Consider the following 60,948-nt stretch of genomic DNA (forward strand, 5'->3'; position numbering starts at 1 on the left):
TTTGGGTTTTTAGGGTGGCTTCATTACATAGTAATGGTAACCACCACCCCATCCTTAAATGCTTTCCCAAAGTCACCTTGTTAGCTTAACAAAAGGCATCTTTATAGCTCCCTCCACATAGGAAATTCCAAGGGTTTTAAGAGCTCTATGCCAGGAATAGGAATAAAGACCAAATATAGACAGTATATATATTTTTAAGCTTATTTCTTTATTTTGAGAGAGACAGAGACAGAGAGAGAGGTCTAGAGAGAATCCCAAGCAGGCTCTGCGCTGTCTACACAGAGCCTGACATAGGGCTCAATCCCATGTATTGTGAGATCATGACTGCAGCAGAAACCAAGAATTGGATGCTTAACCGACTGAGCAATCCACCCAGGCACCCCCAAATATATATTTCTTACTATAAATCACAACACTGCACCTTTATCAACAGAAGCTGGGCTAGCAATACAGACCAATTCCAGCCTACTCAATGCACATCAATAAACACCATTATCATCAGATCCTTTCAACTCCTGGAAGGAGTGAGGTAGGCCATCTGCATGTGACTTTATTTTTTTTTTTAAATTTTTTTTTCAACGTTTATTTATTTTTGGGACAGAGAGAGACAGAGCATGAACGGGGGAGGGGCAGAGAGAGAGGGAGACACAGAATCAGAAACAGGCTCCAGGCTCCGAGCCATCAGCTCAGAGCCTGACGCGGGGCTCGAACTCACGGACCGCGAAATCGTGACCTGGCTGAAGTCGGACGCCCAACCGACTGCGCCACCCAGGCGCCCCTGCATGTGACTTTATATATGGCTGCCCACAACAGCGATCACCAGCAGCTGGCTTCCCTCCCGCTGCCCAGCACCCCAGCATGAAGCCCAGAGACATGGCAGGGGGGGGGCAGGGCAGGTGATGTTCAGCACCGGGGAGTGCCATCCTAGAACCTACAGGTTGGCTTCATAAGCTATTCCACCCCTGGTCCTAGAGGAGGAAACAGAACTGCTATGTGAAAGGGCCAGGATGAGAAGAGGACAGTTTGAATTCATGTTAGGTGCAAAGGACTGAGGACTGGCTCTGAGGAGCTATGGGGTAGGGGAGAAACAGCCCCCACATACACACACCAGCTGCTCCCCTGCAAGCCCTGGGAGAAAACCAGCCCCACAATCCCATTCAAAAATGGGCAGACGACTTGAATAGACATTTCTCCAAATATGATAGGAGGAGATAGGATTCAGTAGGCACAGAGGGAAAGGTTCAGACCTGAGATCCCTGGGTGGGGAAAAACACCTATTCTGGAACAGTGCTGGGAGTGTCTGACCACAGCAAACCCTCTCAGGTGTAATGTTCCTCTTAAGAATGTAACAGACCCCACCTCCTCCCTCTCGGGTTTCCCTCAGGAATCTGACTAAAGACTTAACTAAAAATAAGTAACCATAAAATGTATAGCCCACAAGGACTGGTATGGCCTAGACCACTCCTCATACAATGGAAATGAGCCAATCAGGAATGGACAATCCAGCACCTAGAGCTATCTACCCAATAAGGATAGGACCTGAGAAGGAACGAGGGGGAAGAGAAGGTGGGGGGTGACCAGAATCTTATAAAACAAGTACCCTTGCTTATAGTCCTCAGGCATTCATCTTCGAATGTCCCCTCTCTGTAAAGAGAGGTTTCATACTATTCTTACTTTCTGATCTTATATTCTAAACTTTTGCCTGCTGCTCGTTTTGTGTCCACCTCTTCATTCTTTGAAGCTGTGAGACACCAGATCCCAGGTATTGAGGTTAAAAAAAAAAAAAAAAAAAGTCCTGCAACACAAAGAACATGTACAAATGGTTAATAAGCACCTGAAAAAATTCTCAACATCACTAATCATCAAGGAAACAAAAATTACAAGATACCACTTTACACCCATTAGGATGGCTATGATGCAAAAAAAAATTTTTTAAACACATTGAATATGGAGAGGGCTGCCTGGGTGGCTCAGTGGGTTAAGCATCTGACTTCAGCTCAGGTCATGATCTCACGATTCGTGGGTTTGAGCCCCACATCAGGGTCTGTGCTGACAGCTTAGAGCCTGGAGCCTGCTTCAGATTCTGTGTCTTTCTCTCTGCCCCTCCCCTGCTTATGCTCTCTCTCTCTCTCTCTCTCTCAAAAATAAACATTAAAAAAAAAGAATATGGAGAAAAATGGAGCATTTGTGCACTGTTGATGGAAAGGTAAAATGGTGCAGCCACTATAGAAAACAGTGTGATGATTCTTCAAAAAATTAGAAACAGAATTACCATATGATTCAGGAATTCTACTTCTGGGTATTTACCCCAAAGATTTGAAAACAAGGACTCAGAGAGATACTTGTACACTTGTGTTCACAGCAGGATTATTCAGCTAAATTGTGGAAGCAATGCAAGCGTCCACCAAAAGATGAATGGATAGGCAAAATATTACATATATATGTATATATCTTTGTGTGTGTGTGTGTGTGTGTGTGTATGCAATGGAATATTATTCAGACACATGCTACAACATGGATGAACCTTGAGGACATTAGGCTAGGAAGCCAGTCACAAAAAGACAAGTACTATATGATCTCACTTTTATGAAAGACTTAGAGAAATCAAAATCATGGAGACAGAAAGTAGAATGGTGACTACCAGGGCTAGGGGAAATGGGGAGTTAGTGTTTAATGGGTACAGAGTTTCAGTTTGACAAGGTTAAAAGCATTACAGAGATGGACAGTGGTGATGACTGCACAGCATAATGAATGTATTTAATTCCACTGAACTGTATACTTAAAAATGGTTAACATGGTAAATTTTAGGTTATGTGTATTTTACCGCAATAGAAAAAATCAGAGGAAAAAAATCAAAAAATCAAAAAATCAAGGTATCCTGAATTGGGCACATGAGTGGATACAAAGAAGGTTCTGGGCTCCTACTTGTAATTATAACTTATAATGAGCCGAACTGAAGAAACAAACATGTGTGTTGAGATTTGCTGCAGGCTCTGTGGTGAGAATTGGTGAGTCATTTCTGGTTGTGGTTTCCTGCACATGAAGCACTCACAGGACAGGAACTGATCATAAATTAATGCTCAGCATCCTGGGGGTCTCTAGTGCCCAATCCCGCAAGAACAGAGCAGGACCAGGCTGGCAGAGGCCTCCCTGGGTGCAGTCAGGAAATCAGGACTATGTCTGGGAATTCACCCTCCAGGGCCTCCTCTCTGCAGCTGGGACTCCCAACAGACACCACCCATTCCTCACAGGCAACTTCCATCCAGCACTAATTAGCCGCTAGGGGCCAGCTCTTTGCAAGCAATTGAAACAACTTGCAGAGAAGTTGGCCTTCAGCTCTGTGAATGTTGAAAGAGAGGCACATCCCTCTTTTCAGCACATTTCCCCAGACACAGCTCTCCCCAGGGCATTGATTCCACAGCCTTTGCAATGAGATGTTTTCCAGAGTCATGGAGTCATCTCCCTCCAACTTTGTGCTTCAAAGTGTCTACTCCAAGGCTACACCAGCCTAGGGAGCCTTCCACGAGAGCCTGGTACTGTCTCTTATGAGCTGAAGCCTTTCCCTGGGTATTTCAACCTCATAAAGATTGTTACTGTCCTGCCTGTAGCATCTCATTGCCCTGTGCTTGAGGCCAGAAGCTAAGCTTCACATGGACTTTGTCTTTCACAATGTCAATCAGCCTTTAGCAGATGACCTTGTTCCAGCCCCTGACCTTTTGTCATATTTACCTTTTGTCAGAGGAGAGATGGTTTTTGTCAAGTTGATGAACTCTAACTCCTAATAAGTCTGGTTATCTAGAACTTTTCACGTGTGAGCCATGCAGAGGCAACCAGAGTCTTGCCAAACCCATTTTCAAATCAGGCCATCTTTTATTTGCTAGAAACTTCAGACATACCATGTTGACAGTCAGAAACTACTGGTTTGGGCTCCTTATAATTTTTAAATGCGAGATATGAGTGATATATAGGCACATCCCTGACTTTGTTTCTTGTTATATTTGCCAAGTAAGATGTCAGACCATTTTTGTTCTTTCCTAGGTCTTTGCATATAGACAAATCACTTTTGAGCCAAGTTATGTGAGCACAATACAGACTTCCCATAACTGATGCTCATATACGACCTGCCATTTCATACCTTTCAGAATTTGGTAGAGGGGTGCCGGGGTGGCTCAGTCAGTTTATCGGCCTACTTTGCCTCAGGTCATGATCTCAGGGTTCGGTTTGTGAATTCAAGCCACACATTGGGCTTTCTCCTCTCAGCACAGAGCCTGCTTCAGATCCTCTGTCCCCCCCTTTCTCTCTGCCCTTCCCATTTGTTCTCTCTCCATCTTTCAAACTAAATAAATAAAAACTTAAAAAAAAAAAAGAATTTGGTACAAAGAGCAGTTTCCTAAAATTGTAGGCAGAGACATGACATGAGGCCAGGGTTGATTTTATGTCGTATTCCAATCATTTATGTGTGGGAAGCTGTGCCCTCTCCCCAACTAGAGGGAAAGCAGAGTGAACACAGGCCTACACCTTTTCCACTTCTCTCTCCTGTAGAGCCTGGAACAGTCCCTGTCATATAGCAGGTGTCCAGTAAACACTGAATAAATCACATAACCAGAGAAGGAATGTTGGCAATGAGAACAAGATCATTTTACAACTGGTACAGGTAATGTTAGAGAGATGTGGGACACATGAGTTCCAGGCGCTGCTCAGTAAGGACCCTGGTACCTCCCTCAGCACTGTCACAGATAAAATCATGGTGGCTGCCAAGATTACACCGTGCATTGGGGCACCTGGGTGGCTCAGTCGGTTAAGTGTCCGACTTCAGCTCAGGTCATGATCTCGCAGTTCACAAGTTTGAGCCCCGCGTTGGGCTCTGTGCTGACAGCTCGGAGCCTGGAGCCTGCTTCTGATTCTGTGTCTCCCTGTCTCTCTGACCCTCCCCCCGTTCATGCTCTGTCTCCCTCTGTCTCAAAAATAAATAAACATTAAAAAAAAAAAAGATTACACTGTGCATCGAACCATCCCATGGAGGTAAGGAAGGTGACTTCTGACCCCAGTGACAACATGGAGATTAGGAACCCTAAGCCCCAAACACTCAGATGCAGCATGACAAAGGCCACTGCCCAAACTCTGTTTCCTGGCACTTTCCACCCCATCACATCATGGATGGTTCTCCAACATCTCATGCCATTTTTTTTTAATGTTTATTCATTTTTGAGAGAGAGAGCCGGGGAGAGGCAGGGAGACAGAGACAGAGGGAGAGGGAGACAGAATCCTAAGCGAGAGAGAGAGAGAGAGAGAGAGAGAGAATCCCAAGCACGGCTCCACACTGTCAGCATAGAGCCCAACACAGGGCTCAAACTCAAAATACGTGAGATCATAACCTGAGCCGAAATCAAGAGTTGGACGCTTAACTGACTGAGCCACCCAGATGCCCCCATCTTGTGCCATTCTAATGAACTCCCAAAATATATATTCAGAATAATCAGAGGATAAGCTGGGTCCGCTCCAAATTAGGACTTAGATTCGTCAACTCTCTCCTCAGTCCTTGGATGAAGGCAAAATGGGACAGAGAGAGTACTGAGGAACGACACAGCCAGGACTCTTCAGTGAATGTGGGGATCTGTGGACGCCTATACTCCAGGTGGACCTTGACCTAACCTGGAAAATTCCCAACAGGAAAAACTTACATCCCTGACCTACAGCACGGATGCAATTCTCTGGAGTAGATGATACATTTGTGATCTGCAGCACACAGACAGATTCTCTGTGGACTGCCTGTAATCAGGAGCTTTGGGAGTTCACTCTGGTGGGGACCATAAAATCCCTACACATCCATAGAAGGAACAGTGTTCCAGCCTGAGGATAAGGGAATAGACCATGCCACCCTGGACCCCAGGTATTGTCCCCACACCCCAGGGCAGTGAGATTTGAGTAGGTGGCTACCCATAAGTCCATAAGCATACTTCCCAACCTTGCTAGTCTAATTATCACACTTGCTGTCTGACCGACCTGTCACACAGGGCTGCAAAAAGGTAAGTAAGGTCATGTATGGGAAAGTCTGTATACATTTGAATCAACATAACTGTTTTAGGTATTATTGCATCATGACCTAAGAATGCTATCAATTAACCTCATTTGAAACTACAAAGTGCAAAATTCAGTCACACCGAGAACTCATACGGTGGCTCTATGTCAACCTGGCTTAGACAACTGCAGGTTCCATGCTCCCAAACCAGGACCTCACCTCCACACGATGGCATGATCTTTTGCTTCATGTAACACCCTACAGGCCCACAGATAAAATCTCAGGGTCACCCTAAATTCCTAACTTATAGAAATTGTTAACAAAAAGGTTCAAAGAAGAGAAGTCTGGGGCGCCTGGGTGGCGCAGTCGGTTAAGCGTCCGACTTCAGCCAGGTCACGATCTCGCTGTCCGTGAGTTCGAGCCCCGCGTCAGGCTCTGGGCTGATGGCTCAGAGCCTGGAGCCTGTTTCCGATTCTGTGTCTCCCTCTCTCTCTGCCCCTCCCCTGTTCATGCTCTGTCTCTCTCTGTCCCAAAAATAAAATAAAACATTGAAAAAAAAAAAATTCAAAGAAGAGAAGTCTGCTTTGGGAAGAAGTGGGGACCCACCACTGAGGGTGAGCACCGTGGGACCCACCACTGAGGGTGAGCACCGTGGGACCCACCACTGAGGGTGACGGTGGTGGGAGCACCATCACTTGCAGCGGTGATCCCGGCAGGTCTCTCCCATAGGTGGGAGGCTGCATCTCTTCGTCTCACCTGCCAGTGTCCTGCTGCAGTTGCTCTGCTCTGGGGGGTAGGGGCAGTCATGGAACCTGCAGTCAGTCCCAGAGGAGAGAAGTGAAGGCCAGCGCCACAACCTAGTGAAGGAATGAAGATCGGCACAGGCAGCCAGGTGAGGCCAGGGGAAGCCGGAAGGGAGGACGCAGACACAGATGCTCAGACACAGACATCCCCCAGGATGTGAGGTTAGCACACGGACACGTGGTGCCACATCACCCACCTTTCATCTAATGGCTCCTCTGAGTGGGGGGAGGGTCTGGCCTCCAGGTTTCATTCTGTCAGAATTTTACAGGATCTCTGACGTGGTTCTGAGGAAAGGGCATAACAGATCTACCGAGAGCTGCCACCCACTGGCTTCCATGTCAGATGGAAGGACCGTGCCAGGCACTTTGAGCCGCTTTCTCCCTCATCCTCACAGGCTGCCCCCATTTTACAGAGGAGGAAACTGAGTACGAGCAGTTTGCTAGGAATTAAATCCACTTCTAGACTAAAGGTGAGCCAGAGCAGGATCAGGAGGCATCAGCGTCCCCTGTCTTTCCCAGTGAGCAGCAGAGAATTCCAGACAATGGGACATGGGCCCTGCATGGTGCAAAGTCCTATATAAACAAAATGGATTTTTGATGTTTTCATATAAGGCTCCTGAACCAAACACTGGGCAACGTGAATTTTAAAGAAAATTTTGAAAAGTCTCTCTTTCTTCTCTTACATTCCCCAGTGTTCTCCCCCACAGGCGAGGCGCCATTTTCCCTTACATCTTGCCATTCGTTTCCAAGACATCTCAACGTTTATTTATTTTTGGGACAGAGAGAGACAGAGCATGAACAGGGGAGGGGCAGAGAGAGGGAGACACAGAATCGGAAACAGGCTCCAGGCTCTGAGCCATCAGCCCAGAGCCTGACGCGGGGCTCGAACTCACGGACCGCGAGATCGTGACCTGGCTGAAGTCGGACGCTTAACCGACTTCGCCACCCAGGCGCCCCAAGACATCTCAATCCTACTGGCTCCTCCTTGGCTTTAAACGTATCAATTTTTGAGTTTAGTAAGTGCTTTCTGGATGGCACTAGTGCTCCCAGAAGATAGGGTCTGTTCCATTCTCTGGTGGCGCCACAGGGACGAGCTGAGTGCTCCACATGCACCTGACCAATGGTGATGTGAGCAAATGGACGAAAGTCTCCTCATTTATGCCATTTTGCTTTACTTCAATTTGTATGAAAGTAGGGGAAGATGTCCCTTAAGAATTCAGACTCCATGGTACAGATCAAATCCCACAAAACAAAGCATGATTACAACATAAGTTCCCTATAGAACATAATGAGACCAAAGAACTACCCGGTGATCTGGTTGTTTCCAGAAATTTCTATTATTAAAAAATTCAGCTACATCCTGAAAATGTCAAAATGAGGCAAAAATTCATCTTGGGAAATCATATCTAATGTAAGATTCTGGCAAATAAATCATCCAAGGGGCACCTAGGTGGCTCAGTCAGTTAAGCCATCCAACTCTTGATTTCAGCTCAGGTCATGATCTCATGCTTTGTGAGATTGAGCCCCACGCCACATTGACAGCATGCGTGGTCCTGGACAGCGTGAAGCCTGCTTGGGATTCTCTCACCTCTCTCTGCCTCTTCCCTGCTTGTGCACACACACACTCACTCTCTCCCTCAAAAATAAACATTTTTAAAAAATCATTCAAAGCCAATAGGTAAATAAATTACTCTGACTCATCTACTACATGAAGTGGGAAGAAGAGGGTCAGAAGGAAAGGGCCAGGGCCAGGGTGTAATGCTGATAAGGTTAGGCTAAAGTCCTGAATGCTTTATTTGATTTTCTGTTTAAAATTGTAGACACGAACAACTCTGAACCTAAAATCAAAGTAAGATTTTCATCATCAACTGACTTTGTGCAAATTCTTCATCCCAGCTTTCTGAAATCCTTCAGAATTTAGGCTGCCTGGGGAATAAGGAAATCTTGAGAAAGATTTGAGCTTCTAGAAGATACTAGAGAGGATGGCACATGGAAAGTGACTAGACTTTTCCCAAGGGATTCCAGGGGCCAGAACAGAAGGCAACCGTGGTGACAAAAATCAGCTAACACAGGGCAGCCTGGAGAGTGGGACCACTATTAGCTCTGCCACTATGGGAGGGTCACCCGCCTCCTGTGTGTCCCCCGCTCCTGTGTGTCCCCCGCCTCCTGTGTGTGTGTGTGTCCCCCGCCTCCTGTGGAATAGGGACATTTATCGAATGACTGCAGAGGCAGGCTCTGAGGGATACCAGAGCCTTCTGTGTGCAGAGCTAAACAGAAGGAGTGCTCGGCGAATACTAGCTGTTTGCCTTCCCAGCTGATTGCTGCCAGGCAGGAATGGGAGCCCAGCATCTCCAGGTCTGCTGATTTTTCAAGAAGAGGTGGAATACAGACTTTATATAAAACCCTTGAGTTTTAACATGTCAGCAAATAGATGTCTTGTAAAACATTAAGGGTCTAAACCAAATAAATACACCTGCAGGCTGTGTCTGGCTTATAGAGCCAGTTTGTTCCTCTGGTCTACAGTGGTCACAGGTCCTGGATCACACAGACCAGGACCACACAATTCCTCCTCCTTCATATAGTCAAGGAAATTCCTGTTGACACAGAGCCTTGGACTTGTCTAGGACTCAGCACTGCCTCCTTTTCACTCTGCTCACTTAGCAGCCACTTTAAGTTATGCTTTAAGCCACAATTTTATTTACTAAACGCATTCATTAGTCACAGCAAAACACTTCTCATCCAGCATAGTGTCCGTGTAGCTTTTGCTGGTAGATTTTTGGTGTGCAACACCTTTGTGAAAGTTCATTCTTTGACTACTTTGTTGAGCACTGACCACGTGCTGATTATTGTCCAGGCACAGGGCACACAACAGACAGCGGTGTGGACACATATTCTTAGAAGGGCACAGCCTTATGGGGAAAACACACTATAAACCAGTTAACTAACAAATGAGATAACCTCCTGCAGAGGTACAAAGATGATAAATCAGCCATGTGAAGGTCCAGGTGGAGAGAATGCCAGGCCAAGAACAGCCAGTGCAAAGGCCCTGCCTGGAGACGAGAAGGGCATGAAGTCCCATGTGGCTGGCAGGACATGCAGTCAGACAAGCAAGTGAGAACCAGGTCAGGAAGGCCTGGTCAACTGAAGAGGACATGATAGCTGAATCAAAGTCAAAGATTCAGTGACGCTGCTCCCAGCACACAGCACCTAAGGCCAACCAGGTAGGTCCTTGGTAGCAAGACAGTAGAGGCACAGGACAGGCTCCGGATTCAGATCATGGGTGCCACTTGCTATCCACGTGGTCTTGAGCGAACTACTTAATCTGAGTCTCAGTTATTTCATCTGAAAGTGGGAATCATAAAAGTCACTGTTTTGTGGGGACCAAGAGAGACAGTACCCACGAAGTCCTTCGTATGGTGGCACGCAATAAAAAAAAACACTTGATAAAGAGCAGCAATTATTACAGGTACAAAACTCTGCTCACTTATCTGATTACAAATGACCTTTGATCTGATTCTTAACACACAGCAGGTCCAGGCTGTGCTGGGATTTCACCCTCCCCCTTGTGTGTGGAGCCTGTCACCTCCCCGAGCTACAGTGGGATGTCCAGGGGGAAGGAGAATGGGACAGGAGTCACCGAGTTCCTCCTGCTTGGCCTCACTGGTGACCCAGAGCAGCAGCAAATCCTCTTCTGGCTCTTCCTGTGTACATACTTGGTCACTGTGGCTGGGAACACACTCATCATCCTGGCCATCGGCTCCGACCCCCACCTGCACACCCCCATGTACTTCTTCCTTACCAATCTCTCCTTTGTTGACATCTGCTTCACCACCAACCTGATCCCCAAGCTGTTGGTCAACCACATAGCAGGAACATGGACAATCTCTTACCCCCATTGCCTGACCCAGATGTACTTCCTCATCTCCTTTGCCAACCTGGACACCTTTCTGCTGGCTGCCATGGCCCTGGACCGTTATGTGGCCATCTGCAAGCCCCTGCAGTACTACGCCATCATCACCCCCCAGCTCTGTCGGGGATTGACCACACTCGTGTGGACATGCTCTGGCCTCATCTCCCTAGTCCACATGCTCCTCATGAACAGACTGACATTCTGCTCCTGTGCCCGCGAGATCTCACACTTCTACTGCGATGCCTACCTGCTGATGAAGATCGCCTGCTCGGACACGCGTGTCAATCAGCACGTGTTCCTAGGTGCTGTGGTCCTGTTTGTGGCCCCCTCTGCACTCATTGTGGTCTCCTACATGTGCATAGCTGCAGCTGTCCTCCGGATTCCCTCCACCCCAGGAAGGCGCAAGGCATTTTCCACATGCAGCTCCCATCTGTCTGTGGTCATCGTGTTCTATGGAACTATCCTGGGGGTATATATTCGACCCCCCAACTCCTTCTCAGCTCAGGACACGGTAGCAACCATCATGTACACAGTGGTGACCCCTATGCTAAACCCCTTTATCTACAGCCTGAGGAACCAAGACATGAAGAAGGCTATGGGAAGTCTCTTCAGCAGGAGCTCAAAATCTTCTTAGTGATGGTGAGCACTGGGCTGATATCTGGAGAGGTCCAGGATGTCAGAAAACGGAACACAATGGCACCATTGACTCAATAATACCCACTTCCACACACTGAAAGATTATTTTCTGAGATGAAAAAGGCTAAAATTAGAGGAAATTTATATACTCTGTGTATATATTCTTCTATCTCTGAGAAACTCAGTCTCCTTCCAGTTCTTTCCTCTACCATCCCTAAGGTAGGACTATCATCCCCATGCTTCTAAGGTGGTTGCTGGGGCTCCATCCATCTCTTCCTATCCCAGGCAGGGAGCATGAGGGGAAGAAAGCCAAAACACTTGCCACTTGGAAGGGCTTTCTCAGCAGCTCCACACAGCTTCTTCTGCTCATCTCTCAAATATTTCCCTCCAATTGCATGGCAGGCTGGGAAATGTAGTTTAGTTATTTTGTGCTGCTGCTGTTGTTTTGGTTAGACTTAACACACCACCACCTCCACTAAAATAGGGTTCTCCTGGAAAGGAAGATGGGATGGATAATGGGCAGATAACTGGCAAGTGTGCAACAATACTCAAGACTTACTTTGCTACATTTTATAGATGTGAAGTCACTTAGTGACTTTAGGAAAATAAACCTAAAATATAGGTTTTATATTATTGATCCCCTCTGGAGGGAGACTGTGTCAGGAAAAAAAACCTCATATGCTCCCACACTGCTAAAGGTGTGACATTAGTAGAAAGACCACACAATTCTACACATCAGAGTGATGTCCCTCTTGCAGGGAGCACAGCGGTAAAAGCAAAAGTGAAAGGAGAGTTCATGACATACAGTTTTTGTGACTTTAATTGTTCCCAAGGGATGGGTTAGATTTCATCTTGAATGGTTTTTTTCTGTGTGTGTGTGGAAAATTAATATTGGAAGTGTGGAAAGTTAACAAAAGGAACACCACCACCCCCTCCCACAACACCCCCACCCTACTTACAATGGAGTTGGGGAACTCCCAGCAGGGGGAGCTCTCACACCCTACTACTGCTGGTCAATTGCAGCCCCTACTAGTTTGGCTATTGCTTTACTACCCCAGCGGGAGCAAGAAAGGTTGTCCACCTCTCCACAACACCCCCACCCCCACCCCGCAACAGCCCAGCCAATGAGAGACTGTCACAGCTCAGCGAATGAGAAGCTACCATACCTCGAACTCCCAGTTGGAAGTCCCAATGGACTTTTTGTTTACAACAGCCCCTCCCAACTCCACCTTTCCTCTATAAAAGGGAGGTCCTCACCTTTGTTCTTCAACTGTCCTATGGTTTTGCCATAGCTTGCTCCTCCCAGTTGCAAGTCTCTACTCCCAATTAAACCCATTTTTTGCTGGCAAAATAACTGGCAGTTTTATTTTGAAAGTTAACAGAAGAAAGTTCATATTGTTCAAGCCGTGCAAAATATTATATTGATATATGTATGTGTGTGTTAAAGCACAAAGTATTTTAAAAATAATAAAACAATAAGGCATTAGAGTCCAATATCAGCTGATGGGTTTTAAAAGGCCTTGGTAGATAACATGTTTCTAGGCTCAACATACAATTTATTGAGTGATTTGACTGCATGAGACTTCTTTAGAGAAAAATTAATAAACACCTACCACAGAAACGGAAAGATGAATGACAAGAACACGTTCAAGTCACAGGACAGAAGGTTATTCTACACCTACTCAACACACACACACACACACACACACACACACACACACACAAAATGACAGAGGGTAGGAACAGTAATATGCAAACATGGTCATCATCACTGAAAACTCAAATAAATGGAAAAATAAAATAACCCCAATGTGCCCATTTTTTCTGATGTGATGATTTAAAAAAATTTTTAAATATTTATTTTTGAAGGAAAGAGAGACAGAGTGTGAACAGGGGAGGGGCAGAGAGGGAGACACAGAATCCAAAACAGGCTCCAGGCTCTGCACTGTTAGTGCAGAGCCCAAACTGGGGCTCAAACTCACGAACGGCGAGATCATGACCGGAGCTGAAGTCAGTCGCTTAACCGACTGAGCCACCCAGGTGCCCCCTGATGTGATGGTTTTTAAAAAGAGAATATGCAACTACTAGGTATTTATCCAAGGGATACAAGTGTGCTGTTTCAAAGGGGCACATGGACCCCAATGCTTACAGCAGCACTATCAGCAATAGTCAAAGTATGGAAAGAGCCCAAATATCCATCGATGGATGAATGGATAAAGAAGATGTAGATATATGCAGAGAAGATGGCGGCGTAGGAGGATGCTGGGCTCACCGCGCGTCCTGCTGATCACTTAGATTCCACCTACACCTGCCTAAATAACCCAGAAAACCGCCAGAGGATTAGCAGAATGGAGTCTCCGGAGCCAAGCGCAGACGAGAGGCCCACAGAAGAGGGTAGGAAGGACGGCGAGGCGGTGCGCGCTCCACGGACTGGCGGGAGGGAGCCGGGGCGGAGGGGCGGCCTGCCGGCCAAGCAGAGCCCCGGAGTCTGGCTTGCAAAAGCGGAGGGGCCTGACGGAGTGTGTTCCGACAGCAAGCGGGACTTAGCATCTGGGAGGTCATAAGTTAACAGCTCTGCTCGGAAAGCGGGAAGGCTGGAGGACAACAGGAGGGAGAATTACTGAGCCCAGGGACAACAGAGCTCAGTTTGGCGGGGAACAAAGGCGCTGCCAGCGCCATCTCCCTCACCCATCCCCCAGCCAAAATCCCAAAGGGAACCAGTTCCTGCCAGGGAACTTGCTTGCACCGGATAAACACCCAACACAGTGCTTCTGCGGAGCCACCTCTCCAGCAGCGGGTCTGACTCCCTCCCGCTGCCACAGGGCCCCTCCTGAAGTGGATCTCCGAAGGAGAAGCGAGCTAAGCCTGCCCCTCCTGCCCCCGTGCACCTTGCCAATCTGCCCCAGCTAATACACCAGATCCCCAGCACCACAAGCCTGGCAGTGTGCAAGCAGCCCAGACAGGCCACACCACCCCACAGTGAATCCCGCCCCTAGGAGACGGGAAGAGAAGGCACACACCAGTCTGATTGTGGCCACAGCGGTGGGCTGGAGGCAGACATCAGGTCTGACCACGGCTCCGCCCACCAACTCCAGTTATACACCACAGCACAGGGGAAGTGCCCTGCAGGTCCTCACCACGCCAGGGACTATCCAAAATGACCAAGCGGAAGAATTCCCCTCAGAAGAATCTCCAGGAAATAACAACAGCTAATGAGCTGATCAAAAAGGATTTAAATAATATAACAGAAAGTGAATTTAGAATAATAGTCATAAAATTAATCGCTGGGCTTGAAAACAGTATAGAGGACAGCAGAGAATCTATTGCTACAGAGATCAAGGAACTAAGGAATAGTCAGGAGGAGCTGAAAAACGCTTTAAACGAGATGCAAAATAAAATGGAAACGACCACGGCTCGAATTGAAGAGGCAGAGGAGAGAATAGGTGAACTAGAAGATAAAATTATGGAAAAAGAGGAAGCTGAGAAAAGGAGAGATAAAAAAATCCAGGAGTATGAGGGGAAAATTAGAGAACTAAGTGATACACTAAAAAGAAATAATATACGCATAATTGGTATCCCAGAGGAGGAAGAGAGAGGGAAAGGTGCTGAAGGTGTACTTGAAGAAATAATAGCTGAAAACTTCCTGGATGTGGGGAAGGAAAAAGGCATTGAAATCCAAGAGGCACAGAGAACTCCCTTCAGACATAACTTGAATCGATCTTCTGCATGACATATCATAGTGAAACTGGCAAAATACAAGGATAAAGAGAAAATTCTGAAAGCAGCAAGGGATAAACGTGCCCTAACATATAAAGGGAGACCTATAAGACTCGTGACTGATCTCTCTTTTGAAACTTGGCAGGCCAGAAAGGATTGGCAGGAGATCTTCAATGTGTTGAACAGAAAAAATATGCAGTCAAGAATCCTTTATCCAGCAAGTCTGTCATTTAGAATAGAAGGAGAGATAAAGGTCTTCCCAAACAAACAAAAACTGAAGGAATTCGTCACCACTAAACCAGCCCTACAAGAGATCCTAAGGGGGACCCTGTGAGACAAAGTACCAGAGACATCACCACAAGCATAAAACATACAGACATCACAATGACTCTAAACCCGTATCTTTCTATAATAACACTGAATGTAAATGGATTAAATGCGCCATCCAAAAGACATAGGGTATCAGAATGGATAAAAAAACAAGACCCATCTATTTGCTGTCTACAAGAGACTCATTTTAGACCTGAGGACACCTTTAGATTCAGAGTGAGGGGATGGAGAACTATTTATCATGCTACTGGAAGTCAAAAGAAAGCTGGAGTAGCCATACTTAGACAAACTAGACTTCAAATTAAAGGTTGTAACAAGAGATGAAGAAGGGCATTATATAATAATTACAGGGTCTATCCATCAGGAAGAGCTAACAATTATAAATGTCTATGCGCTGAATACGGGAGCCCCCAAATATATAAAACAATTACTCATAAACATAAGCAACCTTATTGATAAGAATGTGGTAATTGCAGGGGACTTTAACCCTCCACTTACAGAAATGGATAGATCATCTAGACACATGGTCAATAAAGAAACAAGGGCCCTGAATGATACATTGGATCAGATGGACTTGACAGATATATTTAGAACTCTGCATCCCAAAGCAACAGAATATACTTTCTTCTCAAGTGCACATGGAACATTCTCCAAGATAGATCATATACTGAGTCACAAAACAGCCCTTCATAAGTATACAAGAATTGAAATTATACCATGCATACTTTCAGACCACAATGCTATGAAGCTTGAAATCAACCACAGGAAAAAGTCTGGAAAACCTCCAAAAGCATGGAGGTTAAAGAACACCCTACTAAAGAATGAGTGGGTCAACCAGGCAATTAGAGAAGAAATTAAAAAATATATGGAAACAAACGAAAATGAAAATACAACAATCCAAACGCTTTGGGATGCAGCGAAGGCAGTCCTGAGAGGAAAATACATTGCAATCCAGGCCTATCTCAAGAAACAAGAAAAATTCCAAATACAAAATCTAACAGCACACCTAAAGGAAATAGAAGCAGAACAGCAGAGGCAGCCTAAACCCAGCAGAAGAAGAGAAATAATAAAGATCAGAGCAGAAATAAACAACATAGAAACTAAAAAAACTATAGAGCAGATCAACGAAACCCAGAGTTGGGTTTTTGAAAAAATAAACAAAATTGACAAACCTCTAGCCAGGCTTCTCAAAAAGAAAAGGGAGATGACCCAAATAGGTAAAATCATGAATGAAAATGGAATTATTACAACCAATCCCTCAGAGATACAAACAATTATCAGGGAATACTATGAAATACTATACCAACAAACTGGACAACCTGGAAGAAATGGACAAATTCCTAAACACCCACATTCTTCCAAAACTCAATCAGGAGGAAATAGAAAGCGTGAACAGACCCATAACCAGTGAAGAAATTGAATCAGTTATCAAAAATCTCCCAACAAATAAGAGTCCAGGACCAGATGGCTTCCCAGGGGAGTTCTACCAGACGTTTAAAGCAGAGATAATACCTATCCTTCTCAAGCTATTCCAAGAAATAGAAAGGGAAGGAAAACTTCCAGACTCATTCTATGAAGCCAGTATTACTTTGATTCCTAAACCAGACAGAGACCCAGTAAAAAAAGAGAACTACAGGCCAATATCCCTGATGAATATGGGTGCAAAAATTCTCAATAAGATACTAGCAAATCGAATTCAAAAGCATATAAAAATAATTATTCACCATGATCAAGTGGGATTCATTCCTGGGATGCAGGGCTGGTTCAACATTCACAAATCAATCAACGTGATACATCACATTAATAAAAGAAAAGACAAGAACCATATGATCCTGTCAATCGATGCAGAAAAGGCCTTTGACAAAATTCAGCACCATTTCTTAATAAAAACCCTTGAGAAAGTCAGGATAGAAGGAACATACTTAAACATCATAAAAGCCATTTATGAAAAGCCCACAGCTAACATCATCCTCAATGGGGAAAAACTGAGAGCTTTTTCCCTGAGATCAGGAACACGACAGGGATGCCCACTCTCACCGCTGTTGTTTAACATAGTGTTGGAAGTTCTAGCATCAGCAATCAGACAACAAAAGGAAATCAAAGGCATCAAAATTGGCAAAGATGAAGTCAAGCTTTCACTTTTTGCAGATGACATGATATTACACATGGAAAATCCGATAGACTCTACCAAAAGTCTGCTAGAACTGACACATGAATTCAGCACAGTTGCAGGATACAAAATCAATGTACAGAAATCAGTTGCATTCTTATACACTAACAATGAAGCAACAGAAAGACAAATAAAGAAACTGATCCCATTCACAATTGCACCAAGAAGCATAAAATACCTAGGAATAAATCTAACCAAAGATGTAAAAGATCTGTATGCTGAAAACTATAGAAAGCTTATGAAGGTAATTGAAGAAGATATAAAGAAATTTCGGAAAGACATTCCCTGCTCATGGATTGGAAGAATAAATATTGTCAAAATGTCAATACTACCCAAAGCTATCTACAAATTCAATGCAATCCCAATCAAAATTGCACCAGCATTCTTCTCGAAACTAGAACAAGCAATCCTAAAATTCATATGGAACCACAAAAAGCCCCGAATAGCCAAAGTAATTTTGAAGAAGAAGACCAAAGCAGGAGGCATCACAATCCCAGACTTTAGCCTCTACTACAAAGCTGTCATCATCAAGACAGCATAGTATTGGCACAAAAACAGACACATAGTCCAATGGAATAGAATAGAAACCCCAGAACTAGACCCACAAACGTATGGCCAACTAATCTTTGACAAAGCAGGAAAGAACATCCAATGGAAAAAAGACAGTCTCTTTAACAAATGGTGCTGGGAGAACTGGACAGCAACATGCAGAAGGTTGAAACTAGACCACTTTCTCACACCATTCACAAAAATAAACTCAAAATGCATAAAGGACCTGAATGTGAGACAGGAAACCATCAAAACCTTAGAGGAGAAAGCAGGAAAAGACCTCTCTGACCTCAGCCGTAGCAATCTCTTACTCGACACATCCCCCAAGGCAAGGGAATTAAAAGCAAAAATGAATTACTGGGACCTTATGAAGATAAAAAGCTTCTGCACAGCAAAGGAAACAACCAACAAAACTAAAAGGCAACCAACGGAATGGGAAAAGATATTTGCAAATGACATATCGGACAAAGGGCTAGTATCCAAAATCTATAAAGAGCTCACCAAACTCCACACCCGAAAAACAAATAACCCAGTGAAGAAATGGGCAGAAAACATGAATAGACACTTCTCTAAAGAAGACATCCGGGGGCGCCTGTGTGGCGCAGTCGGTTAAGCGTCCGACTTCAGCCAGGTCACGATCTCGCGGTCCGTGAGTTCGAGCCCCGTGTCAGGCTCTGGGCTGATGGCTCAGAGCCTGGAGCCTGTTTCCGATTCTGTGTCTCCCTCTCTCTCTGCCCCTCCCCCGTTCATGCTCTGTCTCTCTCTGTCCCAAAAATAAATAAACGTTGAAAAAAAAAAAAAAAAAGAAGACATCCGGATGGCCAACAGGCACATGAAAAGATGCTCAACGTCGCTCCTTATCAGGGAAATACAAATCTCAATGTGTCTTTCATTAAAATGTCCCTAATGATTGGTGATATTGTTCATTTCTTCGTGTACTCATTAGTCATTTGTACACCTTCTCTTCTCTACCCAAGTTCTTTGCAATTTTTGAAGTGGGATGTTTGTTTTTGTTGTTGTAAGGTAATACAGTGGGTTTTTTTGTTTTTTAAGTCAGCTTCATACCCAGCATGGAACCCAACCTGGGGCTGGAACTCATGACCCTGAATTCAACATCTGAGCTGAGATCAAAAGTCAGACACTTAACCAACTGAGCCACCCAGGCACCTTGGTTGTAGAGTTTTTACATATTCTGGATATTAATGCCTTATCAGATACGTCATTTCAAATATATTCTTCCATTCTGTGGGTTGCTTTTCTGCTCTCTTGACAGTGTCCTTGGAAGCACAAAAGTTTAATTTTGAGCAAGTCCAATTTATTTTTTTTCCCTTCACTGCCTGTGCTCTGGTGTCATAACCAAGAAGTCACTGTGAAATCCAATGTTGTGAAGCTTTCCTTCTATGTTTTATTCTAATAGCTTTATAATTTTGGCTCTTAAGTCTTTGATCCATTTTGAGTTAATTTTTGTATATGGTGCAAGGTAAGGGTCCAACTTCATTCTTTTGCATGTGGTTATCTAGTTATCTCAGCACCATTTGATAAAAAGATTGTCCTTTCTCCACTGACCTTAACACTGCTGTTGAAAATCATTTGACTGTGTATGTGAGGGCTTATGTCTGGATGCTCTATTCCATTCCATTGAGCTACACCACTATCTTTATGCCACTAAAACACTGTTTTGATTACTATAGGTTTGCAGTAAGTTTTTAAATCGGAAAGTGTGAGGCTGCCAATTGTATTCTTTTTGAAGGTGTTTTCGGCTGGCTGAGGTCCCTTAATATGAATTTTAGAATGGACTCTTCTATTTCTGAAAAAAAAAATCTGTTGGATGCTGACTGAATTGCATCGAATCTATAGATCACTTTGGGTAGTGCTGACAACTATAATAAGTCTTCTGTCCACACACGAGATGGTGCATTTATGTGTATCTTGTCTAGTTAACTTCACCAATGTTTTATAGTTTTCCACATACAAGTCTTCCACCTCTTTGGATAAATTTGTTTCTAAGTATTTTATTCTTTTTTATGATACTGTGAATTGAGTTTTTAATTTTGGATTGTTCATTGTTAGCATATAGAAACTCAATTTTTACATGCTGATTTTCCATCCTGCAACATTGCTCTATTTTTAGTAGTTCTAATAGTTTTGGTGGAATCTTTAGGGTTTTCTGCATATAAGATCATCTCATATGTGAACAAAGAAAATTTCACTTCTTCCTTTCCAATATGGATGTTGTTTATTTCTTTTTCTTGCTTCATTGCTCTAGTTAGGACTTCCAGGACCAAAATGAATAGAAGTGGCAAAAACAGGTCTCTTTGTCTTGTTCCTGATCATAGGAGAAAAGCTTTCAATTTTTTCACCATTGAGCAGGTATTTCAACATTGAGCATGATGGTTTTTTTTCATATAAGTCATTTCATTAATGACATTTTCTACTTTCTATTTCTATGTTTCTATATTCTACTTTCTATATTTCTATTTTCTATTTATAGTTTGTTCATTTTTTTCAATGATGAAAAGGTGTAGAATTTTGTCAAATGCTTTTTATCAACTGTGATAATCACATGGGTTTTTTTTCCTTTGTTCTATTAATGTGGTATATTACACTGGTTAATTTTCACATGGCAAACCATCCTGGAATTAATGCCACTTGGCTATGGTGTCTAATCCTTTTAATATGCTGCTGAATTTGGACTACTATTTTATTGGGGTTTTGCATTTACTCTCATAGGGAATATTCATTGGTCTGTAGTTTTCTTACACTGTTTTCGGTTTTGCTGTCAGGGCAAAGCTAGCCTTATAAAATGAACTTGGAAGTATTCCTTCCTTTTCATTTAAAAAAAAAAAAAAACTTTGAGAAGGATTTTTTTTTTAATTCTTTTTAACTGTTGGTGATATTCACTGGTGAAACCATTTGGTCCAGGGCTTTTCTTTGTTGGGAATTTTCAGTTACTGATACAATCTACTTATTAGTTCCAAGTCTGTTAAGATTTATTCCTTTATAATTCAGTCTTGGTAGATGTTATCTTTCTAGGGATTGGTCCATTTCATTAGGTTATACTATTGGTGAATAATTGTTCACAGTATTCTATCATAATCCTTATGAGTACAATCTGTAGTAATGCCCCCATTTTCATTTCTGATTTTAGTATTTAAGTCTTCTTTCTTTCTTTGTCAATATAACTAAAGGTCGGTCAATTTTATTGCTCTTTTCAAAGAACCTATTTTTGGCTACATTGATTTTCTCTACTGTTTTTCCATTCTCTATTTTATTTATACCAACTCCCTTTTCTAATTTTATTTTTTATTTTTTAAAATTTACATTCAAATTAGGAGCATATAGTGAAACAATGATTTCAGGCGTAGATTCCTTAATGCCCCTTACCCATTTAGCCCATCCCCCCTCCTACAACCCCTCCAGCAACCCTCAGTTTGTTCTCCATATTTATGAGTCTCTTCTGTTTTGTCCCCCTCCCTGTTTTTATGTTATTTTTGTTTCCCTTCCCTTATGTTCATGTTTTGTCTCTTAAAGTCCTCATATGAGTGAAGTCATATGATTTTTGTCTTTCTCTGACTAATTTCACTTAGCATAATACCTTCCAGTTCCATCCACGTAGTTGCAAATGGCAAGCTTTCATTCTTTTTGATTGCTGAGTAATACTCCATTGTATATATATATATATATACCGCATCTTCTTTATCCATTCATCCATCGATGGACATTTGGGCTCTTTCCATACTTTGGTTATTGTGGATAGTGCTGCTATAAACACGGGGGTGCATGTGTCCCTTCGAAACAGCACACCTGTATCCCATGGATAAATGCCTAGTAGTGCAATTGCTGGGTCGTAGGGAAGTTCTATTTTTAGTTTTTTGAGGAACCTCCATACTGTTTTCCAGAGTGGCTGCACCAGCTTGCATTCCCACCAACAATGCAAGAGAGATCCTCTTTCTCCACATCCTTGCCAACATCTGTTGTTGCCTGAGTTGTTAATGTTAGCCATTCTGACAGGTATGAGGTGGTATCTCATTGTGGTTTTGATTTGTATTTACCTGATGATGAGTGGTGTTGAGCATTTTTTCATGTGTCAGTTGGCCATCTGGATGTCTTCCTTGTAGAAGTGTCTATTCATATCTTTTGCCCATTTCTTCACTGGAGTCTTTGCTTTTTGGGTGTTGAGTTTGATAAGTTCTTTATAGATTTTGGATACTAACCCTTTATCTGATATGTCGTTTGCAAATATCTTCTCCCATTCTGTCGGTTGCCTTTTAGTTTTGCTGATTGTTTCCTTGGCACCAACTCCCATCTTAATTATTTCTTTTCTTCTGTTTGTTTTGGGTTTAAATTGTCCTGCTTTCCTTAAAGTTGTTGATTTGAGATCTTTCTTCTTCCATTTTTTTTCTTTTTTTAATGTAAGTTTTTACAGTGATCAATTTCCCTGTTAGCATAGCATTTCTTATAGAGCAGATGTAGCTTTTGTTTATCTGGGAATGTCTTAATTTCTCTCTCATTTTTGAAGGACTGTTTTTGCTGCATATAGAAATCTCGGTTGACAGGTTTGTTTGTTTTCAGCACTTTAAATATCTTATTCCTGCCTTCTGGCCTCCAAGATTTCTACTGAGAAATCAGTTAATAGTCCTATCACAAATCTATTGTATTTGATGAATCATCCATTTCTTCTTGCTGCCTTCCACGATTCTCCCTTTATCCTTGGCTTTCAATAGTTTAATTATAATGTATCTCAATGTGGATCTCTGTGAGTTTGTCCTACATGGAGTTTGCAGAGTTCCACGGATTTGTAAATTCGTGTCTTTAATTGAATTTGGGAAGTTTTCAAGCCATTATTTTTTTTTTGTTAATGTTTATTTAGTTTTAAGAGAGACAGAGACAGAATGTGAGTGGGTTAGGGGCAGAGAGAGGAGACACAGAATCCAAAGCAGGCTCCAGGCTCTGAGATGTCAGCACAGAGCCCGACATGGGGCTTGAACTCACAATTTGTGAGATCATGACCTGAGCCGAAGTTGGACACTCAACCAACTGAGCCACCCAGGTGCCCCAAGCCATTATTTTTCCAAATAATTTGCCTCTTTCTCTCATTTCCTTCTGAGACTCTCATAATGGATATATTGACCTACTTGCTAGTAATTTCAAATGTTCTATCTTCACATTTGCTAATTCTTTCTTCTGCTTGCTGAAATCTGGAGTTGAATCCCTCTACAGAATTTCCAATTCATTTTCTTTCTTTTTAAGCTCCAGAAGTTGTTTGGTTCCTTTTTATAAATTGCTATCTTTTTGTTGATACCATTCTTCCACTTCCTTTAGTTCTTTGCCCATATTTTCCTTTAGCTCTTTGAACATATTCAAGACAAGTTTTTAAAAATGTCTTTGCCTGGGGCACCTGGGTGGCTCAGTCAGTTAAGCAGCCAACCTCAGCTCAGGTCATTGTCTTGTGGTTCATGAGTTTGAGCCCCACGTCGGCCTCTGTGCTGACAGCTGCAGCCTGGGGCCTGCTTTGGATTCTGTGTCTCCCTCTCTCTCCCTGCCCCACCCCCTCTCACACTCTGTGTCTGTGTCTCAAAATAAATAAATGTTAAAAAAAATTTTAATAAAAATAAATAACTAAAATGTCTTTGCCTGTCTGATGTCTGTATTTTTCCAAGAACAGTTTCTGCAGCCTTAGTCTGGTCAGACTATTATAAGAAAACACCATAGACTGGATGACTTAAGCAACAAACTTGTACTTCTCAAGGTTGTACAGGCTGGGAAGTCCAAGTTCAAGGTTCCAGCAGATTCAGTTACTGGTGCGGCCCTCTTTGTGAATTATAGATACAACCTTCTTGCTGTATCCTCATATGGTGGAGAAAAAGCACTTATTATTCTCTTCTTGTAAGGATACTAACCCCATCATGGAGGTCCCACTCCCATGGTCTCATCTAAACTTAATTATTTCCCAAAGGCCTCACCTCTACACCTTCATATTGGGGATTTGAATTCATATATGAATTGCGGGGGCAGGGAGGGAACAGATTCAATCCCATAACACTGCCAATTTATTTCCTTCCCTTGAACGAGCCATGTTTTCTTGTTTCTTTAGGTCTTGTGATTTTGTTGTTGCTATTGAAAACTGGGCACTTGAAAAAAGTCACATAGATGCAGTTTCTGGATCTGCATGTATAGAGCCTGGAAGTTGCCATTCCAATATAACAACAAGTAAAAAACTGGACAGAACAATCATCAATTCTTCTAGGATCTGCAAGACAGGTGAGAACACAGGGCAAACCATTACTCCCAAGACTGGAGAAACCAAGAGGTGATTACAGAAAATAACTTATTGAAGCAGAGACTCAGCAGCAGAAACTGCTGCAGGAACAATTGCAGGGTAGAAAAACTCAACAGTAATTGACAGTTACTGGAGGCTGGGTGGGAACAATTCTGAGAGTTAAAAGTTCCAGGAGACCTCATCCTAAGAAGGGTGCCAAAATTTTGTGAGATTTTCAGGAGCTCTATGAGATTTTCTCGGTAAATACTAGAGGAAAATCTCCTGTGTTTCCAGGAAGGAAAAAGAAGAAGGAACAATCTTGAAATATAACATAGCACTCTGTTCTTAACAAGGCCTGCCCTCAGAAGAAACTAGTTAACCAGTGCCTAAATTGCTACAGTATTATCAGAGCCTAACTATCCCAGAGGAAGGGAAATGCCCAACTCTACTCAGCCCTACCCTTCCATATGGGGGAAGAAGTAGCCAACTCTAGCACATCCTAGCCATCCTGTCTCACTTACAAAGTTAGGAGAAAAAAGATTTTAAAACACTTGTAAAGTTCACGGTCACGAAGCATAAGCTTACTAAAAAACTGACACCTAATCACAGAACTATAGAAAATTTTCCTGCCACTCACAACTTACCACTGCATTACTAAAGCCCCATTTATAGCAATTCCCTTTGTCCTATTCATCATTTCCACCTACAAAGAAAAAACACAATACATGCCAAAAGGCAGAACATACAACCTGAAGAGACAGAGCAAGCATCAGAACTAGACATGGCAGGGAAGTTGGAATTTTAAGACTGGGAATTTAAAACAACTATAATTAATATGCTAAGGGCTCTAATGGATAAAGTAGACAGCATGCAAGAACAGATGGGCAGTGTGAGGAAAGACACAGAAATCCTAAGAAGGAACAAAAAAAATTGCTAGAGATCAAAAACACTGTAACAGATATGAAGATTGCCCTTAATGGACTTACTAGTAGACTGAACATGGCTGAGAAAAGAATCTCTGAACTTGAGGATATCTCAGTAGAAACCTCCAAAACTGAAAACCAAAGAAAAAAGCCTAAAACAAAACAAAACAAACAGTAACTGTAGGACAACTACAAACGGTGTAATATTCAGGTAATGGGAATACCAGAAGGAGAAGAAAGGAATGGAAGATTTGAAACAATAGTAACTGAGAATTTTCCCAAATTAACATCAGACACCATACCACAGATCCAGGAAGTTCAGAGAGCATTAAATAATTTGGATGAATTCTAAAAACACTAAAATACTACACCTATGCATATCATTTTTAAATTATAGAAAAGCAAAGATAATGAAAATATACTGAAAGAAACCAGAGGAAAAAACACCTTAGCTATAGAGGAACAAAGATAAGAAGGCCACTATTATACCCACAATTTATGAGGCCACCATATGTCTAACATCTCTTCAGAAACCATGCAAGCAAGAAGAGAGTGAAGTATTTAAAGTGTTGGGGAAAAAAAACACTACCAATCTAGAATTCTGTACCCTGCAAAATTATCCTTGAAAAGTGAAGGAGAAATAAAGACTTTATCAGACAAACGAAAATGAAGGGAATTTGTTGCCAGTATATCTGCTTTGCAAGAAATGTTGAAAGAGCTTCTTTAGAGAGAAGGAAAATAATATAGGTTAGAAACTCAGATCTTCATAAAGAAAGGAAGGGCACCAAAGGAGGATTAAAACTTTTATCTTCCTTATTCTTAATTGATCTAAAAGACAACAGTTTGTTCAAAATAATAGCAACAATGTATTTGACTACCTATGCTAATATATATCATAAATATGTTTATAGCAGCTAACTGAATGACAGCAATGATACATGGCAAAAGAGGGAGGAATTGAGATTATTTTGCTCTTATTAGGTACTCACAAAACCCATGAAGTAGTATAGTGTTACTTAAAAGTAGACTTATATTAGTTGTAGATTTATTGCAAACTTTAGGGCAACCACTAAAGAAAGTAATAAAAAGAAGTATAACTGATATGCTACAAATAAAAGGATATGCTACAGAGTAAAAGGAATCATATAAGATGATTCTGATATGCTACAGAGTAAAGGGAATCATATAAGATGCTCAATTAAAACATAAAAGGTAAAAATAACATGGAAGACAAATATAGGAACAAAGAGCAAGGACAACAAATAGAAAACAGTAAAAAATATGGTAACATTAATTCAATTATATCAATAATCACTTTGAACATCAGTGGTTTAAATACACCAAGTGAAAGACAAATTGTCTGATGGATCAAAAAACATGACTCAACTATATGTTGTCTACAAGATACCCATTTTATAGATTTTTTAATTTGTTGATGTTTATTTTTGAGAGAGAGAAACAAAGAGAGTGTGGTCGAGGGAGGGACAGAGAGAGAGGGAGTCACAGAGCAGGCTCCAGGCTCCAAGCTGTCAGCACAGAGCCTGTGTGGGGCTCACACCCATGGACCAGAAGATCATGACCTGAGCTGAAGTCGGATGCTTAACTGACTGAGTCACCCAGGCGCCCCATGATTCCATTTTAAATAAAAAGACACCTATAGATTAAAAGTAAATGGAGAAAAATAGACTATGCTAACACTAACCAAAGAAAGTTGGAATTAACTATATTAACTTCAGAAAGAACAAGTGTTAAAGCAAGGAAAGTTATCAGGGATAAAAAAGGGAATTAAAGAATGATAAGAGGGCAATTCTCCAGGAAAACATAACAATCCTTAATGTGTATGTGCCTAACAATGGATCATCAAATTGCATGAGGCAAACTGACAGAACTGTAAGGAGAAACAGAAGACTCAACTATTAGAACTGGAAACTTCAATACCCCTCTATCAGAAATGAGTAGATTCAGCAGACAGAAAGCCAGTAAGGATGTAATTGAACTCAATAACACCATCAATCAAGTAGATATAATGGACATTTATAGAATACTTCATCCAACAACAAATACACATTCTTCTCAAACTCATATGGAATATTCACCAAGATAGACCACATTCTGGGCCATAAAACACATCTTAACATATTTAAAGTTATACCAGTCATACAATATTTGCTCTTGGATCACAATGGAATTAAACTAGAAATCAATTACAGAAAGATAGCTAGAAAAATCTCAAAATGCTTGGAGATTAAACAATATACTTCTAAATATCACATGGATCAAAGAAATCTTAAGATAAATTTTAAAATATTTTGAACTAAATGAAAATCAAAACACAACTTACCAACTTATCACTTGTCAGGTGTAGTGAAAGCAGTACTTGGAGGGAAATTTATAGCATTGAATACATACATAAGAAGATCTAAAATTAATAATCCAAGTTTCCACCTTAGGAAACTAGAAAAAAAGAGCAAATTAAGCAAAGTAAACAGAAGAAAAGAATAACAGAGCAGAATTAAGTTGAAAACAGGAAATCAATAGCAAAAAATCAATAAAACCAATAGCTGGTTCTTTTCTTTTTTAATGTTTATTTATATTTGAGAGAGAAAGAGAGACAGTACATGAGTGGGGGAGGGGCAGAAAGAGATGGAGACAGAATCCAAAGCAGGCTCCAGGCTCCAAGCTGTCAGCACAGAGCCCGATGTGGGGCTCGAACCCACAGACCGGGAAATCATGACCTGAACCGAAGTAGAACACTCAGCTAACTGAACCACCCAGGCGCCCCCAATATCTGGTTCTTTGAAAAGATCAACAATATCAAAAAGCCTCGAGCCAGGTTAAGAAAAAAAGAGACAGCCCATGGATTACTAATATGGGATATGAAAGAAGGGATATCACCACAGAACCCAGGGACAATAAAAGTATAATAAAGGAGGCACACCTGTGTGGCTCAGTCGGTTGAGTGACTGACTCAGACTCAGGTCATAACCTCATGCGTCATGGGTTCGAGCCCTGCATCGGGCTTGGCATGCTGCTGTCAGCTCACTGTTTGCTTTGGATCCTCTATCCCCCTCTCTCTCTGTCCCTCCCCCACTAGTGCTCTCTATCTCAAAAATAAATACATATTTAACTATAATAAAGGAATACTATAAACAATTCTATGAGAACTAGTTTGATAACTTAGATGAAATAAGTCAATTCCTTGAAAATCACAATCAACTAAAACTCATGCAAGAAGAAGCAATCTGAATAGGTCTGCATTTATTAAAGAAATAGAATCAACAATTAAAAAGCTTCTAGAATAGAAAGCACCAGGCTCAGATGGGTTCTACCACACATTGAAAGAAGAAATTATACCAATTCTCTACTATCTCTGCCAGAATTAATATAGAAGCAGAGGATATACTTATAAATTCATTTTATGAAGACACCATTACAATACCAAAACCCAACAAAGGAAACATAAGAAAACAAACTACACACCAATATTTCTCATGAAGATAAGATATCCCAGATATGCAAGTCTAGTTCAACATTTGAAAATCAATTAATGTAATCCATCACGTCAACAGTCTAAAGAAAAATTATATAAGTATGTAAATAGATGCATAAAATTCATTTGACAAAATCCAATACTCATTCATGATAAAAACTACTATCAAACTAGTAACATACTTCCTCATTTAATAAAGAGTCTCTATAAATCCCCTACAGACAATTCACTTAAGGGTGAGAAACTCAGCTTTCCCAGGCTCAAGACCAAGAGGTCTCCTCTCACTACTGCTTTTCAACACTGTATTGGAGAAGAAAAGGAAACAAAAGGCATACAGATTGGGAAGGAATAAAACTGTCTTTGTTCACAGATGAGTGTTGGTTCACAACTTCAGGAGGTATTCCGGTGAACTCTGAAACTGGCCCCACTTACATAAAAGGCAAGAAGAGACTGAAGACAGAGGCAGACCCCCCACCCCAGATTGGTAGGTGACAGTTTTAATATGCAAGGTAACTTACATTCAAGGCTTGTCTTGGGCAGCCACAAGACTAGTAGATCTCTGTACCTTAAAAGTTTACATACTTAAACTTAAAAGTTTAAGTATATAGACTTAAAAGTTTACATACAGGCCTTACAGGCCTTAACAGCGTTCAGTCACATATCCAGTCCAGAGGGTCTCAACAACACATTACTCTCTTAAGGCTATATACTTAAAATGGCTGCTCATATGGGAATAGTAAGCATAATTTACATTCCAAAGACAGGGGAAAGAGTAAGAGGCCTCAGATTGCCTGGGTCCAGCTCATGAATCAATCAGTGGCCATGTCCTCTCAATGACCTCCAACAATGACATGATACTCTATATAGAAAACCCAAAAGAACTGACCAAGCAATTCCTAAAACTAATAAGCAATTATAGCAAGATTGAAGGATACATGGCTCATATACAAAAGTCAATGTCCTCTATACCAGCAATCAACAAGTGGAATTTGAAATTAAAAACACAATATCATTTACATTAACACCACCCAAAATGAAATACTTAGCTGAAATATGTACTATATCTATATGAAGAAAACTATAAAACTTTGAAAAAATGAACAAAACCAAGGGAGAACCAAATAAATGGGGAAATATTCCATGTTCGTGGAAAAGGAAGACTCTTGTCAAAATGTCAGTTCTTTCCAAATTAGTCTACACATTCAATGAAATCCCAACCAAAATCCCAGAAAATTATTTTGTGGGTATTGACAAACTGATTCTAAAGTTTCTATGTAGAGGCAAAAGGGCCAGAATAGCCAACACAATAATGAAGAAGAACCAAGTTGGAGGACTCATGCTCCTAACTTCAAGACTTACTATAAAGCTACAGTGATCAAGTTAATACAGTGTTGTGGAAGAACAAACAGATCAATGGAAGATAACAAAGATCCCAGAAACAGATAAATATAGCCAACTGATCACTAACATGGAGCAAGGACAATACAATGGAGAAATGAAAGCCCCTCCAACAAATGGTGCTAGAACATCTGGACCTCCACAAGCAAAATGATGAATATAGGCACAGACCTTGCACCCTCCACAAATATCAACTCAAAATGGATTTCACAGAACTAAATGTAAAACACAAAATGATAAAACATTAAAAGATAACATAGGAGAGGGGTGACTGGCTGGCTCAGTCAGTGGAGTGTGTGACTCTTGATCTCAGGGTTGTGAGTTCAGGGCCCACACTGGCCATAGAGATTACTCAAAAAAATAAAGTATTTAATATATAATTGATTAGTTAATTAAAATAAAAGATAACATAGGGGAAAAGTAACATAACCTTGGGTATGATGATGACTTTTTAGATACATTATCAAAAGCATGATTGATGAAAAAAATAAATGATAAGCTGGACTTCATTAAAATTTATTTTTTTATTCTTTTTTTAATGTTTTTATTTCTTTTTTGAGAGAGAGAGAGAGAGAGAGAGGACAGAACACAAGTGGAGGAAGGGCACAGAGAGAGGGAGACACAGAATCTGAAGCAGGCTCCAGGCTCTGCGCTGTCAGCACAGAGCCCAACAGGAGGCTTGAACAATCAAACTGTGAGATCATGTCCTGAGCCAGTCAGATGCTTAACCGACTGAGCCACCCAGGTGCCCCCTGGACTTCATTAAAATTTAAAACTCTGCTCTGTGAAACACACTGTCAAGAGAATGAGAAGACAAGTCACAGACCAGGAGAAAATATCTGCAAAAGAATATACAGCATCTGATAAAGGACTGTTATCCAAAATATTCAAAGAACTCTGAAAACTCAGGAGTAAGAAAACAAACAACTGCATTAAAAAATGAGGTGGGGGGGTGGGTTTCTGGGTGGCTCAGTCAGTTGAGTGTCCGACTCTTGATTTCAGCTCAGCTCATGATCCCAGGGTCATGGGATCCAGCTCCATGTTGGGCTCCACACGGAGCATGGTGCCTGCTTAAGATTCTCTGTCTCTCTTTCTCTCTGCTGCCTCCCCCACTTGTGCTCTCTCTCTAAAAAATAAAAATTAAAAATAATTAATTAAAACAAAACAAAACAAAATACTAGTCACCTCTCCCAGTCTTTGTAGACTGATTCTGAGCTACAGCAGTTCTTTATGGATTAGCTGGCTTGCTGTCAGCCTAGGGATCAGACACAGGTGAAAACTTAGAAACTCTTAGGTCTTTTCTGAACATGCATCTCAGTGGGGCCTCATGTTGCTTTACCAGCTGGTTTTAAATGTCTTGATTTTTCCAAGAGTCTCACCCCCAGCCCCTCCTGGGGAACTTAGATGATGTATCTTGCCTATATCCTTCATTTCTTGCCCCAGGTATCTGTGGGACTGTAGTCCACCTACAGTTTTCATGAGCAATGCTCCCGGCTTCCCCCCACAGGAGATCGGAGTGAGGCAAGACAGAGCCCAGTACTTCTGGCAGCCCCCAAACCGGCCAGAACCTTACAAATAAAGGCTGCTCTGGTCTCTCCCTGTTGGAGAGAAGGAATTGAGATCTCCACTGCCTCCTCTCCAGACCAAGACATGCACTGGGGAAAGGGGAGGGGTGAGAGGACAAGTAAAAATGCCACAAAACTTCCCACAGTCTCAAATGTGGTTTTTACTTTGAGTGTTTGGTTGCTGTAGCTCTTTTACCGTTTGCCAGAGCCTTTCTAAGGCTATTTTGGTTCATTTCTAGAAGGTTTTTTTTTTTTTTAGTTTTGAAATTTTTTTTAATGTTTATTTATTTTTGAGAGAGAAACAGAGTGCGACTGGGGGAGGGTCAGAGAGAAAGGGAGACACAGAATCTGAAGCAGGCTCCAGGCTCCCAGCCGTCGGCACAGAGCCCGACACAGGGCTGGAACTCACAAACCACAAGATCATGACCTGAGCCGAAGTCGGACACTTAACTGAGGCACTCCTAATAGGTTTTGTTTTTTGTTTTTTGTTTTAATGTTTCCAAAGAGGATTGAGGGCTTGGAGATTTTACTCTCATTTTGACAACTTCCCTCTGCTTTGACTAGAAATCATAGACCACTCAATATAGGAAAGAAAATATATAAATAAAAGAAGCAAATCTGTCATTCATGTGTTTTAAAATATTATATAAAAAGCCCCAAACAACAAATCCATTATTGTAATTTATAAGGGACTTTAGGCAGTCAGCTGTAGACAAAAACAGTACTTTACAAATAAAAATTTTAAAGAGATACCATTTACAATAGCTTAAAAAGTAGGAAAGATCTAAAATTAAACTCAAAAATATGCAATAATGCCATGGAGAAAAGACGTGAAGTTATTTATTAGACCCTCAGTTCAGAGGATTCAGAGCTATCTGCAGAGGAGGAGCATGCAGGGACAAAGGCAGGGAAAGAATGTGTCTGTTTTGCAGAACAAGTAGCTCCCACCAAGGAGACCTAAGGCCAGGTGTTCCAGGATATTCCCTTGCATGAACCAGTTTGGAGCTGAGCAACTCTGCAGAAGCCCTAAATTGCCCTAAAGTTACCTTTAGGTCATTATACTACTATCATCTCCTCCCAATGTGGGAAACAAAGGCAAAAGAAAAAAAATTCAATTTCCTTACAACTTACAGCCCACTGACAGGTCCTTGGGACAGGCAGAATGACTTTCCCCTAGGAGCTCAGCTGCCTGGATGTTGCCACTTTGCCAAGAGCAAAGGGCAATCTTAGCCAGAACCCCCAGGATCGTGTAAGTCTACTTTAACATAAAAATTCCTTTGGAAACTTCACATCTATCCCCACCCCCAAATATACGTTAGCAATCATCTCCAAGCATATGGCCCACTGATATGCATCTGAAGGGTCTCGTGACTGGGGTTTTATTAGACAGTAACAAATTACCTTTTCCTAACAAGTACTTGGAAACCTTGCTTCCAAAACTCCTTACAGACTTACTCTATCCCTGACCCCCTCCCAACTTGAAAGTATATAATCAATCACCCGTCACAACCCCAGTGCAGCTTTCTGCCCATAGGTTCTATGCCATGCTTTAATAAAACTACCTTTTGGGGGCAAATGGGTGGCTCAGTTGGTTGAGCCTCTGACTTCAGCTCAGGTCATGATCTCATGGTTCCTGGGTTCGAGACCCACATTGGGCTCTGAGCTCTCCGCACAGAGAAGAGCTCTCTGTGCGGACAGCTCAGAGCTTGGAGCCTCTGTCAGATTGGGTGTCTCCCTCTCCCTCTCTCTTTGCCCCTCCCTAATTTGCATTGTCTCTGTCTCTCTGAAAATAAACTTAAAAAAACTTATTTTTATTTTTAAAATTTATTTATTTTGTGAGACAGAGAGAGGACAGAAGTGGGGGAGGAGCAGAGGGGGGGAGGAAGACAGAATCTGAAGCAGGCTCCTGGCTCTGAGACATCAGCTCAGAGCCCGATGCAGGGCTTGAACTCACAAACCGTGAGATCATGACCTGAGCCAAGTCAGATGCTTAACTAACTGAGCCACCCAGACAATGCAATAAACATCTTTAAAATTTTGTTTAAATAAAACAAAAAAATACCTTTTTGCACCTAAGACATCTCAAGAATTCTTTCTTGGCCATTGGCTCCAAACCCCAACATTTCCACATTGACGTACTCCTGTGGGCAGAGTCTTGGGACTTTTTTAAACATACAACATTTGCACTAGCATGTTGACAAGCTATTGACAAGGTAGGTATTCTAATTGAACAAAAGTGCCTAATAAAATATGTGTTAAGTTCCCTAATGTATCAAGCACTCTGCCCCTGCCCCCTAGCACACTGAATAAAAAGCTTCCTGCACTAACCCCAAAGGGGGATAGTGCTTTGAGATTTATCCTCCTGTCTGCTTACTTGCTGGAAGTGGTGAAAACTTGCTCCAACCAAGAGACGTGGGCTGGCCTATTGACTCACGCACTGCAATGGGGCAAAACTTTTGTGACAGGTAATGATACCACAGTAATGGATTGTGACAATCAATAATGTGAAACCATCAGTTTTCCCAATTTATAGATTCACTCAATCCATTGTCTCAGAATTTTTATTTACAAATTGGCATATTATTCATGTGAGTTGATTATAGCCAAAACACTTGAACAAAAATTCATAGGATACTAATTCTATCTTATCAACATTTCATTTCCTGCTATATTAACACAGGGGGTACCCGTGACCCTATTCTTTCCTATAACTGCCTCCATACATACCTGAACCTGCTCTTTTGCTTTTTCCCATAACACTTACCTTCTAAAATGCTATATAATTGTATTCATGGTTTACTGTCTGCACCCTCCTGCCCCCCACCCGACCAAAAAACAAAAATGTTATTGAGAGCAATTAACTTTGTTTCGTTCACTGACATATTTCCAACCACTTCCAGTGGCATTTGGCACATACCAGGAACACAATAACTTTGGTTGAGTCAACGAAGGGAAAAAAGGTTTGTTCTCGTGGTTGTCTACTTGCCTACTATCATAAGGCACCACTCTCAGCGAACTTCAGTTTCCTTCCCCAGGAACCCAGAGCCACGGCCTCGCAGCCCAAGGAGTGTCACCCCAAGCCCGGAAGTGAGAGCTGGGCACGTGACAAGCTCGCCTGGGCCCCGCCTCACCGACCAGCGCGGAGAACTACACCTCCCAGAATGCATGAGTTCTCGCGTGGACTACATTCCCCAGAAGCTTTGCGGCCATTGCTAACCCGCCTCCTTCCCCACCTCTCCGGACCTGCGCGGGACTCTGGGTATTTGCTGCCAGAGCTAACAGCTACGGGGCTTGAAGTCGGTCCAGTATCGCCCGGGGACAAGTCCCCTACCCGGGCTGCTTTCCGCTGGGGCAGCGTCGGAGCCTCCGCCTGCGGCGCACGGCCGGGGAGGCGCGGTTCCTGGAACCTCCGAGGCCAGGGCGAGGTGAGCGGCCGAGGGTCGGCCGAATGCAGGAGAGAGGGAGGGAGGACCAGGGCCTCGGGAGGATGCGGCGCCGGGAGCGGGGCACAGGCCCGGGAGGCGCGAGCGGGGCCTTTGTGGTTGCAGGCGAGACAGGGGCCGGGCACCCCCTATGTGCCCGCCCGCCCAGCACCGGCCGTCCCGCGGTCGTGCCCGTGACCGCGGCAGGTCGGGCACTTGTCCCCACTGGCCCAGGCCCCCCTCCCGCTCCCTCCCAACCGGTTCCCGGCACGCTACCTGCCCGGCTACCGGCTGACGGCTGTCAGCGAACGTGAGGAATTGTGTTTCCGCCCCTCACCGGCGGCACTGCCCTCTGGACGGCGGGCGCAGAGATGCGTTTTCCGCCAGAAGTGAGTTGTCCGCTTCCCCCCACGGCAGATCCTCGACGGGAACCGAGGTTTTCGGTTTCTGCGCCTGTTCTCCAGATAGCAGCCATAGGAAAACTGATGTCATCCCTTTCCAAAGCAGTCTTCTCCAAAAATCTGGAGATTCCTTGACAGGAGGGGAGTTGGGTGGGGAAAGCTTGAGGTGGAGAAAAGTTGTCCCATGCAGGCAGCGAGGTTGGGGCAGGTGTGCTGGAGGCGCGTGGTATAGATCCCGGTGCGCCCTCCCTGGCTGTGTGAAATGGGGCAAGGTGCTCCTGCTCTACCCTCGATTTCCTGATCTGTAGAATGGGGGTGCTGACAATGGCAGCTGTGCTGTGGGACTAAACCAGTGTTGGCAGTCCCTGGCATGCGGTGAGATTCAGCGAGTCGCTGCGGCTGCTGATAAAGTCCTACACCCTTTTTTTCTCTGAGCCAGAGCGACCTGGCACTTCTCTGGTCCTTTCTGCTCCCAGCTCCTTACTTCCCTCTCTGAGGGCACATGGGGTCATTCTCAGGTGGTGTGAGGATTTCAGAGTTGGTGATTCTGAGGGGGTTTGAAAGCAGAAGGGGCTTCTCCCTCCTGGCTCCCTTTTTCTTCTTTCAGATCTGCCTTCTGGAGACTCCACCCATCCTAAGGGAAGAGCCCAGAAAGAAGATATGGCTATTGGACAGAGGGAAGCAAGGTCTCAAGTGAGTTCATTGCTACCTAAGATTTAGAAACAGATTTTTTTTTTTTTTTTAATCCTCAAACTGAAATTCTCTACTCAGTACAATCTTCTGCAGGACCTGGAACTCAAGCCCTTTTCCCTGGCCCACCTTGTTAGATGGTGGATTATGTAGGGAATGCTAACCTCCTCCCTGCCAATGCATGTCTAATGTTTCTCTTTTCTTTTCCTAACAGACACTACTTTTTATTCATTAATCTCAATTGAGTGTATGATTACTAACTTGACAGGTAAGATGCCACGTGGGGGCAGAACAAACAAACGTGCACATTTGGCAGTTCCTTTCTGGCCCTGCTTCCTTGGCTCACTCTGGTCTCCCTCCCTACCCTTGGCTTTTTCTTTCCATTCCTGAGTTTCCCATTATACCTTCCCTAGGTTTCTCCAACCCATCATTTATAGTGTTTTTTCTCCCTCTTAACCTTGTGGATCATGTGCCTTCCTTCCGCATTCTCTTGAAAACTGTTCTTGACCTGCCATTTTCATCTTCATGTTGTGGAACAGGGGTGGGACCCCATCCCGGGAGGCCCGTGCATGAACAAGGAATAGCCGTGTTGGAGGGGACACAGTTGGAGAGGTCTCTTGACTGTGAGGGCAGAAAGAAGACTCCTCAGGAAGCAGCAGGGAGGATTTTGTGGGGTATCAGTAGTGGAGAGGCAGGGTATCCAGAGGCTGACAAGTGGGGCTTTTAAGCCAGACTGCTGGGTTTGAACCCATCTCCTTGGTTGTTGTCTCTGGGCCTTGGACAAAAGCTCCATCTCTCTGTGCCTGTTTCCACACCTGGAAAGTGGGGATCACAACCATGCCTACCTCATAGGGCAGGTGAGAGGATCACGTGAATTCAAGTGCATGGAAAGTGTTTAGATCGGGCCAGGCCCTCGCAGATGGTCACTGTGTAGCAGCTCTGGGAGCTGATGATGTTACTGCAGTAGTAATATCAGTGCTGACAGACGGGAACTGCCATCCAGTGTTTCCAGGACCCGGGAGATACGGGTCCTTCCATGACTCACCTTCATCTGACAGTAGCAGTTACTGTCCCATGGGGGGACTTCCTGAGGGCTTTGCCTTTGTTCTCACTCTCCTGCCTGCACAGCAATTATCATCCCCATTTTACATATGGGGAAATGGAGGCTCAAGGAAGCCCGGTGACCTGAATTGAAACCCAAGTGTGTCTGGCCTCTGGGTTCATGCTCATTACTGTCCAGCCATTCCCCTGGTGCCTCTCTCAGAACTCAGGGCAGACCCGGCCCCCGTGTCACCGCCCGTCACTGTGACATTGTGTTTCGGACCCGTGAAACTCGCTAGTGTCTGATCTTTGGGCCGAGGCCTGCCATTGCACGTTCCGGCTGCTTTTCTCTAAGGCTTTCCTCTTCCATTCCATTGGAGCCATGTTGCTCTCTTGGCCAGAATCTTCTCCATCTCTGTGTGTGAGTGAATCCTCGTGGCATTCTCCCTAACCTCACCTGCCACCCTTTTGTCACCTGCATGGGCTTGTGTGTAAAAGTCAGTGACAGGGTGTTTAAGAGCAGAGAGAGAATATACCGAGTGCTGGGTTAAAGGCAGACTTGAATTATTGTCCTGCCTCTGCTACTAAGAAAGTATGTGACCTGGGTCTTGACTGCCCTGGACCTTCTGGTTCTCGTCTCTAAAATGAGGATTGAACTGGGAAACGGCATACAGGCCTGTCCAGCTACACAATTTCATTGAGCAAATCATTGCACATGGTTTTCTTCTGGTCTATCAGTTGGATCGTAAATTCTTATGAGGGCTAAGATTATTTCTATATATCTATATTAACTATTTCTAAGTTACCTTATTATGCATGTATTGCATGCTCATGTTTAAAATTTCAGAGAATAGGCATGCCTGGGTGGCTCAGTCGGTTAAGACTCCAACTTCGGCTCAGGTCATGATCTTGCAGTTTGTGAGTTCAAGCCCCACGTTGGGCTCTGTGCTGACAGCTCAGAGGCTGGAGCCTGCTTTGGATTTTGTGTCTCCCTCTCTGTCTCTGCCCCTCCCTGCTTGTACGCTCACTTGCACTCTCTCTCTCTCAAAAATAAGTAAACTTAAAAAAATTAAATTTCAGAAAATAAAAAATATATACATAAAGAAGAAAGTGAAATCGCTCTTAACCCAGCATCAAGAGATAGTTGCTGTCACCCCTTTGGTATATGTCCATCAGAATCCTTTTCTATTCACTTTTTGTGTGAATACCTACGTACATAGGTATGCATCTGTTTTACCATTTTAGCTTTTTTATTGTGATAAAATATACATGACATTATCATCTTAGCCCTTTTTGCATGTATAATTCAGTGGCATTAAGTACATTCACATTGTTGTGCGACTATCACCACCATCCATCTCCGTTGTATAGATTATCCCATTTATTTCTTAACCCCTTGAGGTAGACATTGAGAGGCAGTTTTGCAGAACGGTTAAGAATGGAGCCTTGGACGTCCTCCAAATTGCAGTTTTACCTCTACCCCTGACCAGCTGTGATATTGTGATTCATAGTATGAAATATATATTTGGTCTTCATTCCTGTTCCTGGCACATAGGAGATTATAAGGGCTTGGAAGCTAAATGATGAATAATAGTTGGTTTTTATTCTTAAAATAACTTCAGAGCAATAAAGATGAAATTGCTGTGTTTTGTTACTCAAAACAAGCCATTTCAACCAAGCCAAAGTTGATATGAATGAGGTGACTTTTGAAAAGCCCCTAAGGATCCAGTCCAATCAGGGGAACCAACCTTGATTAGAGGGTTTGATCTTTCAGGCTCTCTACCCCAGCCCGGGGCCATTCATGCCTATGTAATGGCCAGTGATTTGATTCATTGTGCCCATAGTGAAGCGGCCATAAAAACCCAGAAGGACAGGGTTCGAAGAGCTTCTGGGTTGGTGAACAGTTGTCAGTGGGGAGAGTGGTGCATCCAGGGAGGGCGTGAAAGCTCCACACCCTTCCCACATACCTTTCACCTCTTTCCCGGGTCTGTTCTCAATAATATCCTTTTGGAATAAACCAGTAATCTATTAAGTAAATGTTTTCCTGCATTGTGGCACTTTCCCTGCATTTACCACTTGAGCAAGTTAATTAAACCTGAGGAGGGGAGTGGTGGAAACCTGTGCAATTTATAGCCATTTGGTAAGAAGCACAGGTTACCGTCTGGACTTGGGATTGGCCTCTGAAGTTGAGGCAGCCTTGTGGGACTGAGCCTTAACCTGTGGAATCAGGCTCTCTCTCCAGGTAGATGGCATGAGAATGGAATTAAATCGTAAGACACCTAGCTGGTGTCACACAATTGCTTGGCGTGTGGAAAACACACATGTCTGGTGTCAGAAGTAAAGCAGTATTGTAGTATTGAGAGTCGATACACAGGGGGAGTGTGTCTTCCTCTATACCAGCTGTTTGGTTTGGACAAATTTCTTTTTTTTCTTGTGTAAGATGGGGGCAATATAGTACCTATTTTATAGGGTTGTTGTAAAGATAAGTATTTACACTAAAAGTTAATACAAATCTCTTAAGAAGAGCTTGGTCCAAAGAAAGCTTTCAATAAATAATAGCTATTTAGATTTCCATTATTATTGTCCTCTGGCTTCAAGACAGTGTCTCAAGTTAGTTAACCTAACTTAAGCCTGCAGTGATTTTATCAGTAACATCATGATAAACACCTTGGAGGTGCATTTTTGCACACTGTTCGTTGTGATGCAAATATAGTAATTGGTAAGTTAAAAGATCCACACATTTTAAGTCTTTAAATATCTATTATCAAATTGTCATCAGAAATGTTGTTCTAATTAACATTCCCACTAATGTCCTTAATTCCTCCCCACATCTCCTTACAGTGTTTATTAACACAGGGCCTGGTTAACAATTCATGCTTTCATGAACACTTCAGTATATATTTGTCACTGGCTGATTGTTCATTAAACAAATGACCTGAAACCTTCAGAAACCAGAATAACATCAGAAGCATTCATGGGAGCCCATCTACCCACCACTGCCACCTTCTTCACTCTGTGTGATGGGAGGTCCTAGGTGAGCTGGGATGGCTTGTCATTACAGGTGTCACTGACGTTCGAGGATGTGGCTGTGCTCTTTACGCGGGATGAGTGGAGAAAGCTGGGTCCTTTTCAGAGAAACTTGTACCAGGACGTGATGCTGGAGAACTATAGTAACCTGGTCTCATTGGGTAAGGAAATTTTCTCTTGTAGATAAAAAAAAATTCAGAAATTAGGATAAGTCAGCACCTGCTTCCTTGGATAAAAGGCATGGGTCATCAGAAACTTCAGTTGAGGGGCACCTGGGTGGCTCAGTCAGTTGAGCGTCCCAACTCTTGATTTCGATTCAGGTCATGATCATGATTTCATCATCAGGTCATGGCATGGAGCCCACACTCAGCATGGAGCCTGCTTGGGATTCTCTGTCCCTCTCTTTGCCCCCTACCCCATTCATGCTTTCAAAAAAAAAAAAACAAAAAAAAAACAAAAAAAACAAACAAAAAACGTTTAGTTGAGTTTTACCCTTAGGTTTGTGTCAGATCACCATAAATAAATGTTAAACACATTTTCCCCTCTTATAGGCATGGAATTACCCCACACATGGAAATGAAGGAGGTGGTATTGATAATCCTCCCCTTTCCGGTCTATAATTGCACATTAGAAGTTTCCTCACAGTTTGGGAGTCATTTCACTGATTGTTCTGGGGTTTGTTTGCACCCCTCTCAACAGAGGGCTTTGTTCATTGGACCTACCATTTACCTTTCTTGCTTGGCTTTCCTAGGGGTCAGCAAGCTTTTTCTGCAGAGAGCCAGTTAGAAGATATTTTAGGCTTTGTGAACTACATTTGGTTTCTGTAACATATACCACCATGCTCAGAGGGCCATACATAAATAAACAGTGGTCTAGACTTGGCCTATGACCCATAGTTTGCTGACGGCTACCATCGTAGAAAGGGAGTCAGTGTTTCCTCATCTTCAGTAAGCTACTTTGTTCATAGGTACCTGTTTGTAAGTATTTTTACGAAATACTTATAAAATTATGAAATTTATCGTCAAATTGCTTTCCATACAATACCCAGTGCTCATCCCAACAGGTGCCCTCCTCATGTTTGTAAGTATTAACTTAGTGTGTACATCTAACATATTCCCTCTTCTATGGAAAGCTAATGTTATTAAAGCTGCAGATTTATCATGTTTCCCTAACATACAACTATTGCACAGCCGTGTCCTACAGGTCCCTTGCCTTTCCCCACACTATGCCCTCAACATCGTGGGGGCACAGCTGGAGCACCCCCAGAAGCTCTTTGTAACATGCCCTGAGTTTCCTGCTCAGGTCTATGATGCCTCTTTGAGTCAAAACAAAACCAAGTCTTTTTTGTCTCTCTCTCTCTTTTTGTTTGTGTATGAGCAGGACTCCTGTTTTCCAAACCAAAAGTGATCTCCCTGTTGCAGCAAGGAGAAGATCCCTGGAAGGTAGAGAAAGAAAGTCCTGGAGGCCCCTCTCTAGGTGAGTGGCTGGGACGGAGGAGCCCGGGAACTGCTTTGGGCAGCAGTCTGTTTACTAAGTGACGGTGGGGCTTGGAGATGTTGGTTGGGGAAGTTTCTCTGTCCTCAAGAAGTGGCGGGGAGGGGACACTAAGGCCCCAGACAGGAGCCTCCTCTTATTCTGCAGGAATCACTTCCCAAGTGAATCTCTCGGGATCTCCTCTTATTCTTTCCTGTTCTCAGAGGAGGGCGGCACATCAGGTATTCAGTCAGCAAACAGTGTATTTGAAGAATGGCAAAGAATTCATTTTGATGGAGGCTCAGGGGATGCATGTGAGACAAGGAGCTGAGAAAGGAAAGGGTGTCAGAAAGCTAGCAGGGGCCATGTTACAATGTGCTTTAACAAGATTCTTGGAGATGGACTGTCCCATGGAAAGAAAGGATTTTAAGCAGGAGAATGATATGGTCTTGGTGTTTTAGAAAAATTGGCCTAAATCTGAAACAATGTAGAGGTCTTCCAATAAAGGCATGGCTTAAGAAGCTGTGGCAAGTCTCTTGCCCTGGCATGGAGCGCCACGTCAGACAGAAGAGCACGCTGGTGTGGCCAGAGCTCCAGGGCAGGTCACAGAGCATGATGGTGATGTGACCCATTTGTGTTTAAGGAAAATTACGTGGCTGTTTGTATGTATAATATGTGTGGAAGTGCAGAGAGAAAGGTTAGGGGACACACCTTAGCTGGTAACAGTAGTCCTACTTGGAATGGAATCGAGAATGGGGGGGGTGGGGATCAAGAATGGGCAGGATGAAAGAGGGCTTTACTTATGTGGAATCTGAATATTTCACAGAGAATATATTCATGGAGTCCTTATGCAATTTTGTTACTGAACCAAAGTGGGCTGACTACTTGGTGAGGTGTAGACAGACTACACCAGGTGGCACTGTCTCACAGGGTCAGCTTTATTTGTAGAAGCAAGGAGATTGTGGAAAATAATTTACAAAGCCACATCTCCAGGAACAAGGGAAATAAGGCTGCTTTTATTAGGGCTTGGGATGGATATAGAGAAAGGGATTCTAGCGCCATAGAGAGATCAAGGTCACTTCTGGCACTGTGGATTGATCTGCTCAGGTGATCTGCTCAGGCAGCCTCCTCAAATGTTTCTTTTTCTGTTCCAGCAGTTAGTTTGTCTCTAAAAGGTAAGCAGGCAGGCAGGCAGAAGCTTTTAGGAGTTTAGTTCCTAAGTTCAGGGGGTCAAGGTGGTAATAATTGGAGTTTATTTTTTTTAATTTTTTTTCAATGTTTATTTTTGAGAGACAGATAGAGACAGAACATGAGTAGGGAAGGGCAGAGAGAAGACACAGAATTCAAAGCAGGCTCCAGGCTCTGAGCTGTCAGCACAGAGCCTGACGTGGGCCTTGAACCCACAAACCGTGAGATCATGACCTGGGCCAAAGTCGGACGCCCAACTGACTGAGCCACCCAGGCACCCCAATTGGAGTTTAATAAGAATGGTCACTTTGGAAGCATTGTGGGGGATAGATTTAAAGTGAGGGAAAACCTGATGTGGAACCTTTCAGAGACACTTGCAGTCATGTTGGCAAGATGTTTCTAAGGTCTGTGCAGTGGGGCCCAGGAGGGAAGACAAGGGGCCCCTCTGTTGCAGGTGTAGCCAAGTTCACTGTGGGGTGGGTCTCACTTGAGATGGGAGTGGAATGCTCCAGTAGAGATGCTGGTGGACAGTCCTGTGAGGTGTGTAGGGACTGGCAAGTGCCATGGGTACAAAGGTGGCATTTGAAACCTTGAACTGACCCAGGTAAGGGCACAGAGGAAATTTCACCATTTATAAGGTGGGTTAGGAAAGAAGAATGTGTCTGAGCCTGAGAAGTCATCAGAGGAGAGGAATAGGAGAGGCTGCTGTCATGAAAGTTGGGAAAGGAGAGCTGATGAATGGGAGGGGGTAGGCTTGGGCTCTGGAGCATCCAGGTGCAAACCCTCACCCATGGCTTTCCTGTCCCATAATAAAGGGTGAATGAGCTCTGCGCTGGGCACTGGCAATGCGACATCGGACAGAAAGACATAGGTCCTGCCGGCTGGGGGTCATGTTCCAGTGGGGACACAAGTGCTCAGGAACTGAGTAAAGAGAGGGTATGGAATGACAGCTGGTCAGGACCCCACGGGAAAGATGCAAAGTGCTTTGAGAGCACGTGGCAAGAGGGGGAGCAGAGGGAGGAGAGGGGTGGGAGGCCCGGGGGTGCAGCCAGAGTGGGGCAGGTGCAGCAGGAGGGGATGGGCCTAGCAGCAGGAGAGGTGAAGGCGTGGAGGGAGGGGGGCCTCATAGGCAAAGACTTCCCGAGAAGGTGGGATCTGAGGATGCAGAGAAATAGTCCAGGCACAGAAAAGGGCATGTGTGTTTGTGCAGACAAAGGAAGCCAGCAGGTGCTGATGGGAGCCAGGAGAGAGCAGCAGGGACCAGATCCCACTGAGCCAGGGAAGCCCGGACACAGGATTTGGACTGTGTCCGAGAGCCACGCACAGTGCGTGAGGAGTCGGAAGTACCTGGCCACGGACCCAGGTTTACCCTCTGCAGAGATCAGCCTGCAGCGGACAGGGAGCCTGTTGGCATGGAAGTGGGGACTGGTCCCGGCTGTCCTCATGTCCACACGAGTCAGTGACGGCCCCCCACGCTGTGGGCCCCACAGAGGACCCGTGGGATGGGCAGACACATTCCCCAGCCCCCAGGCCCCGGTAGCTTTATTCCTACAGTAAGTTGAGGTTTTTGATGTGGGAACTACCTTTGTTTTTTGGTTTTTGTTTTTTGGTTTTTTAGCATTTATTTGAGGGAGACAGAGAGTGTGTGAGGGAGGGGCAGAGAGAGAGAGAGATTGAGAGAGAGACAGAACCTGAAGCAGGCTCCAGGCTCCAAGCTGTCAGCACAGAGCCCCACTCAGGGCTCGAACCCACCAACCGTGAGATCATGACCTGAGCCCAAGTCAGATATTTAACCAGACGTTTAACCAATTGAGCCACCCAGGAGCCCCCGGATTTCTTTTTTTTTTTTTTTTTAAACACTGACTTATGGAATCAGAGTTCTCTGGAAGCTGGTAGAGGCCACCACGAAGTGATCAGAGAATGCAGGCCATCAGGGAACCAGGTGGGGTTGAGGAGGGTCCTCAGTCCCCCTGTTGGTTGTGAGCCGGGTCTGGCATGGAAGGTCAGAGGAAGAGCAGGGCTCCCTTTGCCCTGACCTCAGGAGCCTCTGATCCATTAATGAATCCGAGTGAAGTGAGTATTCATTCAGTTAAGGGGAATAGATAGTGTGACTGGAGTCCAAAGCTGTCCTGAGAGGCTCTGGGGCCACCGGGTGGTGGGGTAGGAGTCCGGTCAGCCTCCTCCTCCATTCTGGGGAGACATCCCTGAGGGTAGACTGTGGGTGGATGTCGGATGGAAATAAGGACATCACAGCTGACCAGTATGTGGGTGTCTCTGGATGGAATGAACTCCCTCTCTTCCCTCAGAGGTGGAAGTCACATGGGCCACCCTGGGAGTCCGGGCATGTGGCTGTGTCTGTCCTGTACCCCTGGGGGGTTGGGGGGCTCCATCTGCCTGGACTGAGGGGACCTCAGAGCAGCTTCCCCTCCCAAGGGCAGCTCACTCCCCTGCGAGCACGGGTGAGGGAGCCGGTGTTCATGGGAGTGCCTCGGCTTGTTCACTCTAGACCCAAACCAAAACCTTCCCCTTGGACAGCCAGTGATGGAAAAGCCCGTGCTCCCAGGGTAGGACTCCTAGAACCTCTAACTGCCTCCAAATATCCTCTTTTAAAAAAAAATTACTTTTATTTCAATACTATTCACAAATAGGAAAAACAAAACAAAAAGAACAAAAACAAACTGTCATCCCAGGTATGTAGGCTTTAACTTGAGAGATGGAAGGAGATGGCACGCAGGGTGTGTGTCTCTTCTGAGTCTCTTGCCTAAGAAATGAGCCTAAACTGTAATCACTGAGGTTGTGCTTTTCTGGAAGAGTTGTAATAAGGTGATACACATCATGAGTTTGCTTTACACCCAAAAGTCGAACTATTCTGGAAATCTAAAACTCAAAAAATGCAGGGAGGGGTACCTGGGTGGTTCAGTTGGTTGAGTGACTGGCTCCTGATTTCAGCTCAGGTCCTGATATCACGGTTGTGAGATCGAGCCCTGCATGGGGCTCCTTGCTGAGTAGGGAGCCTGCTTGGGATTGTCTCTCTCTCTCTGCCCCTCCCCTGCTCACTCTTTCTCAAAATAAATATTTTTAAAAATGCAAGAATGATCTAGGTAAACAATTACCTCCAATGAAAATATGTTCTTTCTCCGTCATTTTCTCTTCCTTTGTTATCTGAACGCAAGAAGCCTTGTAGGGTGGACGGAACCTGGGCCACGTGGTCAGCCAGGGGGCCACCTGGGAGCTGCCTTCCACCCACCAAGCTAGGACTTGTGCTAGGACTGCCCCTGCACAGGGGGCAGGGGTCTTCTAATTTGCACGAAAGTGCTGCCCTTAGCAGCCTAGTGACCCAGCAGGTGGTGGTTTAAAGAGTGAATCTCTTAAGAGGCGAAAGCAGAGCCCAGGTGCTCCGGAGCCGTGTCCAGTATGTTCAGGTCAGTCTTGTCCTTGTCCCTTTCACTCCCCAACAAGACCCCTGCATGGCCCTGCACCTCCCTGCTGCCACCAGCATCTGTTCTTGTAGCTGCCAGAATGCTCTATTAAAAGGTAAATTATGGGGCAGCTGGCTGGCTCAGTCAGTTGAGTGTCCAACTTTGTCTCAGGTCATGATCTCACAGCTCGTGGGTTCAAGCCCTGTGTCCAGCTCTGTACTGACAGCTCTGAGCCTGGAGCCTGCTTTAGATCCTGTGTCCCTCTCTCGCTCTGCCCCTCCCCTGCTCATGCTCTGCCTCTCTCTCTCTCTCAAGAATAAATAAATGTTAAAAAAAAAAATGTAAAAATGTCAGGTCATCTCACTCTCATGCACAAACTGCTCATGGTTTCCATCACATGGAGCACAATCCAGAGTCCCCAGAGTGGCATCTGGAGCCTACATGGTCTATAGCCCTGGCTGTCTCTTCACCTTCCCCTCCTTCTGCTCTGCCCTTCATCTGAGAACTGTAATCACTGTGGCCACCCTGCAGGGTCAGGCAGGCCAGGCAGACTCCCACCCCGGGGACTCTGCACTTGTTTTTCCCTCCCCATTCTTCTTCCTGATGTCCACAAGCCCACTGACACTTCCTTGAGGTGGTACTTTCTTGAATAGATCCAGCTCAATTCTTGTTGCCCTCCCTCCACATCCTGTATCCCCTCACCATGCTCTGTTTTCCTCAGGGGGCTTCTCATGGCATGATAGTACATATTCATTCATTATCCCTTCTCTGGACTATCAACTCCCTCAGGCGGGATTGTCTGATTTGCTGCCATTTCCCCAGTACCGAAAACATGTCAGAGTAGGCTTCCAGTTAATGAATACGTGAATGACTCAGCTAGGCTGGTGGTTATGGAGACACAAAGAAGTGAGCGAATCTCAGAGACACTTGGGAGATAAGAGAAGCAGGGCTTGGAGATGGATTCGATATGAAGACAATGGAAGTGGGTTATCAGGGGAGCTTGGTTTGTGGCTCTTTCTGGGATGGGTAATGATTTCATTCACTGAGATAGTGACCCCACAAGGAGATCAGATTTGGGGGGTGGTAGAAATAAGGTTTTGGATGAATTAAGTTGCTTTTGATTGACCCAGTTATCCCAGGGGAGAGGTCAAATAACCTGTTAGATTTGGAGTACTACCCCTCAAAATATAGACTGGGTGTGAAATGTAAATTTGGGAAATCCTGGTCGTTACTGGGTAATTGAAACAGTGGGTGAGTTTGAATTAGTCTATGGACTGGGTGCAGAGTACAGTAAGAGCAAGAAAGGGCCGAGAACTCAATCTCGAGGAACTCTGGCATTTCATGGCCAGGTGGAGAAAAATGGGCCCACAGGGAAGACAAATGTAGGTATCCTGCAGAAGGAAAAATTAGGAGGCCTGGTGTCCTTGAGGTCAAGGCTTACAGCAGGTTGGTAACAGTAGAGGCGGGGAGAAGTAGAGGAGTGTGAGACCCATTTAGATGGTAGAATGAACAAGTCTTGGAAATTGATTAGCTGCGGGAGAGGGGTTAAGGATGCCTCTTAACAGTTTTGATTACAGAGACAAGGGTTTATACAGCTTGGAGGGAATGATCAAGAATTCAGTTGTAGGCATGCTGAATTTGAGGAGTCTTTGAACCCTCTAAGTTACTATGTTCAGTGGGCTCCTGTATAATTGGGTGTGGAGAGCGGAAGTCTTGCTTAGCATATATATTTGGAATGGAAGCTGGCCTGTGGAAAGGGTGCAGAGCAGGGAGAATTGAGGTCCAAGGACTAAGCCCTGAGGAACTCCCAAGGATTGAACATCACTAGGACAACGAGTACACAAAGGAGACTGAGGCTGGAATGTGTAGCTTAGGAAGAGAGCATCTCCAGGAAAACAAGGGGTCACTGTCAGACACTGCTGAGAAGTAAGTTAGGTGGGAACTGCAGAGAACATTTTGTCTCAGCCACGTGGAGGTCATGGCTGCCTTAGCGTGGGTGGCGGTGAGGACAGAAGCCAGAACAGAGCCCCTGAGGGGTGATGGGCAGGAGGAAGTGAACAGGTGCAAGATACTGTAGAAGATCAGATTTGAAGAAGAGATAGCAACAGCATTGAAAGAGCCCTCCTGTGCATATAAACAGACATTTCTCCGTATACTTCCGTTTTCCTTTGTCCACTCTGGTTAGAGCACACAGCACACGTTATTTTGCCCTTTCACCTGATGTGTATTGAAACCCTCCATGGCAGCACATAGAGGGCTTCCTCGTTCCGGGGAGTAGCCCTGGATGATGAGTTTGGACTGCGATTTGATAGGTGGTATGATTGCTGATTCGCATGATGGGTATCACTTTAAAGCTGTAAAGCTGTACCTTTACCCCCTACCCGTGTAAAGTCCGTGATGTATTACAGTGAGAGCCCAAATGTCCTTCACAGCAATCTGGTTGAATAAACTGTGGCACATTCACACAGACTTCTGTGAGGAAGACTTCTGTAAATTCCACTTTGGGGTGATCTCCACAATTTATTAAGAAGTGGGGGAAAGTGTAGGAAATGTAGAAAATAGTACTTTTAGCTAAGGAAGAAGGAGACACCAAAACAGAAGTGTCTATTTGATTAGGTTTTTTTTTTAAGGAGGGAAAAGCGGGGCACCTGGGCGGCTCAGTCAGCTGAGCGTCCAACTTCGGCTTAGGTCATGATCTCTCAGTTTGTGGGTTTGAGCCCCGTGTCAGGCTCTGTGCTGGCAGCTCAGAGCCTGGAGCCTGCTTCGGATTTTGGGTCTCCCTCTCTGTCCCTCCTCCATTCGCGCTCTGTCTCTCTCTCTCTCAAAAATAAACATTAAAAATAAATAAAAAATAAAAGGAGGGAAATGCCCCTTCCCCACCCTCCCCCCACCAAAAATAAAAAAAGTAAAAGCAGATCAATAAAAGCGATTATCTATAAGGTGAAGGCAAAAAAGAAAGGATGAAGAGAACTTAGAATTTAAAAAAATGGTTTTTTTTAATTTTTTTTGAGAGAGAGAGACAGAGTGCAAGCTGGAGAGGGGCAGAGAGAGAGGGAGACACAGAATCCCAAGCAGGCTCCAGGCTCTGAGCTGTCAGCATAGAGCCCAACGCGGGGCTCAAACTCACGAACTGTGAGATCATGACCTGAGCTAAAGTCGGACACTTAACCAATTTAGCCACCCAGGTGCCCCTATCACAGCAGTTTGAATAAACATCCTTAGTGATTTCTAGGTGTGATATTTTAATTTATAACAATATATATTTGGTCTTCGTCCCTGTTTCTGGCCCAGAGCTCCCAAAACTCTCGGAATTTCCTATTGATGAGAGCAATAATGATCACTTGTTATGTTGGTGAGGTGACTTTGGGACCCCACCTAAGAATGGGCTCTGGTTGCCAGGAGAGCCAGCTGTGATTAGAGGGTTGGCATTTTCAGTCTCGTCTCCCTGACCTCCGGGGAGGGGAGAGGACTGGAGGTCAAATCAATTGCAATGATCCAATGATTTAATCAATTGTGGCTTTGTAACAAAGTCTCCATAAAAACCCAAAAGGACAGAGTTCAGAGAGCTTCCTGTTTGGTGAACATTTGAAGATTTAGGAACAGTGGTGCACTCAGGGCATGGAAGCTTCGCTTTCCCCTGAATACTGCCTTATGCATCTCTCATCTGGCTTTTCCTGAGTGATGTCCTTTTGTAATAAACGAGTGATCTAGTAAGTGAAATATTTGAGTTCTGGGAGCCATGCTAGGCAATTAAAACTAAGGAGGGGGTTGTGGGAACCTCCCAACTTATAGCCCATTGATCAGAAGCACAGATGAAAATTTGGACTTGCAACTGGTATGTGAAGGGGTCAGGGGACAGTCTTGTAGGACTGAGCCCTCAACCTGTAGGGTCTGATGCTGTCTCCAGGTAGCTCGTTGAACTGAGTTGAATTCCTAGGTTGTTGCTTGTTGGTAGTGTGGGAACTGCCCCTCTCCCCCCCACGGGAATTAGTGCACAGCTTTTAGTTAGCTTATAGGCAATAATAACTTCAAACAATAGGTAGGGCAGATCTGAGGACCCAGAGGTGGTCCTGTGGGACCAAGAGGGTTGTTGGCTTCACACAAGATAGAAATCAAACTCAAGCAGAGAGGAAGTGAGAGCAAAAGTTATTGAAGATACAGAGAGCGCACAGATACAGAGTGTCTGGGAGACTCAGGGAAGAAGAGTGTCTCATCTTTGCTTGGGGTGCAAGGCTTCTACTAAGGACAGTGGTCTGGCGTGTGCGTGCTTTTAGGTAGCCAGGAACTGGTCGAAACAAGGACAAGTGCTCAAGTGCCCTCTGTGAGTCACTTATTCCCTGGAGCCAGGAGTCTTGGGTCAAGGTGTCTCAAGTCAGTGGTCTTTAAAGTACCTGAGGACCCTGCCCCATCTCTCCTGAGATGTTACTTATTGTGCTGGAAGACTCCAAAGATAGCATTAACTCCTTGACCTTTACAAGGAGGACATACATTAAGGCACATGTAAGGCAGGGTTGCAGGTCATGGCAAGAATAGAGGCAGGGAAAAAAAGGCAGTCCTTAATGGGGTCCCTTCAGTTTCCCAATCTCAGTAAGCTTAAGTGGTTATGTTTACAAGTAGAGTTCTTATCTTTGAGAAGCATGTTCTGACATAGGATGGGTGAAATGATAGAGTATCTGGGACCTACCTGGTCCCCCCGCAACACACTGGAAGAGATGTAGGGGTGTGCAGTACTGTGTTCAGCCTGCTCTAAGAATCCCACACTGCGTGGCTTCACCAGAGATTTAGCGTCTCACAGTTCTTGAAGCTAGAAATCCAAAGTCGAGGTATTGATGTGGCCGCGCTCTCCCTGAGACTGTGGTACATTCCCTCCTTGCTTCTGGGGGTGGCCCAAAATCCTTGTTCCTTGGTTTACAGCTGTGCCACTCTGGTTTCTGCTTCTCTTGACACTTGGTGTTCTTCCTTTGTGCCTTCACACGGTCTTTTCTCTGCGCATGCCTGTGTCCACACTTCCCTTTTATAAGGACACCAGTCATACCGGATGAGGACTCAGTGATCGCATCTTAACTTGATTAACTCTTCAAAGACAGTTTCCAAATAAGGTCACACTCTGAGTTACTGAAAGTTAGGACTTCAGCCTATCCTTTTGGGGGACACAGTTCAACTCCTAACAAGGCAGTAGATGAAACAGCATTGGTGATGGCTGAAGCCGGCTTAGAAATTCACTGTACAGTTCACTCTACTTTTGGTATATGTTGAACATTCTCCATAGTAAAAAGCTTTAAAAGTTAGAATTAGCAACAAAATTTTGAGAACAGCATTTCTTTTTCACCAACGCAGACATGGTGGAGGTGTACGGATGTGTATACTACCCCGTCATGGTGTTCTGTATAATTCCTGGCATGTAGTTCCCTCAGTCCTTGGATTTTAGTAGAAAGTCTCTGAGACTGCAGTGCGTATGATGTTTTTATAGGAATAACTTTGAATCTGGGGGAGCCTGGGTGGTTCAGTCGGTTAGGCATCCAACTTTGTCTCAGGTCATGAACTCACTGCTTGTGGGTTCCAGCCCCGTGTCAAACTCTGCTGACAGCTCGCAGCTCAGAGTCTGGAGCTTGCTTTAGATTCTGTGTCTCCCTCTCTCTTTCTGTGTCCCTCCCCCTCTGAGCTCACTCTCATATAAACATTTAAAAAAGTAAAAAGAAAAAGAAATAACTTTGAATCTGTCCACCTACAGGATAAGGTGGGAACAAAGTCTGGAAAGCTGGTTTGAGTTCAAAGATTTTGATGGTGCTTTAGGCCTCACACTATCCAGCCTATATCTAAGCCTTTAAAATCCCATCTTATATGTTTCTGCCAAAAAACTAACCACCACCTGTACCCCTTCCCTACTGGCACCCTCCACTAAGGGTAGTTTGGGTGGTGCTCTAAGCTCACATTCATGTCCATTTCTACCTTGTAATTTTGTTGTAGAAATTATCACATGATGTGATATCCTATTTCTTCTTTGTCTCTAATACCAAACTGGGAACTCCTGAACTGTTTCTTTTCATTACTGGATCTGGGATGTCTTATGGATCACCAGTGCCTAGGATAGAGGTATATTATAGGTGCTTTTTAACTTTTTGATAAATGAGGCGCCTGGGTGGCTCAGTCAGTTGAGCATCCGACTCTTGATTTTGGCTCAAGTTATGATCCCAGGGTTGTGCAGTCGAGCCCCGTGTCTGGCTCCATGGTGAGCGTGGTGCCTGCTTGGGATTCTCTCTCTCTCTCTCTCTCTCTCTCTCTCTCTCTCTCTCTCTCTCTCACACACACACACACACACACACACACCCTCTCTCCCCTTCCTTCTCTCCTCCTCCCTCCCTCCCTCCCTCTGCCCCTCTCCCCACTCACATGCTCTCTCTCTCTAAAAAATAAGTCAATAATAAATCCATCCATCCCATGTCCAATTTCTTGTTCGGCTTTAAACAAGACGTTTCAAGAGCATTTCTCTACTTAATGTTTCTATTTTATCACCTCCCCTTGTTTCCTGTGTACACCCCAGTGGGGCTTTCTTCCTTGCTCTCCACGAAAAGCATGGTCACTAAATCCCATACTGTTTCCATCTTGGCACAAGCAGGGTTAAGTTTATAGTCCCCACATTATTTGCCAGAGTTGCTCACATACTCCTTCCCTGAAGTACTTTCTTCCTCTGGCATCTGATTTTCCTCCTTTTCTTGACTTCTAATGTTGCCATGCCTAAGTGACTTCTCAGTTCTTCAGCTTTAAGTAAAATTTATCTATGGAGGACTCCCAAATACCTGACTAGCTCTGACCTTTCCTTCAGGCTCCAAAATACATAACAACTGAATGCCTCAGCATCTTCCTTCAGGGTCTGTGAAAGCATCTCAGCCACAACACACATATCTGAAATAGAAGGCCCCCTCAGACCTGCCCCTCTCCTGGTCTTCTGGTAGCTTGTGCAGCATTCATCGTTTTCAAGCCAGAAACCTAGGCGTAATCTCTTAGCTGCTTCATTCCTGTTCAGCACCCCACACATCATCCATCAGCAAGCCTGGTCCTTCCTGAAATGATATCCTGCTGCATTATCTGTGCCTCCTCTATCCCCTTGCTCAGCTGCCTAACTACAGCAGCCTCCCGAGTGATTTCTCTCCTCCCTGCCTCCACTTAGGCCCCACCAAGTATTAGATACTCGACCTCACATGTGAATTGTTGAAGATAAATTTGGAGGATCTTAAGGAAGTTGGCAGCATGCTAAAATGTGGATTTTAAAAAGATTACTCTGGCTACGGCATGGAGATTAAACTACTAGATACCAAGACTTGAGGCCAGAAGACTAGGAGACCATGGCACAAACAGTGAGACATGAGAAACAAAATACCATTTAGGCATCTGACCCAGTGCTCAGGGCTCCAGTCTTAAGTTAGCAAGACTGAGTTGGAGAAGGGATGAGGAAGGTGTTGGCAAAAAGTAAAAATGCTCCTCTTTCCCTTACAATAAATAATAAAGACACGAGTGCAGGTAAAATTCATCAAGAAGGTTGTGCAGAGTGGGGGGGGGGGGCAGATTCCAAACCATAGGGGATACCAAATATTAAAAAGGGAACAGAAAAAGTTATTCATGAAGGAGACTGAGAAGTAAAACTAGTAGAAAAGAGGGGCACCTGGGTGGCTCAGTCGGTTAAGCATCCGACTTCGACTCAGGTCACTATCTCATGGTTCATGGGTTCAAGCCCCACGTCAGGCTCTGAGCTGACAGCTCGGAGCCTGAAGCCTGCTTTGGATTCTATGTCTCCTCCTCTCTTTGCCCCTCCCCTGCTCATGCTCTGTCTCTCCCTGACTCTCAATAATAAATAAATGTTAAAAAAAAATTTTTTTTTAACTAGTAGAAAAGAAAAAGCAGAATATATTATGTTCACCAAGCAGAGAGAATTTGTACACAGGTGAGAAAGGGAATGTCAGATAGGAATCTCAGACACAGTGAGATGCAAAGGATTTTTTTTTTTTTAATTGTCAAGTTGGCTAACATACAGTGTATACAGTATAGTCTTGGCTTCGGGAGTAGATTCCCATGATTCATCACTTACAACACCCAGTGCTCATCCCAACAAGTGCCCTCCTCAATGCCCATCACCCATTTTCCCTCCCCCATCAACCCTCAGTTTGTTTTCTGTATTTAAGAGTCTCTTATGGTTTGCCTCCCTGTTTGTAACTTATTTTTTCCTTCCCTTCCCCCATGGTCTTCTGTTAAGTTTCTCATTCCACATACAAGTGAAAACATAGGGTATCTGTCTCTATCTGACTGACTTCACTTAGCGTTAATACCCTCCAGTTCCAGCCACATTGTTGCGAATGGCAAGGTTTCATTCTTTTTCATTGCCAAGTAGTAAAAAGATTTTTCTTTTTCATTGTATATCTAAACCACATCTTCTTTATCAACGTTTTTTATTTATTTTTGGGACAGAGAGAGACAGAGCATGAACGGGGGAGGGGCAGAGAGAGAGGGAGACACAGAATCGGAAACAGGCTCCAGGCTCCGAGCCATCAGCCCAGAGCCTGACGCGGAGCTCGAACTCACGGACCGCGAGATCGTGACCTGGCTGAAGTCGGACACTTAACCGACTGCGCCACCCAGGCGCCCCCACATCTTCTTTATCTATTCATCTGTTGTTGGACATTTGGGCTCTTTCCATAATTTGGCTATTGTTGATAGTGCTGCTATAAACATTGGGGTGCATGTGCCCTTACGAATCAGCACTCCTGTATCCTTTGGATAAATTCCTAGTAGTGCCATTGCTGGGTTGTAGGGTAGTTCTATTTTTAATTTTTTGAGGAACCTCCACACGGTTTTCCAGAGTAGCTGCACCAGTTTGCATTCCCACCAAGAGTACAAGGGAATTCCCCATAGGAGCCTTTTAAATAGTTACCTCTAGCCCAGGAGAAGATGCCAAACTAAATGCACAGCCATTCCCCTGACAAAATTTAATATTCTCAACTGCATCCTCTCCCAATTTTAAGATTTGTTGAGTTCAATTCTGTTTTGGTTTTTTTTCACCACTTTAGCACGTTAGGTCTCTTTTACCTTTTTACATTTATACCTGCCTTGTTTATCTTTGACTCTTTTCTACACTGTCTGCATAGCCTCTTTTGCTTGATGCATGAGCAGGGCTGCCTTCCCAGCTTCACACACCTTTTTGGCATCATGCCTATCTCTGGCACCTCTGGATTAACTATAACATGTTTCTATTTGTACTGGCCATGAGTGTAATCACCCATTGATGAACTCCCATCACCCATGTAATGTCCTGTCCGGGAAGGTAACTTCAAGTGCTTAAATCGTGTGTGTGTGTGTGTGTGTGTGTGTGTGTGTGTGTGTGTGTGAGAGAGAGAGAGAGAGAGAGAGAGAGAGATAAGGAATTGAGAATATTTGACATTGTTCAAATCAGGAATATGTAAGTAATTAAGGAAAATTAGCAACATTTCATATATAATTCAGATGCCATCAGGAGTTTCTGTAATTGGGCATGTTAATCTGCTTGTTGCAGAGAACATTTATGGTAGAAAAGAAAGTCTTATATTTAGCTGTAGGTAGATATATAATTATATCTAATACAAAGGTATGTAAGAATAAGGGCTCCTGGGTGGCTCAGTTGGTTAAGTGTCTGACTTCGGCTCAGGTCATGAGCTCACGGTTCATGGGTTCAAGCCCCATGTCGGGCTCTGTGCTGACAGCTCAGAGTCTAGAGCCTGATTCAGATTCTGTGTCTCCTTCTTTCTCTGCCCCTCCCCTGCTCACGCTCTGTCTCTCTCAAAATTAAACATTAAGAAAATAAAGAGGTATAGAATACATATTTTTAAATCCTGTGGTAAATGCTATAATAAGGGGAATGGAGTGTGGAAACTCAGTCAAGAAAGGACTCCGTTAACTTCTGAACTGAATCTGAAGTATACAAAGGAATTTGGCATGAGGGAAAGTAGAAAGGACTACAGATATAGATTCAGATATAGATTACGCACAATGAAGAGAAAGGTTATGAAAATAATTTTGGAGTCTTTCGTGGCTTTGGACTCTGATCCTACACTACCTTTCTGAACTCATGCTCCCCTGGTCACTCCTACACTCACCTTCTTTAAATAGGTTTATTTTATTCTTTTCTCCACCCTAGTACTTCAGTTTCCATTGATTCTTTTTCTATATTGCTTAAATCTTAACGTTTTCCTCTTCTTATGTTTTCCTCTTATGTTTGGCCAGATACCAAGACCTTATTTAAATACCATCAATACTTATTTATTCTCTACAGTTGGTCTCAGTAACCAAATACTGTATCACAAAAAACATCTTTAGTTTTTTTCTTCCCCCCCAGGGTGGAAGGGCAGTCACAAAACCACGAAGTCAACTCAAACACAAGATTCTTCCTTCCAAGAGCTGATAATGAGAAGATCCAAAAGGAATGGACCCTGGGACTTTAAATCAGAAAAACCCTGCATTTATGAATACAGAGTAGAGAAAAGGCAAGAGAAAAAAGAAAGCGTCCAGACAATTTTAGTCACCCACAAAAAAATCCTTGCTGTAGAAAAAAGCCATAAAAATGCTGAATTTGGCCAAAACTTCAGTCCAAAGTCAGTCCTTGTTAAGCAACAGATGGTCCCCAGAGAAGAAACACCACCAAAATGTGAAATACAAGGAAACCGCTTCAAACAGAATCCGTATTTACTTAATCAGCCAAAAATCAACACAGCAGAGAAACGCTATAAATGTAGTATATGTGAAAAAACCTTCATTAACACTTCATCTCTTCGCAAGCATGAGAAAAACCACAGTGGAGAGAAATTATTTAAATGTAAAGAATGTTCAAAAGCCTTTAACCAAAGTTCAGCTCTCATTCAACATCAAATAACTCATACTGGAGAGAAGCCCTATGTGTGTAAAGAATGTGGGAAAGCCTTCACTCTTAGTACATCCCTTTATAAACACCTAAGAACCCATACTGTGGAGAAATCCTATAGATGTAAAGAGTGTGGTAAATCCTTCAGCAGGAGATCTGGCCTTTTTATACATCAAAAAATCCATGCTCGAGAAAATCCCCATAAATATAATCCAGGTAGAAAGGCATCTGGCCTTCCTGGATGTCAGAGAATTCACCTCAGAAAGAAGTCGTATTTATGCAATGAATGTGGCAACACCTTCAAGTCTAGTTCATCCCTTCGTTATCATCAGAGGATTCACACAGGAGAGAAACCTTTTAAGTGTAGTGAATGCGGGAGAGCCTTCAGTCAGAGCGCATCTCTTATTCAGCATGAAAGAATTCACACTGGAGAAAAGCCCTATCGATGCAACGAATGTGGAAAAGGTTTTACTTCGATTTCCCGACTGAATAGACACCGAATTATTCATACTGGTGAGAAGTTTTATAACTGTAATGAATGTGGTAAAGCCTTAAGTTCCCACTCAACACTGATCATCCATGAAAGAATTCACACTGGAGAGAAACCGTGTAAATGTAAAGTGTGTGGGAAAGCCTTCAGGCAGAGTTCAGCCCTCATTCAACATCAGAGAATGCACACTGGAGAAAGACCCTATAAATGCAACGAGTGTGGGAAAACGTTCAGGTGTAACTCATCCCTTAGTAACCACCAGAGAATTCACACAGGAGAGAAACCGTATCGATGTGAGGAATGTGGTATATCTTTTGGCCAAAGTTCAGCTCTTATTCAGCATCGCAGGATTCATACGGGAGAGAAGCCCTTTAAGTGTAACACATGTGGGAAAACTTTCAGACAGAGCTCATCACGGATTGCCCATCAGAGAATTCATACTGGAGAGAAACCCTATGAATGTAACACATGTGGGAAACTCTTCAACCACAGGTCATCCCTTACTAATCATTACAAAATCCACATTGAAGAGAACCCCTAGAAAGTAGATTTGCATGTGCGAAAGCCTTAAACCAAAGCTCAGCAGAATACATGTGTAAAATACAAATGTAATAGATAGGAAAAATCTTCCTGTAACCTAGGCCTCATCAGATTCCGGATTCCAAGGATAAGCCTTGACTATGTAATAGATAATGAGGAAAGTAGAAAGTGTTCGTGCCTATCAGGCACTTTTAAAATAACCTAAAATGAAGAATTCACAACCGGAGACCCTTCCGGCATTTGTAAAATAATTGTTCTCTTTCTACAGCAGTGTATGCTAGAGGTCATATGTGATTGTCATAAACATCTGGGTGAGGGGAGGTGTGCCCTGGATTTTTCATTAAAAAGACATAAATCAGTAATACTTCTTTTTTACAACTAACACTTAATAGCATATAAAAGATGCGATCAAATTATACCCTTCTAGAGGAAAGGACCAAATAAAAGATAAAAAAAGAAGAAAAAACTATAAACTACCTCTTAAGTTTCTGGGGTTTGTCCTTTTCCTGACCTGATGTCAAATTTTGTGCATGGATTTCATTTACAAATAGAAATAAAAGTCTGTTCTCTTCATCCTTGGTCCTTCTAGTAATTGCTGTGAATTGGGAATTTTCTAACCAATCACTCATTCTGTTCTCAGAATTTATTATTTATTGTGAAGTCATTTATCATGAAAGTATACCTGCTATACACGGAGCTGTCATCCTAGGTACATTAATTAAGCAATTATTTCAAATTTAAAGCTATTAAATATACATGAATTCATAGTGGAAAGAGCTATCCAAAGAAGTTTCATGAATCTAATACCTGTGCCAAAAGATTGAAAGATATGTCAATGATTTCATGACATAAGTAGGTTTTCCACTTAGTATGCTCATGTGTCACACAATTTCAGGAAAACAAAAGGCAATTATAAACAACTCTGTTTTTGTTTTTGTTTTTGCCCTAGTTCTGGGGCAGCTACTATACTGCACACTGGTAGTCTTTAAAAAAATTTTTTTAATGTTTATTTTTTGAGAGAGAGAGAATGCGAGCAGAAGAGGGGCAGAGAGAGAGACAGAGGATCCAAAGCAGGCCCTGTGCTGAGAGTGGAGAGCCCAATGCAGCCCTCAAACTCACAAACCATGAGATCATGACCTGAGCCAAAGTTGGACACTAAACCAACTGAGCCACCAGGCGCCCCTACAGACTGGTAGTCTTAAGAAGAAAGACACAGCTCTTAAAGATGCCATGAATTTGGGGGAAGGGGATGGAATGGAGTTGAGAGACTAGCAAACGAGGAAGCAAATTATGTCATAGTATGTAAATATAGCTTTAACAAGCAAATTGATAGATTATGACTGTATTGCAATGCAGATATGTTAGGGGTTTGCACAGGTTGAAGAAAGAGAAGATGGAACCTAGCCAAGGAAACCTGGAGACAAAGCTTTCAGAGGCAGTGTGCCTAAGCCAGGCTTTGGAAGAATAGGAACTCTTCAGAGGGGGAAATGACCATTCTAAATAAGAGGGACTATGCATGTGTAAAGGTACAGATTGGTAATAATCAGGAACTTTGTGCGAACTCAAGTACAGAACTGAGGAATAAGAGAATGATCTGTTACAAGTTTGAGGCAAACACAGATGCCAGATAACAAAAGGCTTATTTGCCATGTGAAGAAGTTAGAATTTTATCCTAAATTGATGGTATCAATTAAAAATGCTGAAGGAAGGGGACCTGGGTGGCTCAGTTGATTGTCTGACACTTGGTTTTGGCTCCAATCATGATCTCATAAGTTTATGGGATGGAATCCTGCCCTGGGCTCTGTGCTGAGAGAGTTCAGAGCCTACTTGGGATTTTCTCTCTCCCTCTCTGCCGTCCCCCTACTCTCCCTCAAAATACATAAACATTTTTAAAAAAATTTTTTTTAAGATATTAAAGGAAATTGTTCTGGCAATGATGTGTGGGAGATGAATTGAGGGGGTTGAAGAAAGCTGTACAGATGGACGCCTAGAAATCTGGGCTGTGTTAATTCACGTGATCTATGAATCAGAGACCAAACTTCCTGCAAGGCAGACGGATAGAGAACAGGAGACAGATAAAGCATTGAATTAATAATACGTGGTGTTCCAAGCAAATAAATGAGGTTGGTGAGTGAGAAGAGGCTAAGCTGACCCAGGTGGTGTGGCCAGGTGTGTTGTATATAGGTCTCACGTTTAATGATGTCCTGCATCCTGGATTGACTTTGTCAGGTCAGCTTTAACATAATCAGTTGTGGTGTGGTGGGTTGTTTTTTTTTTTCTTCCCCCAATAATGAAATTTCAGCTCTTTTTCTGCCTCAGTAATTGGTACTTAAGTTAAACAGCAACACTAGCTGAAATTCATATTTCCACAAATAAAGATCTGAACAACCCTTTGTAGCCTCCTGTTTTGTTTGGCTGAGGGAAGAACACAAGGGGGGACAGAGAATGGCAAGTCTTGTGTCCCATATTACATTTTTTTCTAATGTTTATTTATTTTTGAGAGAGACAGAATGTGAGTGGAGGAGGGGCAGAGAGAGAGGGAGACACAGAATCCGAAGCAGGCTCTAGGCTCTGAGGTGTCAGCACAGATCCCAATACAGGGCTCA

The 60,948-nt window shown here is 43.6% G+C and overlaps 2 protein-coding genes across 4 annotated transcripts; both read left to right on the plus strand.

Moving 5' to 3' along the window:
- The first annotated feature begins 10,424 nt into the window (after nt 1–10,424).
- Nucleotides 10,425–11,366, plus strand: LOC115514422 (olfactory receptor 1D2-like). Its single transcript, XM_030316400.1, has one exon. It carries the CDS (start codon nt 10,425–10,427, stop codon nt 11,364–11,366), a length of 942 nt encoding a protein of 313 aa, XP_030172260.1.
- A 23,614-nt stretch (nt 11,367–34,980) lies between these two features.
- LOC115514368 (zinc finger protein 354A) lies at nt 34,981–58,915 on the plus strand. Of its 3 annotated transcripts, none has more exons than XM_030316287.2 (5): nt 34,981–35,194; nt 36,200–36,285; nt 40,385–40,511; nt 41,731–41,826; nt 56,791–58,915. In XM_030316287.2, the coding sequence occupies exons 2-5, from the start codon at nt 36,253–36,255 to the stop codon at nt 58,341–58,343; spliced, it is 1,809 nt and encodes a 602-aa protein (XP_030172147.1). In that variant the 5' UTR covers nt 34,981–35,194; nt 36,200–36,252; the 3' UTR covers nt 58,344–58,915. The 3 variants fall into 3 exon arrangements, with proteins under 3 accessions (XP_030172147.1, XP_030172140.1, XP_030172157.1); XM_030316280.1 differs by having other exon boundaries at nt 35,032–35,194; nt 35,609–36,285; XM_030316297.1 differs by lacking the exon at nt 34,981–35,194 and adding an exon at nt 36,497–36,550 and having other exon boundaries at nt 35,203–36,285.
- The last annotated feature ends 2,033 nt before the right edge of the window (nt 58,916–60,948 follow it).

This window comes from Lynx canadensis, chromosome A1 (genome assembly GCF_007474595.2).
Source record: "Lynx canadensis isolate LIC74 chromosome A1, mLynCan4.pri.v2, whole genome shotgun sequence".
In the NCBI taxonomy this organism is placed as follows: Eukaryota; Metazoa; Chordata; class Mammalia; order Carnivora; family Felidae; genus Lynx; species Lynx canadensis.

What these genes read in the sequence shown, in the direction of transcription:
- LOC115514422 (XM_030316400.1), top strand. Translation starts at nt 10,425, where the DNA reads ATGTCCAGGGGGAAGGAGAATGGGACAGGAGTCACCGAGTTCCTCCTG.
- LOC115514368 (XM_030316287.2), top strand. Translation starts at nt 36,253, where the DNA reads ATGGCTATTGGACAGAGGGAAGCAAGGTCTCAA. An exon ending in AGAGGGAAGCAAGGTCTCAA is followed by an intron (nt 36,286 to 40,384) that starts GTGAGTTCATTG and finishes TTGTCATTACAG; the next exon opens with GTGTCACTGACGTTCGAGGA. An exon ending in TAGTAACCTGGTCTCATTGG is followed by an intron (nt 40,512 to 41,730) that starts GTAAGGAAATTT and finishes GTGTATGAGCAG; the next exon opens with GACTCCTGTTTTCCAAACCA.